General features: G+C 46.4%; 1 protein-coding gene and 1 pseudogene across 1 annotated transcript; both read right to left on the bottom strand.

Annotated features, from left to right (window-relative positions):
- Positions 1 to 18,244: 18,244 nt before the first annotated feature.
- LOC125514560 (uncharacterized) lies at positions 18,245 to 23,242 on the bottom strand (annotated as a pseudogene).
- A 19,170-nt stretch (positions 23,243 to 42,412) lies between these two features.
- On the bottom strand, positions 42,413 to 46,886 carry LOC125514889 (uncharacterized). The gene is made up of 8 exons (XM_048680258.2): positions 45,763 to 46,886; positions 44,631 to 44,664; positions 44,311 to 44,502; positions 43,484 to 43,573; positions 43,332 to 43,397; positions 43,139 to 43,230; positions 42,997 to 43,044; positions 42,413 to 42,885 (listed from the first exon to the last, which is right to left on the bottom strand). Exons 1-8 carry the CDS (start codon positions 46,152 to 46,154, stop codon positions 42,768 to 42,770), a joined length of 1,032 nt encoding a protein of 343 aa, XP_048536215.1. The 5' UTR covers positions 46,155 to 46,886; the 3' UTR covers positions 42,413 to 42,767.
- Positions 46,887 to 72,089: the final 25,203 nt, after the last annotated feature.

Below are 72,089 nucleotides of genomic sequence, written 5' to 3'. Positions count from 1 at the left end.
GGTCGGCGCATTGGGCATAATGTCGACCCAAATGCAAAACTGGACGGACGCCGAGCGGGCAACCGGGCTAAACGAACAAAAAACGGATAAATGCACCGACCGGTCGGCCCGTTGAAGTTGGGTAGTCCCTGTTTAAGGTTGCAAGTAACAGAGAGAGATGATTCGTCCGAGAGAGAGAGAATTGATTCGTCAGAATTTTCTCTTTGTCTTCGTTGTGTCCCGTGACGTTTGACCTCGCTGTATCACCGCATCGGGGTGCAGTGTGCTACGCTACTGCAACGCATGCTGCCTAGGGCAGGTCAGGAAATGAGGCCGACCGGAATTCACCGTGTGGGATTCAGCGTTTTTGTTCTCCCGTTCCATCCCATCCCAACCAAGCACGCATTTCTCTCGTGGCTCTGTTTCGTTGTTGCAGCCAGGCCGGGGGCCCCATGCGTCCAAAACCAACCGGCTTTAATTTGCTCAAAGTGCCGGGGCTGTGGAGGCTCACCTAGCAGCAGCTTTCCCAAAGCAGCGTCCCGTGATGAGCACGTATCGGAGGTATGCTTTGCCCTCGGATAGTACGAGCGTGAGAGAAAGAGAGTCAGAGACGGACGAGCCGAAATTTCCACTGAATCTGCCAAGCTTTTGGGTGCATAGCATAATGCTGTGGATTTATTACGCCGATCGACGTAATAAGGTCGGTATGTAATTGGATAGTAAATCAGTGATAGAATTCTGGACCAAATTAGCCATGGCGTGTACGGCTGCCTCGTGTGCCATTTGCTCCTGCCCGGTGTCGCTTGTTCGTCGGTTTGTCTGCTGGAGTATGATTTTCTGTTTGATTCGATCCGTCTGGGAGGGATATCTGAAATTCAGTGCGCACGTGTTCGTCAGGCCAACTCCACCGCGCGGCCCTATCCTATTTGCCCCCGTCCGTTTGAAGGTAAAACGGACAAACCAGACGGCCCAGCGCGCGGGAGCAAACGGATTTTTATCCATTTTGTGTCTGCTTTCGACCCATCTACGGCCCAAGTTTCCGCCGCTTTTGGGGTGAAAACGGAAACCACGCGGACGCGCGGGCCGTCTGAGCGTGTCCTTCCCTGGCCCACCCGTCGGTGGCACAGGGCGGGCCTTTTTCTATCCGCCCCCTCCCTCCCTCCAGCCGCACCCCCTCCACTCTTCCCCTCGCTGTTGCCGCCGCCGCTGCCATTGTAGCCTTGCAGTTCGGACGCGCTCGCCCAACCCCTTCCCCTCGGCGCCGCCGAGCTACCCAACCACGGCTACCTGATTTGCGCACCCGTCGGCCGGATTTGGAGCCGATCCGGTCGGTCTTGAGCTCGCCCGGCTGTAGGAGGCCAGGCCGCGCCATGGACTGGCCGGGCACCTCGCCGGAAGGCCCTGGCAGGGCAGCAAGGCCACATGCAGGCAGTGGCTCCTCCTCTAGCCACTCGGATCTGCATCGTCGGTGGTCCGCCGGCAGATACACGAATGGCGGTCGGCCGGGTTCGGTGCTTGCCCAAAAGCTCGTCGGCGCACCGTTGCCACTCATTAAGTGCGACCACTGCCCAAGGATGGTTGTGCGCAGTGTGTCTACAACGCCGGAACATCCCGGATGGGTGTTCATCAAGTGCTTAAACGATGGGGTATGTGCTCTTTTTAGCTTCGGTTTCTGCTCTAGTTTTGACTAGTTGTGTTAACTACAATTTTTATTGTGTAGCATGGATGCAAGTTTTGGTATTGGGAAAAAGAGTACATCGATATATTGATAGAGCGAGATTTAGTACATGTTCGTGCACTTTTAGCTAGCATAGAGGCTGTAGATGAGACAAGTGCACTTGTTGCTAGATTAGAGGTTAGACACGAGACTAAGTGTGAGGAAGCAACATCTACATCTGGCTTGAAGAAGAAAGAAGGTTGCCAGATCGAGCCTCCTCCACAAATCTACAATGAGCGCACCGAGAAGGCCCTAACCCAACTCAAGGAGGCAGTTATGGAAGTTGGGTATCTTCTAAAATGTATTCTTATTGTTCTTATTTTCTTTGGTCTTACTTTACTAGTCAAAATATGATGATGTATTTTTTATGTATGAAAATGAATGATGAAAAGAAGTTAATGACTTGCAAAAAAAAATGTACGCGGATAGGATGCGGCCGGGATGCGTTCGCGTGCTGAGCGCACGGCCACCGCATCCTAGGACAGGGCCGGACACGATCCCATCGCCCTATCCAAACGGACAGAATCCGGACAAAGCAAACGTCCGTTTAAGGTCGCGCGGTGGAGTTGGCCTCAGAACTCAGTAGTGACCACCTCACCTGTTTGTTTGGAGGATGGCGTGCAATGCGTGGTTACCATCTGGATCAGGAGACAGCAGACAGACGAACGAACTGCTGCTCAATCTCGTTTGAATTTTGTTCCATCCATTTGTATATGTTGGAGTAACAGCTATGCATGCAGTGCAGACATGACACAGTGCTAGCTGGGCGGTGGCCTAGTGATAGTTGTGGGTTCACTGCACTGCAGAGACCACAATGCATGCATGCCACGCAACAGTTCACAAGTCCTCGGCCATTGCCGGAGCCGGTCGCCCATCCAAGAGGAAGAAGGTACTACTCCGGCAGCAGCAGCAGCTTAAGGTTAAGGCTGCATCAACCTCGACTGCAGGCCAGGCAGCATAAATGTTGCTGCACCGTCATCTCCCATGCAAATGCGCGCCCTCAATTCTTTCTCTACTCCAGTATCTTTGATCCGCCTGACTGCTCTCTATCCGACGACGAACCCCCATATACCCACATGCTCGATGGAGTATGCGTTTGTCTCTTCCCCGAAGAATCTCTAGGGAGCCATGAAATGAATGGATAATACCAGTAGAGCAGTTGGCATGCATGCAGCTCCTCCATGGTGCTACTTCAATTCGAACCGTCCATTGGGACAAGAGAAGGCTTCCACACCTTGCACCCCTTTATTTCTTCTTTCTTGGGCTCGCTGCTAGCTTCGTCTATTTGATTCATTCATTCATGGTGGTGGTCATGCCATGGCAGGATGGCACTTGTGAGTCTGCGTGTGAGTGTGTGACCCTCGGTGGATATTGCTGCGCTGCACATGATGCCTGCCGGCGGATCGCGAGCCCGAACAAACGTGCGTCTTTCTCACCTCCGTCTCCGGTTAATCTATAGCCCGAGTCTCTTTACAGACCTACAGTGGTTACTCACGATTAGCATACGCTTTGACCCATAATAATGGCACTGTTTGGCAATCTTGATGAAAGCACTGGGTTTGGGATTGAGGGATAGTATCATCACAAAATCTGTCTAGAAAGAAGAGAGCCACGGTTATATACTAATTTACTACGTTCAGGTTCACGTACGGATGCATGAGTATGTTCCTCGCTTCCATGTTCAATTTTTTTTAGCTTAATCCACTTCCAACGCGACAGTTTTGCCGAGGCAAGTTACAACAATTCATTCCCAGGCGCGCATTGTTGTGAATGCTGCTAAATTCTGCAACTGTAGCTCAAGTTTTGCCGTCCGAAGTTCAGTCTCGGGCAGAAATATGAACAAAGCATTCAAGTCGCCGGGAATGACCAAAAGAGGTGGATCGTTCCACACCACTACTAGTGCTTTTCATGATCGAACCAAAAGCAAAGACCACACCAAAGCTGTAAGTTCCACACCACTACTAGTGATGATCTATGGGACCGTAGTAGTAACTTTTGAGGAATCTCTTCCGGCTGGCAGTCCTCTCTGGTCAATACACATCTTGACTGCCCTAGCTAGCTAGCTCATGACCAGCAGCAAACAAACACACAAACGAATTCCGCTCTCTCTTATTTTCTGAAACACAGCAGTTTCCGGTTAGCAGTTCCATTCATGTGTGCTTTTTTGTTTGGACCAAAACAATTTGTTTGTGCTAATGTGCTACCCAATCCACTACTAGTTTGGAAGTGGGGCAATCGGCGATTTGACATGACAAGCGTCATCTTTTGCTAGCATGCCCACTCTACGTAGATGGACAGTTGCGCTTCATGCATGCATGCATGGACCCGAGAAGAACAGAATATATCCACGCATGCTTTCTTCTTTATTTTGCTATTGCATGCATATCCAGAGAGACTGATTGATGGGCACTTGGAAGTATATCTGCAACTCCTCTTGAGATCAAACAACCGTCCACGCCGAGGGGAAATAACATCTGTATATATTGCAATTCCTCTTTTCTTCCCTTCCACATGGACATGTAATTTAGAGCTGGAGCAAGAACTGGAAGTGGGTGCTGGCAAAATGTCTGTATTGCCCTTTTCTCGCAAGAGTCAGCAAGCACAGTAGGTGTTAATTAGCAGAAAAATTATGGAATAGGACACAGGCGATGCCAAATGGGCAGCTATTCACGGTTCACGGGTGTAAAACCTGCACATGCAGATCCATCATTCAGATGGATCGGTAGAACATGGTCCATGCATGCATGCGTTTTGGCGCCACTGATGAATGATGCATCCATGTGTCGTCGTCTTTGACCCTCGAGGAGAGCCAGGCCGCACGACAAAGGGTCACAACACCATCGATCGATATCACCACCGCACAGGCCCGGCCGTGTCCACAAATTCAGAGCATGTACTTACATGTCTATATATCTAGCGGTGAACGGACGATGCCCTTGTGCGTACGTAAACGTGTATACATACGTACAAGTACAAGCTTCTTGGCCTGAGAGGAAAGAGAGAGACACTAGAGGATACGTACAAAGCGTATGATTGAGGCCGTGGTATTTAGCAGCAGCATCTTTTTTATATGATTCATGAGGCACTTATGACGCTAGCATTGCATCATGTTGTGCACGAAATTAAGCTCGAATCATTCTCCAAAAAAATTATTTTCTTGAATGGCACTTATAACCTTAGCTATGTCTTCCTGAAGTTATTTTTTATACAGTTTAATATCTGAAATATGAGAATTTACTATTTATATGGACTATTTTTGCAATTCTTGCCCATTCGAATAATATTGGATTTTAGTTCTTTGATTCCATCATAGCCAAAAAGAAAAAAAATATGTTTCAAGAGGTTTGGGTGGAAGCCAAATTTCCTATGGAATGTGCACAAAGAAATTTTAATTCAATTCTATGAATAAAACAATCAACCCACACAATTCTTATGTATTTGAATGCAATGTGAACCAAACCAGGACACTTATTTTGGAACAGAGATAATACAAAATGTCCATTAAAATACTTTGAATCAAAGATGCACTAAACACCTAGCAGCCTAGGGTGAATTCTTGTTTTTCAAGAATCGTGCATAGACATTAAAAGAACATTAGAAATTAATGTGTCCTTTTGCTGTTCCCATCGGGGATAGCCCTAGACATCATTCTAGCAAGCTGGTGGGGCATTTGGTTTGTGCGCAATGATAAGATATTCAGACAAGCTGCTGCTCATATTCAAGGCTGGAAATACCACATGAAAGAAGGACTCACCAGGGCCAAGTACAGAGCTAAAACTTCTAAGGCCAACAAGATTCAGAGCTGGACAGATAGTTTCATTTAAATTATTTTTGATGTTATCTAGAACTGGTATTGGTTGACCTCATTTTGATGCCCGTTGTACATATTTTATTGATTTAATGAAAATACCATAGAATGGTTGTTCTACTGTCAACAGGTAAAATAATGAATTGGGTTCGTAGGAATATTTTTGGTTAACATGGAAATAGAAGAATGGAGGCCTATCCTATAATATATTACTAGGTCGTTGGAAAGTTGTCACGTTCCATTCCTTGCAAAACTCTGTGCAGTCCGGTGTCCAAGCGTATCTCTCCATGAAAAAGAAAGCAGGAAGAGGTCCAAACTGATATAATCTATCTAAGCACGCAGGTGAAGTCATCGATTAAATCTCCTCGCAAAAAATAAGTCATAGATTAAATCGGAGCCGTCTGATTAAGATCCAGGCGGCGAACGAAGCCTGTGGGTGGTATCATATCGAGTACCCACTGGTCTATCCACATCCTGGCCGTACAAGGGATGCACGTGGGTCCCACATCGATTGAGGAATGATTCGGCTCTCCACTTGGCACGTACTGTACTCCCATGCACATGCACACACACAGGTCACTCTCCTGCATGGCCCGTCTCGTTGTTAGGACAACGACCGTGACAGCGACGCTGTCTCCCTCCACGAAAAAAACTCACTGTCCACTGTTGCGCATGGGAATACTCCCTCTATTTCACAATGTAGTGCTTCCTCTATCCATGTGCTTCAACTTTGACCGTAAATTTAACTATCAAGATCGATTACGGCTGGAGCAAAAATTATATCAATGAATTCGTATTTGAAAGAAATTTTCAATTATATATTTTTTTCTTCCGCCGCAGTTGGTCTCGTTGGTTAAATTTACGGTCAAAGTTGGACCTCGGAAAGCGCGGGCGCACTATATTTTGGAATGGAGGGAGTACTACTTTCTCTCTCTATCTCTCTGTCTTGATGGTGGGCCATGGTTGAAAGAAGCTGCCAATGTTCATTAAGTTACCATGGCATACGGGCAAGGCCACCATCAAAGATCTGCCGTGTTGACGATGCATCCAGTAGAGCATCCTGCGACACAGGATATTCTCCTCTTTTGGCCCAGCACGCTGGAAGGATCGTGTTCGTTGCTGGATGCTGATATACCACTGCATCGAAATATTCCAGCCACTCATGTGCGTGCATATTGCACCATGTACATACTACCAAAATCATATTAGTTCATCGACAACCTGACACCCCGGGCACACAGAGATACCCATGCACCGTCGATCCTTTTAGATTTCCAAAGAAAATGATACCTAATCCACGTGTTTGAGTGGAATATATACCAGCATGCATGCTAGGTGCAGGGTGTTGCATGGGATCTTTTGTCTTCATGTTTTACGTTCACTAACCACACCTCACTATAGTTGATTCGTATTGGTACCATGATGATTGCCGAGTGAGTAGAGAGCGCAGCTGACACAAGCCTTTTGCCTTTTTTCTCTCTCTTTTTCTCTTCTTCTTTTCTTGATATTGTTCCTTTATTTTGTTTTTCAGATTTTGCTTTCGTCCTTTATTTATGGAGAGTGATGGCTGACCTTCTGAGATGACATGTCACTTTAGCTTTGCTATAGCTAGGTCATGACGAACCTTGCACGAGTTAGTTAGGATACCAGAAGGAAGAGATAACACACCAGTTTAATTTTGATGCCCTGGATACCCGGTGGTTGATTAGTCTTGTTGCAAAAGAGTCAAGCTAGGGCTGGATGCAGCGTCGTGGTTGTTACGTGTTGAATTTTGCTTGCTTCATTGGTGGTTGTTGACTACTGAATTTTGATAGCTTATTGAGTCAATTACAGCAACGGTGCTTGAACTTGACGCAAAAAGTCACTTTAATGTTAAAACTTGTGGTGTACATTGAACCGGTGCAACAACTTGGCTTAGCCGTGCAAGGACGGTGCAAAATTCATCTGAATACGCCCACAGGGCTGACCAGGCATTGACAGCGTGGCGTGAGTCCACTGTCAGCGACCCAATGTTGGAGACTTATGGCCCGCTTCTTTGTGAAAACATCCTCAACATTTTTCTACTCGCAAAAAAGCCCATGACGTGGGAAAAAATAATTTTTTTGCAGGGATTGGGTAAAAATAATTAATTGTCTCAATATCCTACATACGTTATATGAGAAAAACAAATTGGTAAACTGCGGACTCAAACCGAGGACCTGTTGGTACAAGGCGTGAGCAAAGCCACGCCAGCCTGGGGAATTTGTTGTCCCATGTGAATACATATCTTTTATACCATTTTCGTTAAAGAATGTAAATTAAGATTTTTGATACAAGTTAAAAAAGATGGCTTAGGGACTCGAACTAGCGACCGCATAAAGATCTGCAACTGATCCTTCAACTCCAATTAGAAAATTTTCATGTAATATCATAAAATATTCAATTATTAATTTTATACATATAATTAAATTAATAAATATACAACTATTTGCATAAGTCATTTAAACAAGTTTGTATATATTCAAATAAATGTTCATATAAGTTAAACAAATTACAATTTTAATAAAACAGTCATCCTTTAGAAGAAAAAAAATGTTGCTTCAAGAAGTTGTTTTAATAAAGATTGTGTGTTTTCTTAAACAAAACATGTATTATAGCACACGAATAGAAAAAAAATAAAAATATACTGGTGTGTTATATCGGTGTGTTATAAATATTATACATACCAAGGAAATAAATTACTTACAAATGCTCAATTATTATTTTGAAATATTCATGTGCTTAGTTTATGAATTATAAAAATGTTTGTGCAATTAAAGAATACAAATATTTATGAAATTATAATTCATAAATATTATTTTTAATTATAGAAACGTTTAAACAAATTATACACATAATTTTATAACTCATAAGTATGTCGTTCAAAATAACTTTTGTATAATAAAAAATATTCATAATTTATAAAATAAAATGTTGACATGAATATTCAATGGTGGTAATACTTAAGTTATGTAAAAATATGAATATAGGTCACACATGAAAATTATACACAAGTTGATGGTCATAAATATTTAGTAAATGTTTGTATTCAATATTTTGTATAATTTAAATATGAGCCATGAGTGTACAAAAAATTCCGTATTCATTAAACATTTCAAATGCTTTTATTTACTAATCATAAGTTTTTGTGTATAATATTTATAGCATACTAATATTTGAAATTATTTTATTACTTACTACATGCATTTTGCAAATATCTTTAAAAAAATTAGCACATACAAAATGGTCCGCACTAACTACAGTCCATGCCCAGTGAGCGTCCTTGTTATGAGATATTTAGGCTAGCTATCCATTACGTGGCTAGTACCTTCAGTGCGCATGCTGCAGTTCTTGTGTTCGAGACAGAGCAGCAGTGATTTTTGTGATTATTTACACTTTGTACTGACAGGAGGGACCCATCTTGCAGTGGCTTTCTCGTGACAAGAAAATTTCTAAGGGTATTTTCGCAAATTAACAGGGCACGCCATGCATCTTCCTTCCTGACAGCGGGCCCTATGTCACGCTGGCATGCCTAATCAGCCCTGCAGCGTATTCAACTATGATTTGCACCGTATTTGCACAAAGAAGCCAAGTTGTTGCACCGATTTAATGTACACCACAAGTTTTAGTACTAAAGTGATTTTTCACACCAAGTTCAAGCATCGATGGTGTAATTGACTCTAGCTTATTTAGTAGAGTGCTTCACCAGTTGATCGCCCATGATGGCATGTTAATTCATAACAAGCACTCTAGTACTTACTTATCAAAGTCGTCTGATTTTTTTAATGTCTAACTGGATTTTGAAGAAGTGGTGGTTGGATTGTTCACTAGTGTTGCACATTTTCAGAAAGTGAATAATTACACATAAAACATGATCACAGAAAACATAGGATTAGCAAGGTGTATCATAGCTATGACTAGAAGTAATGACACACACCCTCTGATAGCTACTCCCTCTGTTTCACCATGCGACGTCATCTCCTATTTAAACTCTAACTTTGGGCATCAGCTTAACCATCGAAATATGACCTACATACACAAAAAGATATACCAATATAACCTTTTTTTCATATGTAGATCCGGTGGTATTATTTTTGTGACATAACTCATCTCAAGTTGTGCAAGTTAATGGTTAGAAACTTCAAAATGCACCACAAAAATGGTGGGAGTAATGAAAACATTTTATTGTTATCCTCTTGTCGCCGGCAAATGTGCATTGTTGACTCTACTTGTGTGTTGTCCTAGAGGAATTGTTAACCCTCATTCCACCTTGCTAACTTTCATAATGTACTACCCTATGGAGGCAAGGCAACCACTCGTAAACTAGTGCAGTTTTAGGGGCCCCTTAGTTTGCATAATTCAAAGAATTTGTGGGTAGGAAAAAAACCATATGGTCCCAATGTCATGCACATTCGAATTTTACGGGATTAGTATGCTTGGTTTCATCACACTAAAACAAATACTAGTTGTTTTTCAAGTCGTTTGAGTGGTGCTATAAATTTCCTATACAATGTAGTATTTCCAAAGATTTCATGAAGGATCTCTGGATCAAAGAAAGAAAATATTAGCACTCACCCGGTTGATCCACGGACAGTGTTTGCCGTGTGCGCAACCGCTAGATGAAGTGTGATTGTGCGCTAATTATCATCTCTCCATGTAGCAATCCACGTGTTCCCGGTTGGCACCACGCCAAACCTTGTCCACGCCTCCACATCGTCATCTTTCCCAAAGTTTGCAACATGGTCCTGTTGCAGTCAGAATACAGTGCATGTTGCAATGGTAGAAGAAGGTTAGAATCAGAGCGCAACTCGGATTTTGTTGCAAAGGGTTAAGCTCAACATGGTGTTGTTGCAAAGGAATGTTGCAGTCATGCCACATGGCGCGTTGGAACAATAGAAGGTTTGAACCGGAGCACAACAGAAGCCTTGTTGCAAAGGGATGCAGCTAACGGCAGAGATTGAACGTTTGTTGCGCTCATCATCCAACGGTTGCCGAGGCAATTGATCCGTCCAGCGCATAGCGTCCGCCATCAAAGAGAACCTTAATGTGACAACACGTAAGAGGCAGTTCCCCGCAAAGAAAAAAAAACGTGTAAAAGGCAGGCTGGTCAATTTGAACAGCATCGGCATAGGGAAGGCGCGAATTAATAAAGAGTTTAAACGCGTGTCCACTAGTATTCCCTTTACCTTCCCCTCTACTGCTACGTAGCAGTCCTACAACGTATGGTAGCCTTGCCTCGTGTACTCTTTGCACTCTTCACCAACGATCGAGCACGTTTCATCGGGATCAACAGTAGAAGACACCATAACGATCGGTCGCCGTAGAGAATCCAGTCGATGCCCGCTCTATAATTAAACAATCAACAACGTACTGGTGTACCAAAATTAGAAGGTAAAGTACTGGTGCAAGCACATGCCCTACAAGTGCTATAGATGGATGAGCTGATTGTGGGCTTTATCATGGTAATCGCCACCATGCATACTCCTACTACGTACGTCCATTTCCTAATTAAATACAGTAAGTGTGAATAATTTAGTTGATAAACAACCTTTGGCCGGCTACGGCCCTGCCTGATCTTTCCACACAACAACAATGCACGAAATTATCTATCCAAAGCGTGACCACTGACTAGCTATTGCATGTGACACAAGCTAGCTAGAACGAACACTTGTTAGTTGAAAGAGAAACCTACCAATTAACCGCGAGTATTTTATTAGTTAATAATTAACCAAACGTAGCATAGCCCCCCTAGCAATTGTCGCTCATCCAGAACATGAAACTCTCAGCAGTTCCACTTCCGCCAGGCTAGGCTCGGATATCGTCTGTGTGTGGATTGGAAGTTTGGAACCATGATGATGGCCTGTACGCCGACCTTCCCTGATTATCCAGCCGGCAGCCGTCGTCAGCAGTAGGCTCAAAGGAGTAGGACACGAGTCACACGGCATTCATTGGGCAATCACGCCACCCTTGCCCCTCCTACCAAATCCCAACTGCCTCAAATATCATTCATCTTTTCTTCTTGCGAGGATAGGAAGTATCTTTACATATCCGATTCTGATGAACCCTCCCGCCAAGATTAAAATACGAAATTGCTGTGCGTACTATGAAAACTTGTACGATTTTTGTACGACGCGATCTCACCCATCCATGAAATTCATCCAACGGCTTCTGATGACTGTCGTATGAAAATCATACAAACTTTGTCATACGTGTAGCAGGGCTCATTAAAATAATACTTCCTCCATTCCACAATGTAGTGCTTCCTCTATCCACGTGCTTTAACTTTGACCGTAAATTTAACTACCAAGACCGATTGCGGCGAGAGCAAAAATTATATCAGTGAATTCGTATTCGAAAGAAGTTTTTAATTATATAATTTTTTCTCCCGCCACAGTTGGTCTCGTTGGTTAAATTTATGGTCAAAGTTGGACCTCGAAAAGCGCGGGCACACTATATTTTAGAATGAAGGGAGTACAACAACACACACCTTTGATCAATGTCGAATTGTCGATTCATAATCATCATCGACAGCATTATTAAGGCCTATAGCTCTTTGCAAAAAAAAAGGCCTATAGCTAATGCTAGATCGAGTCAGATCCATATTCATCATCATCAGGAAGTATCTACAGCTGCTGCCTCTAGATGGAGAAAGGATCGATACCAAAATCATGTTACTAGTACTCCACTAGCTAGCTCGATCTGATGAGCATATTTCAAACCTTGGACGAGAAGGTACCTACATACGTAGGCCAGCTGCATCTCACTGAAATGTTCAGGAAACCACCTTTTTGGTCCCATTTTCAGGGTTCCATTTCCTGCCTCGTAGGTTTATATATAAACATGATTCATTTGCCACACAGGTAAATTGATGATGACCAATCAGCCGATCTACAAAAGGTGTTATATACTAGCACTAAATTAATTCACCAACAATATCTCCATTTCACCAACCAATCAACCAAGCTGTAGGTATGTGTACACAGTCTTCTTTGCTTTTCTCCTTTCACTCCTAGTTACTGTAAAAACTCGGATCATCTAAGTCCTATGTCATTGATCTTCTTATAAATATATCTAAATTTAATAAATATCGCCCGGTTTCCTTGTATTTCGTCTATCTTTTTGAATTGTCCGTTTGAACTAGAGCAGACGATTGGTGCATCGGATTCGATGGCTGTCCCAACATGTTCACGAAGGTTTGACATGTTTGAATTAATGTATAGCGTTGGAGTCGAGTCGGGCGTTTTGGAGCTCGGCCTCCATGGAGGCCGAAAATTTTGAAAAAAAAAAAACAAAATCCAAACTTTTCAATTTCAAAAAATTCTGAAAACAATTGTATAAGTAAACAAGGATGTGATGTGTATGTGTAAATTTTCAGGATGAAATACCTTGAAATACGATCTGTGAAAAAAAGACAAATTCATGGAGTTCGAGGATGAATAGTGCATCTACTAAAAAGCCTCATATTTGTTTTTTTTCTTGTGTAGCACTCATTTTAATGTATTTCGAGCTGAAAATTTACAAACTTGTGCATTATGTCGCTAAGTATATGTGTATTTAAAAAAATTGAAACGTGGAAATTTGAAATTCGGCCTCCAAGGAGATCGGGCTCCATTGGGCATTTTGGGTTGGAGTCGCCCTAATACAATGCTAGTCAGCTATTGATGAATGGCTTTGCGAGAGGAAAGTCTCCTTCAACTGCATTTCTGGATCGAGGAAAAGTGACTTTGACACACAGAGCAAAGGACCACAGCATATATATACTGCCTGCGATGTTCTGCTGCCTTGCTCTGCGTGCGACATGCGTGTGCTCCACCACCACCGCGCGCGGCACCTCCGGAGCAAGAAAAATCGCCGTTTTTGAAGCCACCCACAAATTTAAAACAAACTGAATTTTGTTCTTTTAGGTAGTCCCTGTTTATAGGTTGCAAGGAGTTGATTCGTCTGAACTTTCTTTGTCTTCGTTGTGTCCCGTGACGTTTGACGTCGCTGCATCACCGCGTCGGGGTGCAGTTTGCTATGCTACTGCAACGCAAGCTGCCTAGGGCAGGTCAGGAAATGAGGCCAACCGGACTTCACCGTATGGGATTCAGCGTTTTTGTTTCCCATCCCAAACAAGCAAAGCATTTCTCTCGTAGCTCTGTTTCGTTGTTGCATCACGACCAGGCCGGCTTTAATAATTTGCTCAAAGCGCCGGGACAGTAGAGGCTCAACTCAGCCAGCAGCCGCTTTCGGAAAGCAAGCGTACTATGATGAGCACGTATCGGAGGTATGCTTTGCCCTCGAGTACGAGCGTGAGAGAAAGAGAATCAGAGAAGGACCAGCCGAAATTTCCACTGAATCTGCCGAGCTTTTGGGTGCACAAGGCTGTGGATTCATTACGCCGGTCGACGTAATAAGGTCTGTAGGTAATTGGGCAGTTAATCGGTGATAGAATTCGGGAGCAAATTAGCCATGGCATTTACGGCTGCGTCGTCTGCCATTTGCTCCTGTCTGGTGTCGCTTGTTCGTCGGTTTGATTTTCTGTTTGATTTGATCCGTCTGGTGACTTGCGGTCGCGAGCGATCTCTGAGATTCGGTGCGCGTACGTTCGTCAGTAGAGACCCTGAATATGCAACCGTGTTCCCCGCAAAGCAGAAAAATTGCAGCAGTGTGACAGTGTGCACCACCTCGCCTGTTCGTTTGGAGCATCGCGTGGCGCGTGCAATGCGTGGTCACCATCTGCATCAGGAGACGGCAGACAGACGAACAAACTGCTGCTCGATTTCGTTTGAATTTTGTTCCATCCATTTGTATTGTATGTAGGACAGAAGTAACCACACCTATGTATGCTTGCAGAGTTGCAGACACGGCAGAGTGCTAGCTGGGCCGGGCGGTGGGCTTGTGATATTTGTGGGTTCACTGCACTGCAGAAACCATAATGCATGCCAAGGCGTCCCTCACCATGCTTGTTACGTGGATCGTCGCCCCTCCACCTACACTGCCTGACTCCGTCGATACTGAGGCCAACTTTTGGGTCATCACCGGTGCAAAAAATTAGGGCCTCTTGTTTTGCGAGAGTGATCTCATACCGTGTATTGAGTGACTTGTAACAAACTCTTTTCTCTCTTAATTAATGGATGAGGCAAGGTTTTTGCCTCCGTTTCAAAAAAAATGCATGCATGCCACACAACAGTTCACAAAACCTCGGCTATTGCCATTGTCCGACGCCCATCCAAGAATGTACTGCCACTCCAGAAGCAGCTCTTAAGGCTGCATCAACCTCGATTACAGGCAGCATAAATGTTGCTGCAGCGTCTCATCTCCCATGCAAATGCGCATCCGCAGTTCTTTTTCTAGCAGGCCTCCTTGATCCGCCTGACTGCGCCCCATCGGACGACGAACCCCCATATGCTCGCTGAGAGTCGCTGGAGTATGCGTTTGTCTCTTCACCGATGGCTTACGTGAATCTCTAGGTATGCTCCCCTTTATTTCTTCTTTCTTGGGCTCGCTGCTAGCTTCGTCTATTTGATTCATTCATTCATGGTGGTGGACTGGTGGTCATGCCATGGCAGGATGGCACCTGTGCGTGTGCGTGCGTGTGATCCTCGGTGGATATTGTTGCGGTGCACATGATGCCTGCCGGCGGATCGTGAGCCCGAACAAATCATGCGTCTTTCTCACCTCCGTCTCAGCTGAATCGTATCGATCCCGGCGACGCTGACAGTCTCCGGCTAATTTATAGTCTGCGAGTCTTTACAGAGGCTACTCTATCCTACAGTCTCGCTTCCTTCTATGCGTGCCTTTATCTAGTACAGGTTAGTTAAAAACTTAGAATTATAGCATATGTTTAGACCCCATAATAATGGCACTTTGGCAAAGTTGATGAAAGGAAATCACTGGGGTTGGGACTCAGGGGATGGTATCATCACAGGATCTGCCTAGAAAGAAAATAACCATTATATGCTAATTTACCGTGCCAGATTGTGATCCTACGTACGTTGAGCTCCACGTACGGATGCATGAGTGTTCCTCGCTTACATGTTCATTTTTTAAGCGTAATCAACTTCCAACGCGACAGGATCTAGGCAAGTTCCTCACACCAATTCATTCCCAGTCGCGCAGTGCTGTGAATGCTGCTAAATTATGCAGCAAGTGCAGTTCAAGTTTTGCCGTAGCATCTGCATCCAAAGTTCGTCTCTCGCAAAAGATGATGAAAGAAAAAAAGCAAAGCATACTAGTCGCCGGGAATGACCAAAAGAGGTGGATCGTTCGAGTGCTTTTCATGATCGAACCAAAAGCAAACACCACACCAAAGCGGTAAGTTCCACGCCACTACTAAGTTACTGTACGATCTATGAGACTGTGGTAGTAACTTTTAACGAATCTCATCCAGCTGGCGGTCCTCTCTTGTCAATACTCATCTTGACTGAACCTAGCTAGTCTGGCTAGCTCATGACCAGCCCAAACAAACACACAAACAAATTCTTATATCTTTTTTTTTTCTTCTTCAACACAAGAGTTTCCGGTTAGCAGTTCCATTCATGTGTGCTTTTTTGTATGGACCAAAACCATTGATTTGTGCTAATGTGCTATCGAATCCACTAGTTTTAGTTTGGGAGCGGGGCAATCGGCGATTTGACATGACAAACGTCATCTTTTCCTAGGCTGCCCACTCCACGTAGATGGACAGTGGCGCCGAGAAGAACAGAATATACCCCTCCACTGCTTTCTTTCTCCTTTATTTTGCTTTTGCATGCATATCCATAGAGACTGATTGATGGGCACTTGGAAGTATATATGCAATTTCTCTTGAGATCAAAACACCCGTCCATTGAGGGGAAATTGCATCAGTTTGTATACCGACGGCCATCTTTTCTTCCTGTTAGAATAAATTCGAGGCATATCGTTGATTATTTAAGGACCAAGCAATCACACAAGTACGACACCGAGATTTGTTAACGAGGTTCACCGATATGGCTACATCCCCGGGGCTTGACTACGGACGCTCCTCCCCGTGACACCGTCACAATACCGCACCCGGCCACTTGGACGCCGGCACACGCCGCCGGGTCCCCCTTGCGCGCCTGTGCTATTATGTTGGCATAGGTTACATCGTGTGTCTACCCCCGCTATATAAGAGAGGCCTAGGATACAAGTGTCCTACTAGGACACGACTCCACATTCTATGTAAACACAATACAATTACAAGTCCAACTGTAACCTACCTTGTACACAATATTCGACACAACCCTAACAAACTCCACCTTGGCGAATATTCTCCACCATCTTGAATTCGTTCATGTGTCAAACTTTCATGTACATTGGACTTGAGCTTATCCCATGAGTACCGCTGCTACTCCAAAGACTCCATGTAACTCCACTTGCAACTTGTAGTCCCTCCTTTTCTTGACCACAGGAAACACTTGAGCAAAATTAAGTTCCTTGTCACCCTAGTTTGTGCTCCCAACTTCCAGAGTATCAGTCCAATGCCATCACACACCGATCACTGACCTGCGTGAAAGTGAACAACTCACATATTGGGTGTCACACATAAGAGTTACCTGAACTCAACATCACCGCTCCTTTCTTGACCGCCTGTCTGAAACTTGAAATAATTTCACCATTGCTTGTAGTCATCCCGAGTCAAATTCGCAGTTGTCTCACCACATGTATGACCACCAGAGCCCTGGCCCGTCTCCATGTCCGTGCGTACCGCACGCCTCGCCGCTATTACCGCGTCGAGCCTCCGCTGTCCCGGTCGAGTCTCAAGGGTCGCAAAACCACACCACTCAACCCCCACTGCAGAGTACAACCGATCATCACCGACCGATGACGAGTTTCACACTTCCATCAGACCCTTGGGCTCCAGTCCGAATTGTGTGTCACTCGCTTTTCCCCCTTTGCTGAATAGGCTTCGATTCCCTGGATCCTTACATCGTAGCCCCTCAATCCAGCTCCACCTTCAACATGACTCCATGGTAGATGATCAGTCCACCCTCGCGCCCCGTCGGCTTCAAACTCTGTGTGTACATCACCTTGAATCAACCCCGCGCCATAGTCTTGTTGAAGCCACACAAGCCATCGGGCCTGCGCCACGTGTTTCCACGCCCAGAAGTCGGTCACCATCAGCATCATGCTCCTATGTCGTCATGCCGATCCCACCACCGTTTTCTGTACTAACCGACTTGCGTCGATCTGTCAGACTGTCCAGTCCAACCCAGCCGAACTATTCCGACTACACGATATGCTTCAGACTTCACGAGCCTTGTGCGCACATCATCTGTCCTGATTTCTGTTGGGCCATCATGCCAAACAACGCCGTCGCTGCATCCGTACCATACACGATCCACGTACAAAGCAAAGAACTCCAAAGAAATAGTACCCGGAGCCTTCTTATTTGCCTGTAGCAAACCACCTTAGCTATCACGAACTATTATTTTCTTCCTTTGCACACGTACTTAATCAATCCAATTTGGTAGCCATCAAGTCAATGCTCCGGCGACAAGACAAACACCAAAGCAACACCTTGACTGGAGTGAAGTCTGAAACAAACCCTGTCTTTGTACGACCCGTCGGAATCGAACCCCCAACTCCTAATCCCTGAAATCGACACCCCACCTCTCAAATCCCGGTCGTCACAGCCCTTAAGCCCGTTTTAAGAGTGGGATTGGTGACGTGGCACCGCAGTCGGCAGGGTTTGGTGATTAATGGGGTCGGGTTTCTGAAAATAATTGTTCTTTGCCTTATCCCAGTGTACCGCTGGTCCGCTGCTGCCGCTCACAGCCACTCATTCCACTGAGAGGGAGGATTCTGACCAGGTAAAATCCGCCGTTCAGGGCCGTGGCCGGCGGCAAGACCGGAGCTGTATAGCGTCGTCCGTCTCCGACGCTCTTCTCCGCCCGGAGCTGCCACGGTAGCCACACCCGTCTCCGACGCGCTGGGGCCGTTGTCTCAGGCATGCTCTGCTCGCTTGCCTCAGGCGTGCTCTGCTCGCTCGTGTCAGGCGCGCTGCGCCACGCCCGGCCGTGGCCTTGGCTGCTGGCGGCAAGACGGTGGCCGTCGCAGCTAGTGCTGCCCACCTCCGGCGCACCCAATGGCAGGCCAAGGTTCTGGCTGACCCGCTCCCTGGGATATGGTGGATGGTGGAGCTGCAGCACGTGCAGCCGGTGGCCGAGATTCCGCTGGAGGTCGTGCAGTCGCACTAGAAGTTGCGAACACGATGCAAACTAAACAGACAAAGGTGAGTGATGATTCATTGCTTGATCTACCTCTGTACTAGTAGCTATCTACTGAACTTTGAAGTATGCGAGCTATGCACTCTGCTTTTCAATCGCACACACTAGGGAAATCACAAATTGGTGAAAGTGCTTTTTAGTAAAAAATCACAAGATATTCAGAGTCCTAGTTTTAGTGAAACCTGAAAATCACCTGAAGAGATCAAAACGTTTTGCAAACATCACACAATATTCACAGGAGTAATAGCAAAATATTGTTCTGTTCCTTTGATATACAGTATCTCTTACATTAGAGTTGGCAAAAAAGATAACTTGTCAAAGGAGAAGTTTGATACATTAAAATTTAAAATAAACTTAGGTGGTACTCTATTAGTAGTGAACTTTGATTCTAAGTAAGATTGAGCTGATGTTTCTTTACTAAATCAACTCATGATGCTGATGTATAATTGCTCTCCCTCTTTATTTGTCAGCAACTAGAGCTCAAAAAGCTGCTATTGTGCTTCATTTGATAGCAAGCGGAGCTAAAAAATTATGCTACTGTGCTTTATTTAACAGCAAGTTGAGCTAAAAAATTCTGTTATTGTGCTTCAGTTGACAACAACTGGAGCTAAAAAAATTCTGCTATTGTGCTTCATTTAACAGCAAGTAGAGCTAAAAAATTCCGCTATTATGCTTCATTTAACAGCAAGTAGAGCTCAAAAATTCTTCTGTTATGCTTTATGTAACAGCAAGAACATTTGCACTTTTTTTATAGCAAGAAGAGTTCTAAAATTCTATTATGCTATTGTGCTTCATTTAACAGCAAGTAGAGCTCAAAAATTCTCCTATTATACTTCATTTAACAGCAAGTAGAGCTCAATAATTCTTCTATTATGCTTTATGTAACAGCAAGAACATTTGCACTTTTTTATAGTAAGAAGAGTTCTAAAATTCAGCTATTAATAGTAACTAGTACACACTGACAGTAGCATCCAAAAGGCAACTCCATGAGTAGTAGGTCATGCAGAGAGTGCTCTCATGTAGACAACTCCATCCACCATAAGCTTTAGTAATTCCCACTAGCTGTAAAGAAGGCCGTAAACCCAGTTTTTGAGCCTCTCCCTCTCCCAGTTCCTCCCACACTTCCTCTGCCATTGCCTCTCCCTCTAACTGCAGTTGTGCTACCTCTAGGGACATCATTGTTAGTTGTTGATGAACTTCTAGGAGGTCTAAACCTGGATGTTGTAGCTTGAAAGCTTGCTGCATCTTGAGAGGGTGCAGCTTGAGATCTTGCTGCAGATTGAGACCTTGCTGCAGCTTGAGATCTTGTTGGGCCTGAAGCTCTAGTTGCTGCAGCCTTGCTTGTAGATGCATCTGTCTGTGCTTGCTGCAAGGAAAACAGATCAGTTAAACAACAATTGCACTTTTTTTGTAAAAGACCAACACAGCATGAAAATAAAATTACCTCTGTTTCCCTCACTTTTCTCCCTCTCTTCCCAAGATATGACTTTGTTTTTTGGTGTTATCTCCATTCTGTTTACAGGAAGTTTTGTTGTGCCCCTGACCACCACAACTTCCACATGTGATCTGTATGTCATGCTTGCTCAGTTTCTTCCCCTTGGGTGCTTCCCCCTCTTCTCTCTTCCTATCATTGTTCTTTTTCCTGGCTCCTGGCATGGCAATGTAGCCAGGTGCTACTGGCCTAGGGTTTTGAGACACAGGCCATCTTTCTTCTCCTTCAACTGGTTGCAGGCAATGCTCATAATTTTTTTTGAAAGTATCAATGTAGTAGCACTTGTCAATGAAATCCTCTACTTTTCTTCCACTCATATAGATAGCACAAATTGCATGACAACAAGGAAGGCATGCAAGCTGAAAGTAACCACATGAGCAAGTCCATTTCTCAAGGTTAACGGTGTACCTCCTGCCTCTGCTATTTAAATGCTTCACCTGAAAACCATCCTTTCCATTCCAGAGCACCTCCAAGAACTGAGTTCTCTTGATATTGGCCTTAATCTTCTTGAAGATGTTTGGGCAAATTATGCCATTCCACTTCTCACTCTTGGTTTTCTGCTCTTGAACTCTAACCATCATTTTTTCCTAATCTTTTCTTGCTGTGAAATAATGGGGTAGAACCTAGCTTCTATGATGGCATTGTTAAATGATTCACAAAGGTTGTTGTCAACTGACTCACAATTTTCTCCTATTGGAAAGAAAGCCCTAGCCCAATGCTTTGGGTCTGTCTTCATGATATCTTTTGGACCTTCTGGAGTTAGTTGAGCAAGCTTGGCCTTGTTGTAGTTGAAGTCTTCTCTGTTTGCAGACTTAGCAATTGCCCAAAACCTTTTCTGCAATTGATGATCTTTATGCTTCTTTCTCCAGTTAGCATAGATGTGCCTAGCACACATCCTATGCTCTGCCTTAGGCAGATAGTCTCTCATACTGTTAATTAAGCCCTGTAGTAGACATAAGTATTTATTAGTAAAATAAAGTAGTAGGGCTAGGACTAGTACAATGAGACAAGACTAGGACCAGTACAGTGACACAAGGACTAGGACTACTACAGTGAGTGACACAGTACATATCAAAAAAGGTTTAGTCGTGTCGACGGAGCGTCAAGTAGTCATGTGGCTAGGTACACGTCGACGAAGCGGAAAGTAGTCAAGTAGTCGTGTTGACGCTCCGTCGACACGACTAAACCTTTTCAATAATTGAATAAGGCAGTAAATAAATTTAACCTTTTGCTTATCAGAAATAAAGACCCATCCAGCTCCTTGATCGTTAATGTCCAAGTCTTTGATTAAAAGACCAATGAACCAGGCCCAACTCTCATTTGTCTCCTTCTCCACAACAGCCCAAGCTACTGGATACATTTGGTTGTTTGCATCCCTGGCTATTGCAGCCAGTAGCTCACCTTGGCAGGCTCCCTTGAAAAAACAACCATCTAGCCCAATCACTTTCCTACACCCAGCTTTAAACCCTTGCTTCATAGCATTGAAACATACATAGAATTGTTGAAAAATATTTTCTTCCTTCTCTTTTGGATCCAAGCAAACAACCACAGTACTCCCAGGGTTGCTCCTAAGAAGTTCCAACTAATAATCAAACACCTTGTTGTACTCACTTTTCATTCCACTCATCAGCTGGTCAAGTACAAGTTTTTTTGCTGCCTTGCACTTTGAAATGGACACATCAGCAAACATGTCTTTCATCACTATGGCTTTCATACTATCAATCTTCCACAAAGGATTTGCCAGGATGAAGTGCTCATACCTTTTGGCAATGACCTTAGCAGTAACCAGTTTGTTGTCTCTGTTTTGTGCACATTGGTGTTCATCTTCAAATGTGATGATTTGAAACCTAGAACACCTGCTGGTCTTAGCTGCATACAACATCCAGGGACACCCAGGCCAATCACATTTTGCTCTAACTCTGGCCTCCTCTGACTTTAAAAATGAAATGCTTCTTTTGGTAGCAAGCCCATATCTCTTCATAGCTCTAGTCAATTGTTTCTTACTTTTAAAAATCATTCCAAGACTAAAATGAGGAATGTCAGAGTCTAGGTTAAACCTCACAAACTGGCTCTTCCTCCTAACCATGTTGCCATCCTCATCCTCATCATAGGAGTAGTCTTCATCTGATGACTCAAACTCCATGTCCTCCACAACTTCCTCCACATTTGCTACCAAATCAATGGGCACGGCCCCTGTTGCATCTGCATCAGCCCACATCTTGGAATCTCCCATCTTTTTCCTAAATTTTCTTGCATGTTTTCTCATCTCAACAACCTCTGATTCTTCACCACTATCATCAGTATGTGGCACATACTCATAGTCCTCTGAGTCCTCTGAATCTGAACCATTTTCTGCCACTTTAGCAACTGAACCAGATATGTCTTCGGCTGCTTGACATGGTTGACTTACATTAAGAACTTGAGAACTCTGAGTAGGATAATCAACTCTCACATTTTGCTTCAATGGACTGTTTATCACCTGAGAAATCGCACCACCTACATCAGGAACAAATATATGCTCAATAATTTCTCCTACAGTACCAGTCTGTTCAGTGGCATTGACATTATCATTGACTTCAGCACTACAATTTTCAGCTGTGATAACTGCATCAGGTTCTTCTTCATTGCCAATGTTCATCAGTTCATCAAGCTCATCCTCAAAATCTGACCCACTGTCTATTTCTCCTTGTTCTTCTTCTTCACCATTGTACTCCACATATATTTCACCAACTCCCCCCTCTGTAATGTAGTCAGACATCTTCATGCAGCCACCATCATCATGTAAAAAAGCAATCCATTTACCAAATCTCTGCCAGGCAACAGGAAATAGTACTTCATGCTCTCCTTCACTGCCATATGATCTCCTAAAAACCCTTTCAACTCCTGCAAAGAGAGCTTGTCCCGCTCAATCTCTGACATTCCAGTTTCTCCCCCAACATAATCTAGACTTGAACCAATTCGTATGAATTGACCACAAAGTGAAATCTAACATTCAAGATCTCTGTCGGGTCCATGATTTCAACAAGAAAACCCTACATTACAAGCAAAGCAACTAATGCATCAGTGATTGTCGGCCGATTCAAACACCCCAAAACCCTAACTTGATCTCACTGTAGAACCCTAAACCTAGCCCACAGAGAGGGGGAAAAAGGCCAAGCGCAATAGAAGGAAGAACATCACATACCTGATTCTACTCTGGTGGAGTGCTCGTCGGAGATGGCCGCGATCATCCGTCCTTCGCCATGGCCGCCGCGGAGAAGTTGACGCGTCAGGCTGCAGGGAAGGGAGGCGAAGGGGGGGGACAGAGAGCGATGGGGAGGCGGAGCTGGGCCGGCTCAACCAGATTTGGCCCGCGCTGCGACCAGTGGACCCACACCCCCAGGCTGACTCAGCAATCCCTGTTTGGGAATGGGCTTAAGGGTTGTGACGACTGGGATTTGAGAGGTGGGGGTGTCGATTTCAGGGATTAGGAGTTGGGGGTTAGATTCCGACGGGTCGTACAAAGACAGGGTTTGTTTCAGACTTCACTCCCTTGACTACAGCGGAACGGTGTCCTTTTTTTCACCAAAACAAATCTTGAAACATGCACAGGCAGCACCATCCAGCTCCGCATGTGCAACAGGCTTTGCCTCCACTTGGGCCACAGCTGCGCGCACCAGCCGACCCTACTCGGGCCCGCCCTCCTGTTCCACGCACTGCAGATCGACCGATCCGCCCGTGTGTCCGCCTCCACCTTCTGTTGCACGATTCAGCCTATGTACGCTCGCCCGATCGATCCGCCGATCGACCGCCGCACGTCTCGTCTGCTACTGGTACACGCACGCGCCTTCTGTTGATTCGATACCCTCTGCAACTCGCCGCTGCCAAGGCATCCAAACACACAACTGCTTCTCCATCCTCTAGATCAACTCGAACGTCATCGCCTCATACCTAGCTCATGATACCACTTGTTAGAATAAATCCGAGGCATACCGTTGATCATACAAGGACCAAGCAATCACGCGAGCACGACACCGAGATTTGTTAACGAGGTTCACTGATATGGCTACATCCCCGGGGCTTGACTACGGGCGCTCCTCCCCGTGACACCGTCACAATACCGCACCCGGCCACCCGGGCGCCGGCACACGCCGCCGGCTCCTCCTTTTTTTAGAAAAGGAGGATGACCCCCGGCCTCTGCATCTGGGAGATGCATACGGCCACTTTATTGATTATTCTCAGGACCTTACAAAGTATTACAACAATGAGTCTGAATCCACCATCTTGGCAACACATGTCGGTAGTTCTATCCAAAATGATGAAGGGGTGCTAGCTGGGCCACTACCCAAACCACTCACCTAAGCCTAACATCAAAAGCCGGAAACCGAAACATATTCGGAAGCCCCAGCCGAGCCACATACCGGGTCTGGGGCACAATCCGGTCAGACGCACTCGTGTGTCGTCATCGCTATCTTCCACAGGTCCGTCTTCAGATCATATTGAGGATTCTACCTTGACTGGCCACTCTGCTATCGACGTCACCATGACGCCAGACAGCAACCTCCTCCCGCGCGAGTCCATCTCCGCGCATCGGGCGGCGAGCCTCCACAGCGCCATGCCGCCGATCTTCGCCGCCATCAATGAGTGAGATGAAGTACCGCTCCACCACGGCATGTACAAGGTGAGGAAGGGCGAGGTCCCCATCGGAGACACGGCCGGAAGAGAAGCATCGCAGCCCCGAGACACTGCCCGGAGCTGCGACACAGTAGTCAGGCGGGCCGCCACCAGGAACCAGACAAGCTCGCCATGCACACCCAGCATCCCCATGCCCAAGTCGGCGCCTTCAAGAAGGTGACGACGCTGTGGCGCCGCCGCCGCTTAGCCACCGGGGCTAGGGTTTTCACCCGGGCGCAGGGGAAGGGGGGAGGCAGGGGAGGTTTAGCCTCGGCGCCGCCACCAAGGAGGGAATGGCGTCCGGGACGCCATCGACGCCGTGACCGCCACCGGCGGCCAAGGGTTTCCCCCGGCCAAGCGCCCTGCCTCCACCACCGAACCAGCCACAACATCAGCAGGCGCGTGTACGCTGGAGATCCAGGCCGGCCGGAGGTCATGCATCACGAGCAGACCAGGATCGCCTCCGATCTGACGAGGGGAGCCCGGGGCCTCCCCGCGCCATGACCTGCGCCCACCGGGACCTCGCTGCCCGCGCAGCCGAGGGGATACGGCCTACCTCACCGACGAGCACTCCCCGCCGCCGGAGGAGCGCCGTCCGCACCAACGAGGCCGCCGCCTTAGATCCGGACCCTCACCACCGAAAGGGAGCGGTCTCGCCCCGCCGCCACCATCCCAGGAGCCGGCGCCGGCTTCGCCGGCCATTCCTCCGGTGGCGGCGAGGTGGGGAGGGAGGTGGGAAGGGTGTAAGGCGCCGGATCTGGGTTCCCCCGTCGCCGCCAGGAGGGCGACGCGGGGGACGCGGGAGCTATTATGTTGGCATAGGTTACATCGTGTGCCTACCCCCGCTATATAAGAGAGGCCTAGGATACAAGTGTCCTACTAGGACATGACTCCACATCCTATGTAAACACAATACAACTACAAATCCAACTGCAACCTACCTTGTACACAATATTCGACACAACCTTAACACTTCCTGTCTGGACGTGTAATTTAGAGCTGGAGCAAGAACTGGAAGTGGGTGTTGGCAAAATGTCTGTATTGCCCTTTTCTCGCAAGAGTCACGCAAGCACAAGAGGTGTTAATTAGCAGAAAAATATGGAATCGGGATCAGGTGATGCCAAATGGATCGATGGAACGTGGTCCATGCATATGCATGCATGAATGTATTTTCGCGCCACTTAAAATGATGCATCCATGTGATGTGCCGTCTTTGACCCTTGAGCAGAGCCAGGCCGCACGACAAAGGGTCACAACACCATCCATGGATCTCAGCCACGCACAGGCCGGGCCGTGTTCACAAATTCAGAGCATGTATACATGTCTATATATCTGGTGGTGCCCTTGTGCGTACGTAAACGTGTATACATACGTACAAGTACAAGCTTCCTGACCTGAGAGGAAAGAGAGAGACACTACAGTATACGTACAAAGCGTATGATTGTGGCCGTCGTTTGTAGCACTAGCATATTTTTTTATATGGTTCATGAGGCACTTATGACGCTGGCATTGCATCATGTTGGGCACGATATTAAGCTCGAATCATTGTCCAAAAAATTGTTTTCTTGAATGGGACTTATAACCGTCGCCATGTATTCGTGAAGTTATTTTTATAGAGTCTACCTGAGATATGAAAATACTCTTTCTGTGGCCTTTCTTTTTGCAATTCTTGCCCATTCGAATAATATTGGATTTAGGTTTCTTTCATCCATCATAGCAAAAAAAAAATATGAATCGTTTCAAGAGGTTTGCGTGAAAGCTAAATTTCTTGTGGAATGTGGGACAAGGATTTTTATTTTTTTGCGAGAAGGACAACGAAATTTCAATTCAGTCCTATGGGTAAAACAACCAACCTACACAACTATTATGTATTTGAATGTTGGCCCATCCTACATTGTATTACGTTGTTCGAGATTTGTCACGTTCCATTCCTTGCAAAAGTCTGTACAGTCCGATGTCCAAGCAGATCTCTCGAAGAAAAGGAAAGAAGGAAGAGGTGCAAACGGATAATAATCTACCCAAGCATGCAGGTGAAAAATCCAAAAAAAGCATGTAGGTGAAGTACTCAATTAAATAGGAGCCGTCTGATTAAGATCCAGGGTGGCATCGTCTCGGGTATCTACTGGTCTATCCACATCCTAGCCGTACAAAGGATTCACGTGGGGCCCAAATTAATTGAAGAATGATTCGGCTATCCACTTGGCACGTACTCTCAGGCTAGTCATAGTGGGAGTAACTTAGCTAGTAACATAACGCATCCCAAAACAAATTTGCTTATGTGGCATCACTAGTAGAAAACAGGGCTATGGTCCAGGCCGGCTCAGCCCATTAGTCCTGGTTCAGTGTAGAACCGGGACTAATGTGGGCATTGGTCCCGGTTCGTGAGCCCAGGGGGCCGGCCGGGCCACGTGGGCCATTGGTCCCGGTTCGTCTGGACCTTTTGGTCCCGGTTGGTGGGACGAACCGGGACCAATGGGCCTCGCTCCTGGCCCACCACCATTGGTCCCGGTTGGTGGCCTGAACCGGGACCAAAGGCTCCCCTTTAGTCCCGGTTCTTGTCACAAACCGGGACCAATGACGTTCCTATATATACCCTCGCCCGCGAGCAGAGCACTCCAGTGCTCTGTTTTTCTCTGGCCGGCGAGGGGAGGGGTTTGTGGTGCTCTAGCTCACCTCCTATGCACATGAGGTGTTCGATGGAATGCCCGAGCCACACTACTTAAACTTTCTCCTCTCGAAGCTCGACCTCCAAGCTCCATTTTCCTCGAGATTTGTCTAGATTTAGCGGTCCGTCACGCCCCGTCCCCGTCTTCACCGCCGTCGATCACCCGCGCTGATCTCATCACCGACACCACCGTGGTGAGCCTCTTGTTCTTATCTTCTTTCTGAAAGGAAAAATATTCTTACTTGTCTGTTTAGATAGATACTTGTATCATTTTCTTACATTTATTATTGCATCTTATATAGTGCGATGGTTTTGGTATCCGCCCCCGTCGGCCCTCGTCCTGTCTATGATTCGGATTTGGTATGTATATTATCTTCATAACTATTGGTTCATTTATTGTTTATGAAAATTATGCCGACCAACGTGACATAGTTTTTATTTATCTAGGATGTATGTGAATCGGAAATGCCAACCGACCCTATTGTCGAGAGGTTAAATTTAGTTGAAGAAGAAAACAATTTGTTGAAGGAAAAAATAAAAAAATTGAGGAGGAGAAGATGATATTGGAGTTGCATGTTGCGAATGTCGTCGATGATCACAAGATCAAGATGGATGCAATGCGCTTGAAGATTAGAAAGATTAGAAAATATGCCATTCATACCGAGGCTTGGTATCATTATGCCGTTGGATCAATTGTTACCTTGGTTGCGATTATGATCGCATTTGTTTTCGCATTGAAATGTTTTACATAGTTTCAATGTATGGTTTAATTAATTAGATGCTCTGGAGAGCTATATGTTGTTAGATGAGAACTATGTTTGCACTTTGGTTTTAATGTGATGATGAACTTCTATTAATTTGGACACTTAATTATATATAATGCACGCAGATGAACCGGCAATGGATGTACGGTGACAGACACACCCGCGGGTACATTAAGGGCGTGCATGAGTTTCTCGATGCGGCTGAGGCAAACAAGCAGAATGGTTTTATGTGTTGTCCATGCACTGAATGTGGGAATACGAGGTCTTACTCTAACCGGAAAATCCTTCACTCCCACCTGCTTTACAAGGGTTTCATGCCACACTATAATGTTTGGACGAGGCACGGAGAAATAGGGGTTATGATGGAAGACGGCGAAGAAGAAGAGTACGATGACAACTATGTGCCCCCTGAATACGGTGATGCTGCAACGGGGGGAGCTGGTGAAGATCAAGAGGAACCAGACGATGTGCCCAATGATGCTGCCACGGGTGAAGCTGCTGAAGATCAAGAGGAACCAGACGATGTGCCCGATGATGATGATCTCCGCCGGGTCATTGTCGATGCAAGGACGCAATGCATTAGTCAAAAGGAGAAGCTGAAGTTCGATCGCATGTTAGAGGATCACAAAAAAGAGTTATACCCCAATTGCGAAGATGGCAACACAAAGCTCGGTACCGTACTGAAATTGCTGCAGTGGAAGGCAGAGAATGCTGTGGCTGACAAAGGATTTGAGAAGCTACTGAAAATATTGAAGAAGAAGCTTCCAAACGATAACGAATTGCCCGACAGTACATACGCAGCAAAGAAGGTCGTATGCCCTCTAGGATTGGAGGTGGAGAAGAGACATGCATGCCCTAATGACTGCAACCTCTACCGCGGTGCATACAAGGATCTGAACGCATGCCCGGTATGCGGTGCGTTGCGGTATAAGATCAGACGAGATGACCCTGGTGATGTTGACGGCGAGCCCCTCAGGAAGAGGGTTCCTGCGAAGGTGATGTGGTATGCTCCTATAATACCACGGTTGAAACGTCTGTTCAGAAACGAAGAGCATGCCAAGTTGATGCGATGGCACAGTGAGAACCGAAAGAAAGATGGGAAGTTGAGAGCACCCGCTGACGGGTCGCAGTGGAGAAAAATCGAGAGAAAGTACTGGGATGAGTTTGCAAAGGACCCAAGGAATGTATGGTTTGCTTTAAGCGCGGATGGCATTAATCCTTTCGGGGAGCAGAGCAGCAATCACAGGACCTGGCCCGTGACTCTATGTATGTATAACCTTCCTCCTTGGATGTGCATGAAGCGAAAGTTCATTATGATGCCAGTTCTCATCCAAGGCCCTAAGCAACCCGGCAACGAAATTGATGTGTACCTAAGGCCATTAGTTGAAGAACTTTTACAGTTGTGGAATGGAAACGGTGTACGTACGTGGGATGAGCACAGACAGGAGGAATTTAACCTTAAGGCGTTGCTGTTCGTGACCATCAACGATTGGCCCGCTCTCAGTAACCTTTCAGGACAGACAAACAAAGGATACCACGCATGCACGCACAGTTTAGATGACACTGAAAGTATATACCTGGACAAATGCAGGAAGAATGTGTACCTGGGCCATCGTCGATTTCTTCCGACCAACCATCAATATCGAAAGAAAGGCAAGCATTTCAAAGACGAGGCAGATCACCGGAAGAAGCCCGCCATGCACACCGGTGTTCACGTGCTTGCTATGGTCAATGATTTACACTACGTAATCTTTGGAAAGGGTCCCGGTGGACTAGCTGTTCCGAATGACGCTGAGGGACACGCACCCATGTGGAAGAAGAAATCTATATTTTGGGACCTACCCTACTGGAAAGACCTAGAGGTCCGCTCCTCAATCGACGTGATGCACGTGACGAAGAACCTTTGCGTGAACCTGCTAGGCTTCTTGGGCGTGTATGGGAAGACAAAAGATACACCCGAGGCACGAGAGGACTTGCAACGTTTGCACGAAAAAGACGGCATGCCTCCAAAGCAGTATAAAGGTCCTGCCAGCTACGCTCTTATGAAAGAAGAGAAAGAAATCTTCTTTGAATGCCTGCTCAGTATGAAGGTCACGACTGGCTTCTCGTCGAATATAAAGGAAATAATAAATATGCCAGAGAAAAAGTTTCAGAACCTAAAGTCTCATGACTGCCACGTGATTATGACACAACTGCTTCCGGTTGCATTGAGGGGGCTTCTACCGGAAAACGTTCGATTAGCCATTGTGAAGCTATGTGCATTCCTCAATGCAATCTCTCAGAAGGTGATCGATCCAGAAATCGTACCAAGGCTAAGGAGTGATGTGGCGCAATGTCTTGTCAGTTTCGAGCTGGTGTTCCCACCATCCTTCTTCAATATCATGACGCACGTCCTAGTTCATCTAGTCGACGAGATTGTCATCCTGGGGCCCGTATTTCTACACAATATGTTCCCTTTTGAGAGGTTCATGGGAGTCCTAAAGAAATATGTCCGTAACCGCGCTAGGCCAGAAGGAAGCATCTCCATGGGCCATCAAACAGAGGATGTTATCGGGTTTTGTGTTGACTTCATTCCTGGCCTTAACAAGATAGGTCTCCCTAAATCGCGGTATGAGGGGAGACTGACTGGAAAAGGCACTCTGGGAAGAGACTCAATAATATGCAGGGACGGATATTCTTGGTCTCAAGCACACTACACAGTTCTACAGAACTCTACCTTGGTGACCCCGTATGTCGATGAACACAAGAACAGTCTGCGCTCCAAACACCCGGAGCAGTGCGACGACTGGATTACATGTGAACACATCAGGACTTTCAGCAGTTGGTTGGAAACACGTCTCAGAGGTGACAACACTATTTGTGATGAGTTGTACTTGTTGTCCAGGGGACCATCTTTGACTGTATTGACTTACAAAGGATACGAGATAAATGGGAATACATTTTACACGATCGCCCAAGATCAAAAGAGCACCAACCAAAACAGCGGTGTCCGCTTTGATGCAGCAACCGAGAGCGGAAAGGACACATATTATGGTTACATAGTGGACATATGGGAACTTGACTACGGACCTGATTTTAAGGTCCCTTTGTTTAAGTGCAAATGGGTCAATCTGTTAGGCGGCGGGGTACAGGTAGACCCACAGTACGGAATGACAACAGTGGATCTGAAAAATCTTGGGTACACTGACGAACCGTTCGTCCTAGCCAATGATGTGGCACAGGTTATCTATGTGAAGGACATGTCTACCAAACCGAGAAAAAGAAAAGATAAGGAAGCGAATACATCATACGATGAGCCAAAGCGCCACATAGTTCTTTAAGAAAAAAGGGACATCCTGGGAGTGGACGGCAAGACAGACATGTCTGAAGATTATGAAAAGTTTCATGAAATTCCTCCCTTCAATGTCAAGGCTGACCCAAGCATCCTGATAAATAATGAAGATTATCCATGGTTACGGCGCAATAAGCAAATGACACAAGCGAAGAAAAAGTGAAGACTTTCTCCCGCAATAAGCAAATGCTATGTGGGTGAAATTATGATACCATCCCAACTTTCAACTTTTTCAGAGTTCATTTGAAATGCTTTCATGTCTTATGGTTCGAAACTTTGATACTTCGAAAGTGATTGTCCATTTTGTACACGAAGTGCATCAAGTTTTTGTCGTAACCCTCTCTACTTTTTGGAACATGCTATGTGGGTGAAATGATGAGACCATGCCAACTTTCAACCTTTTCAGAGTTCATTTTGAAATGCTTTCCAATTTCAGAGTCATTTAGCTCAAAGAATGAATTAATAGCAAACAGAATGAACTACAAAACTATAAGTATTTAATTGTAAGTATAAATAAAAAATAAATAGCAAAGAAGAAAAAAATTCTAATTTTATAGTAAAGTTATTCATAAACTAGTGATTCACACAAATTTTTAAAAATTGAAATTTAAACTATTTAAAATTTAAAACTAATGGCACTAACAGAAAGTTTATAATTTTTGTGACCTAAAAGCAAAAAGAAATCACTAAAAAACTGTAAGTATTTAGTTTTAAGTAGAAATAAAAAATAAATACAAAAAAATTCTAATTTTATAGTAAAGTTATTCATAAACTAGTGATTCACACAAATTTTTAAAAATTCAAATTTGAACTATTTAAAATTTAAAACTAATGGCACTAACAGAAAGTTTATAATTTTTGTGACCTAAAAGCAAAAAGAAATCACTAAAAAACTGTAAGTATTTAGTTTTAAGTAGAAATAAAAAATAAATAGAAAAAAAATCTAATTTTATAGTAAAGTTATTCATAAACTAGTGATTCACACAAATTTTTAAAAATTCAAATTTAAACTATCTAAAATTTAAAACTAATGGCACTAACAGAAAGTTTATAATTTTTGTGACCTAAAAGCAAAAAGAAATCACTAAAAAACTGTAAGTATTTAGTTTTAAGTAGAAATAAAAAAATAAAAAACCAAAAAAATATAGAAATAAAAAAGAAAAAACCAAAAAAATGCCACCTACTGGGCCTCCACGACCTGAATACGACTAGAAACCCTACATGGGCCAGGATTCAGGCCCGCAGAAGGCCCAATAGGCCCACAGGCAAAGCAGTGTCAAATTAGGTCCATAGGCCTGCTGTTCAGAGGAGTTCGAGAGGGAGGAGGCAGCAGACCTTATAAACTGGTGTTGGGCGCTGTCAACTAGCGATGTGGGACTAAACTTATGGGCGCGGGGCAGCACAAGGGTATTGGTCCCGGTTGGTGGCACCAACCGGGACTAAAGGTGGCATTGGTCCCGGTTGGTGGCACCAGCCGTGACCATTGCCCCCCTTTAGTCCCGGTTGGTGCCACCAACCGGGACCAATGGGCTTCGCTTCCCGCCCTTTGGGCTGCTGAAAATTGGCCTTTGGTCCCGGTTCGTGGCACCAACCGGGACTAAAGGGTGGCATTGGTCCCGGTTGGAGCCACGAATCGGGACCAATGCCCTTGCTATATAACCAGGACTTGTGAAAATTTCACATCTCCCTCGCCTCCCTAGCCAGTTGCCCCCGCCGCCAGGCTGCCCAAATAGCGATATTCGGAATAGAGAAGAAGAAAGAAAAGAGAAGAAAGAAGAGAAGAAAGAATAGAGGAGAAGACTTCCTCTTCTTCCTCTCCTCTTCTTCTCCCTCTTCTTCCCCTTCTTCCTCGCCTCTCTCATGAATGTCCGGCGTTCTCGACCCCCCCACGTGTCGAAGAAAAAAAAGAAGAAAAAAAAGAGGAGAAAAAAAAGAGAAAATAGCGATATTCGGAAGGCTCTTGCTGAACTTTGTACCAAAAGGCGGATTATCCTATCTGGGAGTCCGTTCCAGAACAACTTTGAAGAGCTTCGTACCATCATGCACATGTTACTTTCGCCTAATGATGAAGACATGGTTTTGTTGAATCCTGAGACACTACGCAACCTCCCGACCCCTCGGCGATCCTATCGAACATGAGAGGAAGAAGAGGATAAAAAAAGAAGAGGAAGAAGAAAAAAAGAGGAGAAGAAAGAATAGAGGAGATCTTCTCCTCTATTCTTTCTTCTCCTCTTATTTTTCTTCTTCTTCCTCTTTTTTTTATCGGGAACGAGGGTCGTCGAGGGACATAGATGTAGTGTCGTCGTTGTCGATATATACCCCCTCCGATAGCTTACTATGATTAGGTAGCTAGTTCTACGTTTGGCACTAATATATCCATCTATCATGTTTGAATAATAATTGCCATGTTGTAAATATTTGTAGAAACTATGGACACCGCCCTAGACGAAGCAACAAAAGAAGCGTTGTTGAGGGACATAATCGCAGAAGGAAGTGATGCCATCTCGTTGTTTCTCAACGAAACCGATGGTCTGAAAGGAGAGGGTGAACAAGCTGGCTACGGTGACCTAATGCCGGTGCAAGAAGAAGAACATGAGGACGGCTCCGGTGACCGAACCGAGTCCGGCCAGGTATATATATTAGTTAAGCCTATGCTGACTAGCTGATTGATGCATTCATTGTTTTGGTATGTACACATATTAATTAAGTCTTTGTTCTTTTTTCTAGCCCTCCGGATCGAGCACAACTTCGGTAAAGAGACGAGGCCCGAAGAAAAAGTTGAGCTCGGATGAAAAGTTTGAGATCATAGCAATCGCGCCCGACGGCCAACCTATTGAACCCCTCCGGACAAAGAGCGCATTTGTTGCTCAGTGCGGGGTTCTGGTTAGGGACAAGATCCCGATAAGCATCCAGCAATGGTTTAAGCCAGCTACAGAAGACCCTGAGGTCTCTTATGTCAATGATATGCAGAAAAATGATCTTTGGACTGAGCTGAAGTCAAATTTCACCCTACCGCCTGAGGATAATCCAGAGAACCTAGTTAAAGAGAAATTAATCAAGTCTTTTGCTCTGAAGAGGATGGCAGAACTATTCAGGAGGTGGAAGAAAGAGCTGAATAAGTTTGTCGAAAATAATGAGACACCAGAATTTAAGGGTAGATATGAGAATATCAAAAATCACTGGCCCGCATTTGTGGCCCACAAGACATCGGAAAAGAGTAAGAAGATGTCGGCGACAAACAAGCAAAATGCGGCGAAGAAGAAGCTTCACCATCGCACGGGGTCAGGTGGCTACCTCGTAGCCCAGCCTAAGTGGTCCAAGACTGAGAATGATCTGGTTCATAAAGGGATCGAACCAGAGACAATTAACTGGCCAGACCGTTGCCGGACTTGGTTCCTCAGGGCTGGCGGAACACTGGACCCTGTAACAGGGAAGTGCATTTGGACGAACGATCAAATGGACATACCAGTCAGTAAGCTTAAGCAGTATATCGAAGCAGCGCAGGAAGGGACGTTCTTTCCAGACAGAGAGAACGACGAGCTCACAATGGCCCTCGGGAATCCTGAGCACCCTGGACGGACACGAGGCACGCCAGGCTCCATTCCGTGGAAGGTTGGGTTTCCGGACGCAGGCGGTTACAAATCCCATGAGAGGAGGAAAAAAGTGCAGCAGACCCAAATGCAAGTGCTGCAAGCAAGGGTAGACGCGATAGAGGAACGAGAAGCAAATCGCAACAAACGTACTGCCGAAGCCTCCCCCGAAGCTACCCCGCCATCTCAGCGCAGAAGCAGCGTGGCTTCCACCGAGCTGCTTCAGCCGGAGCATGCCTTGACGGCTCCTGCCAGCTATCCCGTGGATGCTATCACGGAGTCTCAAAATTGCCACCTTATGACGCAATGGATGAATTTGAAGGTCAAGGCGGCTGTTGGCTCTGTTTATCCTACTGAACCCGGTGCAACTTTTCACTGCCGGCCGATTCCAGAAGGATATGCTAGGGTGATGGTGGATGAGATAACGGAGGGATTTGAGGACCTCCAGCTTGACCACCCTACCGGTGAAGAGGAGACTCGGCTGGGGTCTGCTTTGAAGACTCCATGCCTATGGCGGAAGGAGCTCATCAACCTTCCGAACTGGACGCCTCCGCCTCCTCCTCCTCCTCCGGCGAGTCAGGGCACTCCGCCTCCACCGCCTCCTCCTCCTCCGGCGAGTGACGATCAGGGCCCTCGGCCGGCTCCTTCTCCGGCGCGCGGCGGCACTCCGTCTCCTTCTCCGCCTGCGCCGACGCGCCCGAGCAGCCAGCCTCCTCCTTCTCCGCCTCGTCAGCAAGGGCGGAAGAGACCTGCCGCCGCTCCAGCTGCTCCGGCGCGTCGTAGTCCTTCTCCTCCGCCGCTTAAGCAAGTAAAGAAGACAACCGCTACGTCTGCTCGGTCGGCGTCTAGCAGTACAACCAGAGGCGGGAGGACATACAGATTCGGTCCTTCTCTGAAGACTCCAGAGAAGTTACCATACGAGAGGACCCAGGAGGAGAACGCCGAGATCGCGCGAGAAGAAGTGAAGAAATTCTTTGAAGGGGTGAAAGCAAAGAAACATCCACCTCCGGAGGAGAAGGTAGATCGGGTGAAAGTGAAGCGCACTCTGGCTGCCCTGACAAAACCACCGAAGTCTGATCCGCCGAAAGGAAACTATGACCGCATTATTGGAAAGGAATTTGCCGAAGCGGAGCGGTCGGGAAGTACTGTCAGTGATCAAAGGCTGAAAGAACGACGAGCTGGGAAACAAATTGCCCAGCTCGGCGAACAAGCGAAGCAATCGTGCCCCCCGCTCAAGGTGCCTAGCCACAACGTCGATAATGATCCGAGGATGGTGCCCGGTTATAGCAATCTTGCAAATTACCTGCCCGACGAAGTACATTATGAACCCATGGACGTGCAGATACAAAGATACGAGTACGGGAAGCCTCTCGTCAAAGATGAAAGATCTCTATCAACGATGATGCGAAGATTGCATGATTGGTACTTGAAAATCTACAGAGACTCTGGGGGGAGGAGTACTTTGTATTTGAAAGTTAAAAAGGAGCATGACCTCGTTGGAATTGATCTGTTTCCTGTTCCATTTGAGGAGTTCTATCAGTTTTTCAATCAATTGGCCCTCGATAAAGCAACGGTCACCTGCTACTGTCTGTAAGTACTACTACTTCTGTCATTAAGTCTCTCCATATAGCTCAGCTCTTTCATTGCATGTATTTATAATCATCCTCACTATATTATGCAGATTGAGATCGTCGAATTGAAGAAAAGACAAGTCGGTGATATTGGGTTCATTAACACATATCTCATAGATGCAACTCAGGTTAAATTTCATGCCGCAGAAACCGAGGCCAGCATGCTAGAATCGTTGATAATAAATCAAAACAAAGATATAATACTCTTTCCTTACAACTTCAAGTGAGTGTTACTGTCTTGTGCGTATTCGGTTTCCCTTATATATTAGTCAAGGTTATAGTAATGTAATTGATGAGTTATGCATGCGTGTGCAGTTTCCACTATATTCTCCTACATATTAAGCTTGAGCAGGGACTAGTAACCGTCTTAGACCCAAGACGAAAAGATCCCAAGGACTATGCAGACATGACTCAAATACTCGAGAAGTAAGTTAAATCGATCATTATCCACCATATCAACAACTTTGTTCATTTCCTGATATATCAAGTAATTGTTTTCTTTGTCCGGCAGGGTTTGGAGAAAATTCACCAGAAAAGCTCCGGGACTGCCGAAGGAGCTGCAATTTAGACACCCGAAAGTAAGTACTAGCTATAGTAGCATTTTAAGCGCATCTACTAGTCATTCAAGCGCTAGTTTCATCAATACCATTTGGCATTCTTGCTTATCAGTTTGATTAACCTCTATTTCTTGTAAAGTGCTTGTGGCAGCAACAAGGGAATGATTTCTGTGGATACTATGTTTGCGAGTCCATCCGCCACACGACCTGTGAGCGGGGCTACACTGACGAACAATATGAAGTACGTAAATAACAACATTCACAATTTTATTTTATTACCATCATTTGTGTTGAGTTTCATTCATTCATATATATATATATATATATATATATGTATTGACTCCCTTCTTTAAATTAGATGTTTCGGAAGCGGGATGAACTCTTAGCACCAGCTCGCATGCGAGGAATTCAAGAGGAATTGGCGGCATTCTTTCTTGACCACGTGATCCCTGAAGACGGAGAATTCTATGTGGACCCTGAGTCCGTATGATTATATTTGTAAGAGATAATTATTGTATATATGTAGCCGGTAGTGTCAGATAGATATACGAGAACTTGTTGTTCGACCAATCTCTCGGAAAAGGAGAGGTGGTCGATATCACTTCTCTCTGTATATATGCATATATGTTCATGACGATCTTCTGTTTCCTTCGCTTGCTTACTAGCTAGCTAGCGTGTTTAGTCCTCTCTATATACGTATGTATAGTACATAGCGTCGACCAAGCACGGACATAACAGAGGACACTTCTCTCTATTAATTATAACTAGCTAACACAATATATGAAACACCTAAATTAACCCCCCAAAACCCCCATCCCCCCCCCTTTCAAAAAAAAATAAAAAACCCAGCCACAGAAGTGCTGACGCGTGGATGCCTATTGGTCCCGGTTGGTGCCACCAACCGGGACCAAAGGGTCTCCTGACTGAGCTCTACGCACTGCCCACGTGGAGGGCCTTTAGTCCCGGTTCTGGATTGAACCGGGACTAAAGGGGGGAGGTATTAGTACCGACACTTTAGTCCCGGTTCTGAACCGGGACTAAAGGCCCTTACGAACCGGGACTATAGGCCCTTTTTCTACCAGTGCATCTAGTTAATGAGAAAAGAGGTGTTTGGAGTAACATATTAGGCTGGTTGTAATGGGGAGTATCATATACTAGTATCATGCATATGATATTAGTCTATGATACTACATCCCTAATGCATAGTATCATATGTTGGTATCATAGATGACTACATTTAATGCCATGCATGACACAAAGTAGCACATCATTTAATATGATACGGTATCATGATATGATACTCAAGCCTCTTTTTCTTCATTTAATTCTATGCCACCTCATCCAAATTGCTTAATTGGCATGCATGATACTACCTATGATACTCCCATTACGGGCAGCCTTATGTTACCATCACATAGCGCTTCTCAAGAAATATTGAGTCTATAAGCTAATAAATGAAGCAATCTATGACACTATTACTATGTTACTTTGCACTATGAAGGTAGTAATTTAAACTAGTGCCATATGCATGACACTAGTCTAAATTACTCCCCACTATGACCAGCCTCGTGCACACACAAAGCTTACTCTACTGAACTGCTTGCATGGCCCGTCTAGCTGTTAGGACAACGACCGCGACACGACACTGTCTCCCTCACCTTCCTTGTGACCTTGTCCATCTCCTTCACGTCTAGAAACAAAACAAAGCATGTGACCGACTCACTGTGCACTGTTGCGCAGGACTACTTTCTCTCTATCTCTCTATGTTGATGGTGGGCCATTGATGTGAGAAGCTGCCAATGTTCGTTCCGTTTCCATGGCATACGGGCAAGGCCACCATGAAAGCTCTTCCGTGCTGACGATGCTTCCAGTAGAGTATCCCGCACCACAGGAAATTCTCCTCTTTTGCCCCAGCACGCAGGAAGGACCGTGTTCGTTGTTGGATGCTGATATACCATTCCATCGAAATATTCCAGTCGCTCATCTGCGTGCATATTGCACCTACTACCAAAATCCTATTAGTTCATCGACAACCGACAACAGGCCACACAGAGATACCCAGGCATCGTCGATCCTATAGTTTTCCATAGAAAATGCTGCCTAATCCACGTGTGTTTGGCTCGAGTATATACCAAACATGGATCCTATAGGTGCAGGGTGATTCATGGGATCTTTTGCTTTGGTTTTGTCACGTATGCATGGTGCGTGTTTAGCCAGTCACCTGCGGTCTTCATGTTTTACGTTCACTAACCACACCTCCAACTATAGTTAATTCGTATTGGTACCATGATGATTGCCGAGTGAGTAGAGCGCAGCTGACACAAGCCTTTTGCCTTTTTCTCTTCTTCTTTTCTTGATATTGTTCCTTTATTTTGTTTTTCAGATTTTGCTTTGTCCTTTATTTATGGAGAGTGATGGCTAACCTTCTGATGACATGCCACTTTGGCTTGCTATAGCTAGGTCGACCTGCCTTGCATAAGTTAGTTAGGATACCAGAAGGAAGAGATAACGTTTAATTTTGATGCCTTGGATTTTAGGTGGTTGATTAGTCTCGTTGTAAAAGGGTCGAGCTAGGGTTGTATGTAGCGTCCTGGTTGTTAAGTGTTGAATTTTGGTTGCTTCTTTGGTGGTTGTTGACTAGTGAATTCTGATACGTTGCTTATTTGGAAGAGTGCTTCACCCGTTGATTAGATGGAGGGAGTAATGAAAACATTTTGTTGTTTTCCCCTTGTCGCCGCCAAACGTGCATTGCTGACTCTACTCGTGTGCTGCCCTAAAGGGATTCTTAATCCTCATTCCACCTTGCTAAGTTTCTTAATATACTACCCCATGCTTGGAGGCAAGGCAACCACTCCTAAACTAGTACTACAGTTTTAGGGCACACTTAATTTGCATAGTTCCAAGAATACATGAATAGGGGGAAAACATGTGATCACGATGCCATGCACATTTGAATTTTATGGGATTACTATGTTAGAATGTAGTGTTTCCAAAATTTTCATGATGATAAGAAGGAAAATATATACTAGCGCTCACCCGGTTGATCCACACATAGCGTCCGTCGCATGTGCAACCGCTGGATCAACTGTGATCGTGCGCTCATTGTCATCTCCCCACATAGCAGCCAACGTGTTCTTGGTTGGCACCACACCAAACCTAATCCACACCACCACATTGTCATATTTCCCAGAGTTTGCAACATGATCCGGTTGTAGTCACAACATAGGACATGTTGCAATGGAAGAAGAATGTTGGAATCGGAGGGGCAACTGGGGTTTTGTTGCAAAGGGTGGAGCTCAACATGGTGCTATTGCAAAGGGTTGTCGCGGTCGTGGCACATGGTGTGTTGCAAGAGCAGAAGAAAGGTTCGAACCGAAGCATAATAGGGGCGTTGTTGCACAGGGTTGCAGCTGGCGCGCAAAGATTGAATGTTCGTCATCCAACGGTTGCCGAGGCGATGGATCTTGTCCAATCATCACCCGGCCCACGCATAGGGTCCCCAATCAAAGCGAGCTCTTAGTATGTCAACGTGTAAAAGGCAGTTCCCGCAACAACAAAAAAACGTGTAAAAGGCGGGCAGGTTAATTTTGAACCGGATCGGGATAGGAATGGCGCGAATTAGAGTTTGAACGCGTGTCCACAAGTATTCCCTTTCCCTCTACTGCTACGTAGCAGTCCTACCATGTATGGTAGGCTTGGCTCGTGTACTCTTTGCAGTGTTCGCCAACGACCACGTTTCCTCGGGATCAACAGAAAAAGGCACCATAACGATCGGCCGCCGTAGAGAACCCAGTCGATGCCCGCTCAATAATTAAACAATCAACAAGACACGTAGTACTAGTGTACCAAAATTATAAAGTAAAGTACTAGTGCACGCACATGCCCTACAAGTCCTATAGATGGATGAGCCGAGCTGATTGTGGGCGTCATCATGGTAATCACCACCATGCATGATACTTCCTACGTATACGAGTACATCCATTTCCTAATCAAATACTCTATCTGTCTCATAACATAAAAGTATTTCTTACATTAGTGCAGTGTCAGAAACGCTTTTATATTACGGGACGGATGTGAATATTTATTAAGCGAGAGCAATTTAGTTGATAAGCAACCTTTGGCCGGCTACGGCCCTGGCTGGTCTCTCCACACAACCAAATGCGCGAAATTACATATCCAAAGCGTGACCACTGACTAGCTGCTGGCTTTGCCACATGTTACTACTAATTAGTAGAAAGAGGAACCTACTAATTAGTCGTCAGTATTGTACATTGGGCAATCACCCCAAATCCCAACCGCCCCAAGTATCTTTCCTCTTTTTCTTCTTGCGAGGACAGGAAGTGCCTATGCATATCCGATTCTGATGAACCCTCCCGCCGACATTGTAAATAAAATACTACAGCAACACACACACACACACCTTTGATCGATGTCGATCGATTCATCATCGTCATCATTAGGGCTAGTCGAGTCAGATCCATATGGATGATGAAGCTTTTTTGTCAAACGCGGGCTATGATGGATCGATCGTGCTATCAACTAGCTATAGCCGCTGCTTCCGGAAGGAGAAGGAATCGATACCAAAATCATGTTACTGCTACCTAGCTCCATCTGAATCTGATGAGCATATTACAAGAATTGGACGGGAAGGCACCAACTTTTCCATCCCAAGATTCTTCTTAACAAACCGATTTTTGTGTCTGTTCCGTAAAATCGAAGACAGAAGCATAATTTTCGTGTCTGTTCCGAGAAGAACGTAAAATCACAGACAGAAGCACATCACTTCGACACATATAAGCAGCTCGTGCCCTCGCTTCCAGCGTTCCATTTCCAGTTCACAACTAGAAAGCTTTGTCCTCACCATCAGGAGCCTATTTCCAGCCCATAGGTTTATATATGAACATGCAACCGCGACGATTACATTATCCACACAGGTAAATTGATGACCAAACAGCTGATCTACAAAACAAGTTATATACTAGCACTAAATCAGTTAACCAACAATATCTCCATTTCACCAACCAATCAACCAAGCTGTAGGTATATGTACACATTCTTCTTTGCTTTTCTCCTTTCACTCCCAACTTACTGCAAAAACTCTTCTGACCATCCGTGACCCCCCGATTTACGGTCACGAAACTATACCACTGTAAATGCACATGCACGCTCCCCTATCCCTTTTTTTTTTGTAGGAGACGCGTGCGCGTGCGTAAGAAACTAAGACTTCTCAGAAACAATCTACTGCCACGCCGCCATTGTCCGGTTGTTATTCTTCCTGCCAATTCGCATCGCCTTTTTGCGTGGAGGATCGAAGGAAGAAGACCGGCATGGATGTTCATTGACGGATGCTAGTATCCTAGGACCATGCTATCCGGGAAATGCTTGGCGAGAAGGTGGTGTTTCAGGTTCATCACCAGTCTGAAGATCAAGTAGCAGGGCAGTTGCATGAACGCGACCGCAAAGTACCTATGGAATAAGTTCAGGCTCAGCTTGTGATCAAACATAGTTCAGTTAATAAAATCTACGTCAAACAAAGCAGGGAAATAATTGCTGTTATAGGGTGGTAAATGGAATTACCACAGAGGCGCGAGATTAGAGGAGAGGTCGAGGAACGGGTAGGGCCACCTGCCAGAATTCACATGACATATGTTCAGTGACAGAAAGATAATATGCAGACAGTATTTTGCTCTAGGGAGGGAATGGAAGCTGGCGATTTTACCAGGTTGGAGTAGATGCATGAACAATCCACTGGAAAACTACGTATAGCGCCGTATAAAGGAAGAAATACGCGATCCGGAACCACGGGAAGCGCTGTAAAAGTTGTGTGAAGTTAAAATCAGATGCGGCGAGTAAACTGTAAAAACCATGCATCAACCTGCTTTGGTGATCAAGTTGAGTGTTCATCCACTTACCAGGCTATTTAGCGATGCTTCGCCGAGCAAGAAAACAGCGTTGACCGAGTGCATTCCTATCAATAGCTGTCAGACAAGGATCAAGTTAGCAAACTGATTATCATCAATCAGATGACCAATACAAAAGCCAAGAAATTGACAAACACACTTACAAAATTCATGCTGTAATCTTTTACGGTGAGGAATGGGAAAATGATGAACCAGAAGACGCAGTCTGTAAGCATCACGGCCCCTGCATTTGTCTGTCAACAGAGATGGAGACGTCAGAATAATAGTTTGGTGAATTGGCAGTAAAATGATAACAACTGTCTTGCATAAGTTGCCAATTACATCACTTGTCGTAATATTTTTCTCCCATTTTTCTACTGTAATACTACTGGAAGCTGTACTATGGTTATTATCAGTGGAAATATCCACTACCCCTGGTCTATAATTTATCCAAGCCTAGAGAGATATCCAGACATAATTCTGATACAGTCAGGCCTAGCAAATCAACAGAGAAAAATAAACAAAATTTTGTCTTTATTCCTAATGCTACAGCTAAAAAAGCCAGCCCTGCACTTGAGATATGGGGTAAAGAAAGGTGATCAAGCAAGGCCTTCAGGTGCAAGGAACTACTAAGAGATAGGGCATTTGGGTCCAGCCCAACAACCAAGAAGGTGGCTCATGTAGGATCTGCCAGACAAAGATGCTAGTATGTGGTCACATCCCCATCTTTGATGCACAGGAATCCAATTCAGCAGAGCACATTATAAGCACACTTTAGTTTCTGGTGCATGATGTTAACTACCCAGGAGCACTAATAATTGCACCTGAAAAGCAAAAACTGAGACCACCCCACCATGCAAATGCAAATGCAAATGCAATGAAGATGTGATGTCAGTGCAGATGTCCCTCTCCAATATGAAATCTGGAAAACGGGCTCCATGTTGGCCAAACATTTCAAAGGTTATAGGTGGCATGAAAAAACCTCCTTTACCTGATAGATGATCTGCAGCAGGTACCCCCAGAACCCGGCGACCTCCCTCGTGCCGTCGTCCTCCCTGTCGACGACCGGCTTCGGGGCGGCCCCGTGGACGGCGTAGGGCCCCTGCTCGGCGTCGGACATCGCCGCGACGGCATTGCACGCGGCGAACTTGCTGCACCCGTAGATCGAGAGCGTCGTCGCAAGCTGGGGAAATCACAGAACGGCATATAGTCTCTTCAGATAAGGACTGTGAGGACACTGATAGAGGCCGTGGGGACGCTCATCATTGTGCACCAAGAAATCAGTGAGGAGACAGGCTATTTCTCGCTTACCCCGAAGTAAACCGTGACCAGAATGAAGGTCCACCTGCGTGATAGACAGTTGAACAACCACTTAGTACGTGCAAGCTAGGGACAAATGCTGCTTACTGAGAGCAGAGTCACAGACACCAACAACAGCAAGTAGTATCACATCTTTGCAGACAGCTTTGATGCTACCAACCAGTTACACACCACATTTTCTTTTCCTTTGGAGGAAAAGAAAAAAGCACACTGGAGATTTGCCCCCCAGAAAAGTAATGGTATCAAAATGCGGGCTGCTAAGCTAATCTGGTGTCAGAAATCCTCAATGGAACAGGTATTCCCACAGCACTGTCCTGCTTGTGTGACATTGTACTGCACAAAAAAGATTGTTCCTTCAATGTGCTTGACAAAGCATGTATATGAGGCCCTTACTGATTATTAAATTGAAGCACTGCATCCATCAAGACTATCTCTACAATGCATTGATGCCCCAAAATAAATACCAGTGAAAATGAAAATCAACACTGCCCCCAAGAAAAATATTGGTTTCACTGATGTGCTTGACAGAACATGTCCTGTGAGAGGCAATTTCAAAATATTAAAAATGAAGTAGCGCATCATGAATAAAACTGACTCTAAAATGCATTGACACCCAAAAAAATGTACAACTGAAAATGAAACCCAACAGTTGAGGAGTGGCTTGCTGTGGAAGCTAGGTACTACTAGCAAACTGCTGCCAGCCATCACTTGTGCACAGAAGATCAATATGAATGCAAGGAAATTTGTTGCAGATTCTCACTGCTCTTAGTTTATTGAGGAAACATGTCTAAGATCAGTAGTTGATGTAATCATGAGAAGAAGCCTCCCTTTATTCCCTTCCCCAGAGATAAAATTGAAATTCACAACAAGAGAGAACAGATGCCAAAGTTGCTGCTGGGCACACCATATGCATTGCTGGCTGCCACTCCAGTCAATTTTACAGCCTCAAGGATTTTAATCAAATGGGAAATGCCAAAGCATAAACCTTTAATGCAACTTTGCATCTACGGCCAGTCATCACCCAAGTAAAAAAATCTTTCTTCGGAAACAGAGTAAAAAAAAGGAGCAAGCAGTGGTAGATGATGCCGATGGTGGTGGGTGAGTGGAGTGGAGGAAGGCTTACTGGGTGTAGTAGTAGAAGATGTTGCCGCCGTCGGAGATGACGATGACGATGAGGAGGCTGAAGAGGACGAAGAAGGAGACGAGCCTGTAGGCGAGCAGCCAGGCCGGGTGGATGTCGCGGAGGCAGGGCCGCCACGCCTCGTCGTCGTAGAGCAGCCCGTCCGGGCGCCGCCGCCCTTGCGCGGCCGCGTCCTGCTTGGCGGCGCCGGGGCGGCGGTGCGCGCGCGGCCCCTCGTGGCGCCAGACGAGGTAGGCGGCGGCGGCGACGCAGCAGAGCACCCAGAGCGCGCACACGGCCACCCGCCAGCGCAGCCAGAAGCGCAGGTCCGTGGTGTCCGCCGTCGGCTTGGGCTGCCACGACCGCGTCGACGAGCCCCCCGCCGTGAACCGCATCGCCCGCGCCGCCACTCCCCCCGCCGCCGTCAGTCCGTCCCGGCGGGCATGCGCTGCCGCCTTACGGATAGAAGAAGGAGACGCAATCTCTGCGGCGCGTTTCTTGCGGCAATGCGGGGTCGCAGAGCGGCGCTCTGCTTGTGCGCGTCCGGGCTCAGGCTAAAGAAGACGAAGGGCGGGCACAATGCTGCAGGGGGAGGAGGCGTCGTTGCAACCAACCAACGGACTGGGGCGGCACGCGAGTGGCATGCAGGGGGAGGGCAGGGCGGCGGAGGGGAAGAAGAAACAGTGTGGGTGTGGGTGTGGCGTGGGTGTGGGGAGATGCCAAGCTTGGGGTCACAGGATAGATGTGCCTGGCCGGGCTTGTCCCCGCCCTCCTCTCTTCGTCGTTCTCACTCGCTCGCTCAAAGAAGCAACCAACCATGGAAGAAACGAACAAACAATCTGTGTACCAGCACCAAACGGTGTACGCACGCAAGGAAGGGGAATGTGAGGAGGGGATGGATTAATGGAGGGGAGATAGATTCTTGGACGCGGGGGGAGGGGAGAAGATAAAGGTGAAGAGGAAGAAGAAGAGAGGAGGGGGCGGCAAGGTGGCGAGGCGTGGGGCTGGCTAGGGGGAATGAGATGCCTTGCTTCTTGCCTCCACCCTTTCCTTTCCTTTGCACCGGAGCGGAGGGGAAGGGGAATGAGATCGATCTATCTTGTTCTTCTTCCTCGTGGGGTAGATATATATACGTGAACGCGTCGACGGCGAGGGCATCTACGGCGCTTGCTTATCCATCCATCCTCCTCATCCTTCCTACGCACCCCACCTCACCGGGGCGTACGCCATGAGATGGGACGGGGCACGGCACATGCCATTGTTAACTAAAATTGGTCTTCTTTATTACAAATCCACTGTAGTAAGTATGAACCGAACCTCTCATTTCTCAATCAAGCCAAGGAGAATCAACGGAACACCCCCACCCTGTCCCTCTCTCTCTCTGTTGCTGGCTGAGCTGGCCGTAGAGAGAGAGAGAGAGAGGGGTGTCACCTTGTCAGTGTGCGTGCGTGGTTTGGAGGAGGGGCAAAGTAAAGTAAAACCGAACCCAGCCGAGCTGGCCGGCTTTCCTTTCCTTGTGAGGGGGGCCAACGCCGACGCCGACGCCGACGCCATGGCCATGGCCGTCGCTGTGGACAGTGCAGCCGCTTTTGTCATTGACCAGGGTCAGCGACTGTGCCGTGCTGTGGCTCTCGCAGCGCAGTCCTGTCCTCTCCTGCGAGGCTTTGCTTTTGGTCGAGGAGGGGGAGGGAGACCAAAGTCGTACGTCGATCGGGGGAAAATATCTCTCTGGCGGTGACCGACATATGCCTACGGGTTCTCTTTTCTCTTTTCTTTTCTTTTCTTTTTGTTTCTCTCGTTTTTTTACCAGCGCAAACAGTTTGCTTTTTTGCGATTTTCACACTGCTCGTACGCACGCACCGGGCGCCGGAAGACTGTGTGGTGACTAGGCCACAGGCACAGCTGTTCTCCAGCGAAGAAAAGGCGTTCTCCTGTACAACGATGCTCGCGTCTGGAGATAGATAAATCGCTAGCTAGCTAGCTAAGCTAGGTTTATGGCACCATTGATCTTCATCTGATCATACTAGCGTTTTGTGTTTGGCAAGAATGTCCATATCGACCAGACTCAAAATAGCATTAGCTTGCTAGAACCGCCCTTAACATAATGATGGCGATGATGAACCGACCCAATTCGTGTATAGTATTTTAATAATCTCGGCGAGAAGATTCATCCGAATCAGACAGATATTCTTGTCCTCACAAAAGAAGAAAGGATTCTTGAGGCCGGCATGAGAGAGCAGTTGGGATTTGGGCAGAGGGCGAGGGTGGCGTGATTGCCCAATGAACGCCATCTCCTCATGTCCTTTCGAGACCACTGCTGACGGACGGGTGGATACGCAGCCGGAAACAGCAAGGACGCACAGGGTTCGTTTGGGCCATCATCATTTCTTCCCTCTCATCCCATCCTTCTAGCCAGCTAAGTTAATACAAGTAGTAACAACATTCTTATTACATCTACAAAACAATAGCATAAGATAACACGTACGTACTCTAGCTTGCATGTGCCCACGTGCAGTGGAACCGCGCTGAGAATTTCGTGTACTAGTTGAGAGACAAGAGGTGGCCATGCATGCCCAGGGCACGATTATTGCTCAATTAAATATTGCTACTAGTAGTAAGTAGGTGGTGGTTTCTCTGTCTAAGAATTTTTTCTAAATAAACTAGTTAGCTTATATTCTAGAAAAAATGCTGTACTAGTTAGCTTAGCATGTGACACTGGCAGCTGCTAGTCACGCTTTGGATAATTTTCGTGCATTTGGTTGTGTGGAAAGATCCTCACCGGCCAAGTGTTTTTAACAACTAAATTAGCCGCACTTAACAAATAATTGATGGGGGAATGGACGTACGTAGTACGAGTGTCATGCATGGTGGTGATTACCATGATGACGCCCACAATCAGCTCATCCATCTTGCAGGGCACATGCATGCACTAGCAATTTTTTTTAAGCGAGCACCGGTATTATTCTACCGGTGTGTTTTTGTTCATTGTCTAATTATAGAGCGGGCCGGGGCTGGATTCTCTACGGCCGACCGATATGATGGCTTTTGCTGCCGATCCCGATGGCAACGTGGTCGTCGGTCAACGGTGCAAAGCGTACATGAGGCGAGTCTACTACTACGTCGTACGGCTGCTACGTACGTAGCTAGAGAGAAAGCGAAAGGGGATGATAATGGGCACACGTTCAAACTCTTTAGTTCGCGCCTTTGGTAGGATGCCGATCATGTTCAAACTAACAACACCGCCTTTTACTCGCTGACATCTTAAGGGTCCCTTTTGATACAAAAAGAATTATAAATTTTGAAGGATATGCTTATACAGTATATACTAGTACGTTTTATAAAACAAACCAAACCGAATCCCTCATATATAAATATAAAATGCACCTAAATTGTGAGCATATGTTTTTTCTATTCATACATATTATAGAATTCTGCGGACTAATTAGGCCATAAAACTATAACAGTAATATGTAGTGATTTACAAGTGATTAACAAAGAAGATTGAGGATTGAGACCTCCTTTAGGACACGCGAGCAGATCGACTCAGGAATGTACGTTTGGCCATGACAAGGGGGGTTACCGTTAATAGTCTTCCTTACCTACTCCATCTTTTTGAAAAAACACCACATATATAAATTAATAAAAGGATTATTACAATCATTCTTTTTTTGCGGAAAGATTATTACAATCACTCATTACAACATTTGTCACACAAGGCGGAAAGCTATTAAAAAAAACCCATCACACCTACTATTAAAACTGTACTTTGCAATCTCATGTGTCACACCATTGGCAAGCTGATTAATTTTAGACAATGTAAAATTCTGGAACAACCTAGAGATACTCAATGCCTCCTTCTTCAGATTGACGAGAGGAGACCTGCCAAGGTTCTCATTTCAAAGGAAAGAAAACACAAAAGCACAAATCAGTCTCGAAAACAATATACTGTGAAGAGTGATACTGATATAAGGCCCATTTGTTTGGACGGTGTACGAGTGTCAATGAAGTTGAGCTTGGGGCTTACTTCATCCATTTTGTTTTACATTTTTGGTAACTTTGGCTATTAACTTGGCCAACTTAACATCTATATTATGCCACCAAAAAGATACCGTCGGATCTACATCCAAATGAAGTTTCTAATGGTATATCTTTTGCGTATGTAGTAGGTGATGCTTTGTTGGTTATGCTGATGGTCGAATTAGAGATAAAAATAGGAGGTGGCCTTGTAATATCGCAACAGATGGAGTATATAACTGGGAGGGGAGGTGTGACTTTTTAGTCACAATACACTTTGCTAATCCTACTTTGTCTGTGATTGTTTTCCACGTCTAACTAATTCACTTTTGAAAAGGTGTAACACCGGTGAGCAATCCAGCCAACACTTTTAAAAAAAAATCCGTTTGGACGTGTAAAAAAAATCCTAGACAGCTTAAATATGCAAGTCGGGTGTTTTTTTTCAAGGGCGATATAGGTGGAGTTCTTGATATTAATTAACATACGATCATGGGTAATCAACCAGTGAAGCACCACACTAATTAAGCAATAAAAAATTAAGCACCCAACAACCACTAATTAAGCAACGAGAATTCAACACTCAACAGCCATGACGCTGCATGCAACCTTAGCTCGACCCTGTTGAAACAAGACCAATCCACCACCTAGAAACATAATCCAGGGCATCGATATTAGACGTGTTCATTTTCTCTCGTCCTTCCGGTATCCTAACTAACTTGTGCAAGGTACGTACGTTGCTTGAGACCATGCCAAAGGGACATGCCATCAGAAGGTCAGCCATCACTCTCCATATACGTGCAAAGGGAAAGCAAAATCTGCAAAACAAAATAAAGGAACAATAGTATCAAGAAAAGAAGAAGAGAGAAAAAGGCAAAAAAAATAGGCTTGTGACAGCTGCTCTGCTCAGCCGGTAATCACAGTACTAATACGAATTAACTATAGTGGTTAGTGAACATACAGCATGAAGAACGCAGGTGACTGGCCAAACACGCACCTGCATACATAGCGTGTTAGCAGCATATTGTGATACAAAAAGAACCAGAGTGGTCTAGTGCGACTATACGAGTCAAACACGTGTATGAGGTATAGATTTTATTTTTCTTGTTTGAATATCTAAGCACTGCTAGCAGGGGATGTGGGCATATACGTGTGGCCGGGTGTCGATCGGTTGCCGATGAACTAATTTTAGTTTTAGTAGTACGTCCATCAGGTATGCAGCAACGAACATGATCCAAGTGAAGAGAATCCTTTGGCGCAGGATACTCTTAGTACGGGATGCATCGTCAACACGGCAGAGCTTCCTTTCATGGCGGCCTTGCCTGTATGCCATGGAAACGGAATGAAGGCCGGCAGCTTCTCGCAAGTCACAAGTGACGACGTCACGGTCATCCATGGTCCGCCATCATTCCATCGTGCAGTGCTACAGTATCCCTTTGTGCGGTGCTACAGTATCCCTGTTTGGATACTCTAACACAGTTAGAGTTAGAATTATTTTCTAACCCACTCTAACCCAAATAAACACCTCTCCACTGGGATAGTTGCGTTAGATGAAACTAATCCACTTTAATCCTCCTTGTTTGGATACTTTTGGATTATTTGAGCCTCCAACTAACCCAAACTAGCTCTAACCCCATGATCCAAACAGGGCCGCTGTTACAGTGCTGGTCACAGTAGCCAGTCACATGCTTCGTCACGATGGAGATTGGAGAGGGTCACAAGGAAGGTCACAAGGGACAGCGTGGCCGTCGCGGTCGCGGTCGGAACAACCAGACTGGGCCATGCATGCAGGCAGCGGTAGAGTAACCTGTGTTGCATGGGACTACGTGCCAAGTGGAGGGTCCGATCATTCTTCAATCGATCACGGCCCCACGTGCATTCCTTGTACGGCTAGGATGCGTGGTTAGACCGGTGCACACGATACCACCCCCAATGTTTCCTTCACCGTCTGGATCCTAATATGACCGCTCTGATTTAAGTAGTGACTTCACCGACATCATTGGTTCACCGTTGACCACTACTCCTGCCGTTCATAAATATAAGTCTTTATAAAAATTTCAATATGAACTATAGATACAAAGCAAAATGAGTGAATCTACACTCCAAACAACATCTATATACATACAAATGTAGTCTATATTAAAATCTGTAAAAAGATTTATATTTAAGAACGAAGGAAATAGATACTTTTTCCTACTCTAAATTTCTTGAACACGTACAACGACCGGGCATGTTCGGTGGGGTGCTGAGATCGATCGATGGTGTTATGGCTCCTTTGTCGTACGGCAAATCTCTGCTCAAGGGTCAAAGAAGACACGTGGTTTCATATTAAGTGGCGCCAAAATCATTCATTCATGCATGCATGGACCATGTCAGATTAATCGATCTGAACGGTGGATCTGCATGGTGTTGCCGGATTTGCGTGCCTTGCCCGCTGTCACGGCCTAGCACCCGGGCCGGGACCTCCCAGTTCCCACCCGTGAACTCTGAATAGTTGCCGGTTGGCCCTTTCTTTCACATGTACAAATAATGACACGATTCCGATTAATTAGCCACTTCAAAGTTTTTCAAAAATGGATTATGGATCACCTATATAGTTGTCCGTTTTCTTTTCTATATCGGTGATTTTGTCCTGGCCGTTGGATTGAAATCCATCAATCGATCCAACAACTGTCTTTCATCTTTACCCTTCGATCGCGCATTAGGGCATCTCCAGCCGTTGCCCCTCCCAGGACGCATAAAAATCGCCCCCTGGGGGAGAGCCGGCAAACAATCAGCGCTGGGGCGGTTTTGCGCCCAGTCGTCGCCCCCAGCTCGCCCCCAGGCGCCGAAATTGGTTCACTTTGCAGCCCAATTTCGGCGAATAAAGGGCCCATATGGGCGAGAATAGGCCCATATTCGGCGTGGTTTCGCCGTGTCTCGGCGTTCAATTATCAACACAATTATTTTTTATCACATATTTCATCACAGAAAAATCAAATACTTCAACAAAATAGTACAACAACAAATAGTTCAATACAAATTATATAGTTCAACAAATAAAAACTCGTATTTCATCACACGGCGTCCCCCTTGAGCCTCCATAGGTGCTCAATCAGATCTTTCTGCAGTTAATGATGCACCTGTGGGTCTCGGATCTTCTGACGCATACTGAGATAGGCAGTCCAAATTGCCGGTAGCTGGTGATCAACTTCGGCTAGAGGACCCTGCATGTAGTATGGTTCAGTGTCAAACACGGGGTCTTCTTACTCGCTCTCGATGATCATGTTGTGCAAGATGACACAGCAAGTCATAATCTCCCACATTTGATCTTTGGACCAGGTCTGAGCGGGGTACCGAACAACAGCGAATCGAGATTGGAGCACACCAAATGCCCGCTCGACATCCTTCCTCCAAGCCTCCTGAACTTTCTCAAACCAGGCGTTCTTGCCTCCTGCCGCAGGGTTTGAGATCGTCTTCACAAATGTCGACCATCTCGGATAGATGCCATCTGCTAGGTAGTACCCCTTGTTGTATTGGTGCCCATTGATCTCGAAGTTCACCGGAGGAGAATGGCCCTCAACGAGCTTGGCAAAAATAGGAGAGCACTGCAGCACGTTGATGTCATTGTGAGTTCCTGGCATACCAAAGAAGGAGTGCCAAATCCAAAGGTCCTGTGTGGCTACCGCCTCAAGCACCACACTGCAACCGCCTTTGGCGCCTTTGTACATCCCCTGTCAACCAAATGGACAATTCTTCCATTTCCAATGCATGCAGTCGATGCTTCCAAGCATCCCAGGAAATCCTCTTGCTGCATTCCGGGCTAGGATTCGAGCAGTGTCTTCCACATTGGGTGTTCTCAAGTATTGTGGCCCAAACACTGCCATCACTGCCCGACAGAACTTGTAGAAACACTCTATGCTGGTGGACTCGGCCATGCGCCCATAGTCGTCGAGTGAATCACTGGGAGCTCCATATGCAAGCATCCTCATCGCTGTCGTGCACTTCTGGATGGAGGTGAATCCAAGAGCGCCAGTGCAATCCATCTTGCACTTGAAGTAGTTGTCGAACTCCCGGATGAAATTCACAATCCTGAGGAAGAGTTTTCGGCTCATCCGATAACAGCGCCGAAATGTTCTCTCGCCATGAAGTGGAGCATCGACGAAGTAGTCGGAGTAGAGCATGCAGTAGCCTTGGAGACGATGCCGGTTCTTTGCTTTCATCCGCCCCGGCGCCGAGCCACCTCGCCGTGGCTTTTCATTGCTCGCCAGCAGCTGGCCGAGGGCGGCGAGCACCATGAGATGCCCTTCTTCCTGGACGTCGGCCGCGGCTTCCTCCTCCAGCAGCGCGGCGAGCTTTTCCTCCTCATCCGAGTCCATCACCGAGGCAGGCAAAACGCCGAACACCTTGCGCTCGGTGGGCGTGTACCCGCCGTTAAACCGCGCCTCCGCGGCCGGAAACGGCGGCCGGAAACGCCCAGCTGCTGTGGGAGGGGCTGCCGCGGCGAAGCGCTGCTATTTTCCGGCGGGGAATGGCTATCTAGCGGAGTAGGGCGGCGGCCGTCGCCGGGATATAACTAGTGGTGGCCGAGGGCGCGGGGGGTGCGAGGCGAGTCGGGGGAAGAAAACCTTGACTTTTCACCTGTCGGTGTGGGCCAGGCGTGCTTTTCCCTAGCGCCGGAGCCCCCAACTGCTCCCCAGCGCGCCGGGTTCGGCCTGTGACTGCCGGGCGGAAAAAAGGTCCAAACCGGCGATTTTCGGCGTCCTGGGGGCACGACTGGGCCGTTTTTTCGGCGCCGATGCCGAAAAAGTGGCCTGGGGGGCCCTGTTGGGGGCGCGGCTGGAGATGCCCTTATTCATCCACCAATCGTGATTTTTTGGGACGCAACCCGACGGCACCCCTGCCTTGTCTCTGACAAGTTCTTGTCCGAGACTCGTCGACGACACCATGGTAGGTTGCGGCATATCCGTCCTCTTTTCGGGTTCAATACGAAAAGCCCCTCCACCTGCACTTGCCAACCCTAACTCGTCTCTACCTGCGATCCCGCGTCGACGACTCGGCTTGCTCTTGACGATGCCTCTTTGGGGCTGATTGTGTCGACCCGACCTGGCCTCAGACGCTCCCCCTCTTCTTCGCGGAAGAATCGACAGACGCAATTCTGATTTTCACAAAGAAATAGCAAAGCCGTTTTTAGAATACAGACTTTTATGCTTTGGACGCCATGATCTTCCTGCTAATCAACTCATTGTGCTCGAATGGCTCTCGAGAAAATGAAAGACACGGGCAATATAGACATTTCACCGACACATGCTGCCAATTATGGCTCCAACTCTAAAAAGTAGATCTATTTTGAAAGGGATGGATTAGATGATCCGTCAGTGAATTTACGGATGCACTTTTCCCTCAGTAAGTAGATAGACGAAAGAGACGTGTGTTTGATCTCAAGAGAAATTACACACACACACACACATGCCTCCATCTCATCTGCCCGTCAGTCTATCCGGACATGCGTGCAAAAGCAAAGGAGAAAGCAGTGAAGTGGATATATTCTGTTCTTCTCGGGCGCCATGCCATGCATGCATTTCATGAACCGTAGTTGTCCATCTGCTTGGAGTGGGCAGGCCATGAGAGATGACCCTTGTCATGTCAAATTGCCAATTGCCCCACTCCCAAATTAGTGGATTCGATAGCACATTAGCATGCATGAGTGGAACGGCTAACCGGATATTGTCGTGTTCCAAAAAATAATGGAAAGTGGAATTCGTTTGTTGTGTTTATTTGGTGCTGGTAATGGGCTAGCTAGCTAGGGCAGCCAAGATTAGTATTGACAGTGTTGAGATCAATGTACTTATGAAATCAGAATCTGGATCACACAGTAAATTAGTGCATATACTCCTGGCTCACTTCTTTCTAGATCGATTCTGTTATGATACTACCCCCCTCAATCCCAGCCCCAGTGCTTTCACCAACTTTGCCAAACAGTGCCAGTATCATGGGTTAAAACATATGCTAATCGTAACTAACCACTTGTAGTACTTCTCGGCTACTAAGCTAGATAAAGACACGCACAGAAGGAAGTGAGACTGTATATAGATTAACCGGAGACTGTCAGCGTCGATTCAGCTGAGGCGGAGACGAGGAAAGACGCATGATTCGGGCTCGCGATCCGCCGGCACGCATCATGTGCCTAACCATATCCACCTGAGTAAGGATCATAAGCCATCCTGCCATGCCATGGCCACCGCCATGAATGAATGAAATGAATGGATGAATCAGAGGGCCGGGAAGCAGCGAGCCCGAGAAAGGAGCGAGGTGTGTAAGCCTTCTCTTCTCCCAATGCCAATACACGAATTGAAGCGGAGCCACGAGGGAGGAGCTGCTGCATGCATGCCAATTGCTGCTGTCCTGGAATTACTGTCCATTCATTTCGTGGCTCCCTAGAGATTCTTCGCGGAAGAGACAAGAGCATACTGTACTGCAGCAAGCATATAGGCATATGGGGGTTCGTCGTTGGACGGAGCGCAGGCGCAGCGCAGGGAAGATCAAAGGTGGGAAAGAATTGAAGGCGCGCATTTGCATGGGAGACGCACGCTGACGCTGCGGCGACATTTATGCTGCCTTGCCTGCAATCGTGGTTGATGCAGCCTTCTTCTTGGATGGTTGGCCGTCCGGCAATGGGGTTGTGTGTCATGCCTGTCTATTCTGCCGGCGTCTTGCCTGTGCCTGTGTGCACTGCATACATTGTGGCACACAAATGCATTGAACAAAAGTCAATCGAGATCGAGCTGCGCCCGGTGGATGAATACGAACGGGCCACCCCGCATACTCCGGCCACTCTCCTTCCTTTTCCGCCCGCTCTCGTACTACGTTTGCTTTCCGAAAGCAGCTGCTAGCTGAGCCTCTCCTGTCCTGTCCCGCCACTTTGAGCAGCAACGAAACAGAGCCACGTAGAGATATGCTTGCTTGTTTGGGACGGATGGGATGGAATGGAATGGGAGAACAAAACGCTGAATCCCACACCGTGAAGTCCTGTCGGACCTCATTTCATTTCATGACCCGCTAGCGAGGTCAAACGTCACGGAACATAAAAGAAGACGAGTAAATTCAGATGAACCAACGCTCTCTCGTCCTTTCAACCTACATAATTTTGTTGGGTGTTTTGAACGTTAAAAGGCAGGACGAAATAAAACTTGTTCTAAATTTGAAGGTGGCGCCAAAATGACGAATTTTCTTGCTCCGATGGAGAGGTGGTGGTGGAGCACATTTATGTCAAAGTTTCTTTTCCTAATCCAGGGATGCAGTTACAGGCAACTTTCCTTGCCTCAAAACCATTGGTTAGTTTAGGCCCGGGCTGACTAGCACCACTCGTATCCAGCCCAAATATAAGGGCGCTCGAGCGTGCCCGTCACATCGGTCTGACGATGAGGTCCTACGTCAAATCGCCCGAAAATCCGACGGTCCGACGGACGTCTCCTCCGGTGTGGGAGGGAGGGGGGGAGGGTGCGAACACCACGTGACCAAAATCTGGCTATTTAAACCGGCCGGCGTCCCCCAATCCTAGCCCATCCACCACCTCCCTCTCCGCACCGCCAGCCCGAGCCCATCCACCTCCTCTCTCTCCCGCTCCACTACTCTTCCCACCCTCTCCAGCTTGGCCATGGTCCGGCAGAAAATAACCACACACGCTATGCTCACGCCGGAGCACACATACCAGACCGAGCATGAGATCCAGGCATGGAACGCCCCGCGCACCGCCCGAACGCTGCCGGGCTACCTCCGGACTCGCCGGAGCCGAAGTAGGAGCAAGCGTATGAGAAGAAGGGACAGGACCAACAACTGGTTCTGATGGAGGTGGAGGATCTGGAGGCGAAGCAGCCGGAGAAGGAGCTGGCGACGTCTCCTCGTTTCAACATAGAGGACGTAGAGGCGGAGTTCGTTGTCGCCGAAGCGGGCGTGATGGGGCAGCAGACCATCGTGGAAGTCCATACAGGATGAGATCTATGTGAAGATCAACCAGCAAGAACGGGCATCGATCGACGCGCTTTTCGAAAAGGCCGAAGCGGAGATGGATGCGGAGGCCGACGCGGAGGAGCCGGAGCTGCCGCTACTACTCATGTACCCAGAGCCGGACACGGATATAGTGGACACTCCGACATGGACTAGGGTAGTTAATCTACGCAGTACATGGATTCTTTTCTTTATATTTTTTTAAATTAAAAATTATAGTATGAGGTATCCGAATACAGATGAGCAAATTTAAAGGATGTTCGGTTATTACCTGTGGACGTGTCTGTAAGCGTTTGAAGGCACGTTCGCGGGCGTTTGAGGGCCGGATCTGCCTAGTTCGGCTGGCCTGCCTGCGACGCTTTGCTTTTGGTCGAGGGAGGGAGACCAAAGTCGTCGATCGGGGTAAAAAATGGCTAGCCATGGACTCCTTTTGTTTTTTACGCGCGCACACAGATGGCTTTTTGCGTATTTTACACTGTTCGTACGCACGCCCCGGCATCGGTGACCTGACGGACTGTGTGGTGACTAGGCCACAGCTGTTCTCCAGTTGAAGAAAGGGGTTCTCCTGTAGAAGGATGCTCGTTCTGGAGATAAAACCCTTTTTTGTTGTCAGTAATTTTTTTGAATGGACTGAAACGTCACATTCATGCACCATAATTTGTTTCCAAAGGGATCATTGGAACGCATGGTCTAGTCAAGTCGAAATGCAGAGGCGGAAGATTTCTTTCTGTGGATAAACTTGGTATGCCTCAGGAGTACTATTAGCAGGCTACATGGAAGTGCAGCAGCACCAGCGCGTGTGCCGAGGTCAGACCCGAGAACCTCCCTACCCTACACATTGGGGGACGGTGGGGAGGTTTGGCATCTCGATCCCTATCAAAAGAGCAACGCCGCCTCTCCCTCCCTATTCGACGTAGGTAGTTTTGCACAAGAATCTGGGGACGCGGAAAGGTGGCTTCCTCGGCAATGTTGCTGCTGAGCTGGTGCGTAGTACGTGCCTACGTTACCTTGCCGCCCAAGGTTTGGAATATGCTCGGCCGTGAATGAACAAGATAAACCCAAATCACACGGTTTGGATTCTTCTCCTCTCACCTGAGGCATGCAGCAGAGCTAGCTAGCTATAGCACGATCCATCTGATCATACTAGCGTTTTGCTTGACTCGAGTCAAAATAGCATTAGCTAGCTAGCCCTTCCTTGATGTAATCATGATGGCGATGATGAACTTATAGTATTTTAATCACGCCAAGAGGATTCATCAGAATCGGGCAGATATTCTTGTCCACGCAAAAGAAGAAAAGATAGAAATAGATACTACTTGAGGCAGGGAGGCCGGCATGAGAGAGCAGTTGGGATTTGGGAGCAGGGCGACGGTGGCGTGATTGCCCAATGAATGGCCATGTCGTCCTCTCCTTTCGAGACCACTGCTGACCGAAACGCAGTCGGAAACAGCAAGGACGTACTACATCACACGAGTCGTTTGCGCCATCATGATTCCTTCCCTCTCATCTTATCCTATCTAAAAGCATCTCCAACGAACGCGCTAGATTAGCCACGCGCTGAAAAAACAGACTAAATTGTGCGCATCGCACAGAAAACTGGCTCTCTAGCAGCCGCGTTAAAATCGTGTGCTATAGTAAAATTGATTCAACGCGCTAGGGAAAACGGCATCCCGTGTTGTGTATTTGATGCACCAGCTCCCGCGAGCTGGAGAACGAACATTTGCATGCGAGCGAGCAAACGCCCGCCTCGCCCCGCCACCGGTGAAATTTCACCTACGGAAGGCCGCACCGACATCATCCCAACCCCTCCCTAAACCCGCGACCACTCCGCCGCCGCAAACCCTAGCATAGGGTTGACATCTGGCTTCACCGCCGGCACTGTACCGGTCTCACCCGAGGCCTCTTCATGGCGCCCCGAACGAATTTGCTCGGTGGTGTCGCGCCGCCGCCCGCCGCGAAGCCACGGACATTCGTTTCCAACCGTGTGATGGCGGCAACAGCGACGACGACCCAAAAGAAGAGTAAGGTGGACGGCGCTTCTAGGTGCATGAAGAATATTCCAGGAGCGTGTCCGGCCACGCCTCCGTCGCCCGAAGCGCTGGAAAGCTCGCAATTTGTTGCGCCGGCAGCCGATGCGCACATGGTGATTGATGAAATGCCCACATGGTATGATTTTTTTCTCTTTTTGTTGTTGTTACATAAATGTATACATATGGATAGCTTGATTAGTTTCTTTATCATACTTTTGTAGTTTCAATGATGACACATATATGCCAACTATGGGTGTTGGCTCCAACAATTCTCATTGGTTTCAAACCAATGAAGTGCATGAAGATGATCATGAATATGAAGTGGATGAGGGTTTGATCGATGCACCGAAAGGAAGGGCATGCAACTACACCATGGACGAAGACATTTTGCTATGCAAGACATGATTGAATGTGTCTATGGATGCCACTGTTGGGATGGACCAAACTAGAGATATACATATTGGTTCGAGATGAAGGAGTTCTTTGATTCATACAACAAGAGTGGAATTGAGCGCACTGATAGATCTCTTCGCACCCGGTGGTCGCCAATTAACAAAGATTGTCAAAAGTGGGCGGCGGCAATGGTGTCAGTTGACAAGATAAACCCCAAGTGACACTAATGATAGAGATAGGGTAAGTGCCATTTCTTTATGTTCCATGTTCATGTTTCATCTTTTGTGTTTCAAGTAGTAACTTGTTCTTTTCTTTGTAGCTCAATATTGCACAAAACTTGTTTCGAGGAGAAGAGAAGAAGACCAAGAAAGACAAGGTTAAGAAAGGGAGAGCATTTGTGTTGCCCCATTGCTACGAAGTGTTGAAGGGTGAAGAGAAATGGAAGAACCGTGAAGCTCTAGAGGTGCCAAAGAAATGCAAGGAAACTATTGATTTGGATGACGATGATGAGGAGGAGGCATCAAGTGATGGCGGCAAGAGGAGCCCACACCATACTCGGTTGCCTACTCCAAGCCAAAAAGGCCAAATGGAGAAAAAAATAGCAAAATAAAGGAAGGCTGTGGAGGAGATGAGGAGATAAAGAATGCTATGGAGGCTATTGTGAAGGCAAGAAAGGAAGTAAACGAGGAGAGGAGGGTGGGACGGAGCCAGGAGTCGGCAACCGAGGAGAGGAGGTTGGCGGCCGAGGAGAGAAGGGTGACATTGGAGGAGAAGAAATTGACCATGGAGGTGCGAGCTAGATTATTGGAATGGGAAAAGTACTTGTTCTTCATGGACACATCTAACTTCGATGATAGGCAAAAGGAGTTTACCAACATTTCCCGCGATGAAGTCTTGGTCCAAAAAAGATTGATGAGCATGGGATGCTTAGGTGGCATGGGAGCTACCATGTGAGTCTTGGGAGGTATGGGAGCTACCATGGGAGGCTTGGGAGGCATTTGAGCCATCATGGGAGGCTTGCGAACAAGCATGGGAGCCATGGATACCATGTGCCGCATGGGAGGCATGGGAGCACCTACGGGAGCCATGGGTGGCTTGGGAGCTACCATGGGAGGCATGAGTTTTGGGTCTCTCATGAGAGGCATGGGAGCACCTTCGGATGACATGGGTGGACGCATGGCTTCTCGTGTGCCTCAGATGTCTTCGCATGATGCCTTTAGAGATAGTGCGAACACCGTTCGAGTTTTCAATGACGATGGGGTGCTTGAAAATGAAGAAGAGGAGGAAGACTCGTCTTCGAAAGAGGAGGAAGGAGATGTGGCATAATTGTTGATGTTTCACTTGTTTGTGTGAACTTATTTGTCATGAACTTGCTTGTGGTAGGTGATTTTGAACTATGCTATGTTGCTCCAACTCATGTTTTTGCATATTTGATAATGTTTGAGATCATCGTATTGTCAAAATTGGTATGTGTTCTTTCATATTTGTCAAGCGTCGGCTGGTCGTGCACGCAATATTTTACCGCGCCTGGTGATGCGCTACAGCGGCGCGCTAAATATTCAAGCGCTCGGAAAAGCAACCACCCTCCCCCGCGCGCGAAAACTCTATTTCATAGTTGTAAAAGATTTTTAGCGCATCGTGCAAGCGCGCGTCCGTTGAAGATGCTCTAAGATAATACTCCGCGCTACTACTAACAACATTCTTACTACTAGTACATCTCAAAAATATTACAGCATAGCAATAATAAGATACTAACACTCTCGCTTGCATGTGTCCGCGTGGAACAGATGAGAATTTCGTGCATTAGTTGAGAGAAACAAGGTGGCCATGCGTGGCTAGGGCACGGTTATTTGCCAATTGAATATTGCTAGGTCGCAACTAATCAGCTGGTTTATCTGTCTATAAGAAATAAAAATCCTAGCTAGCTGAGCATGTGACACGGGCAGCTGCTAGTCATGCTTTGGATGATTTTCGTGCATTTGGTTATGTGTGGAAAGATCAGCTGGATCCTCGCCGACCAAGGGTTTTTAACAACTAAATTAGTGCACTTAACAAATAATTGATCGGGGACGTACGTACGAGTGTCATGCATGGTGGTGATTGCCATGATGACGGCCACAATCAGCTCATCCATCTTGTAGGGCATGTGCACTCACTAGTAGGAGTATTATTCTACTAGTAGTGCGTTTCTTACCCTAAAAAAAAGTAGTGTGTTTCTTATCCCTCAAAAAAAAAGTGTGTTTCTGTTCATTGTTTAATTATAGAGCGGGCCGGGACAGGATTCTCTACGGCAGATCGATATGATGGGTTTTGCTGTCGATCCCGATGGAACCGTGGTCGTTGGTCAACAGTGCAAAGCCTACACGAGGCGTGCAACCCTAGCTCGACTCTATTGGAATAAAGACTAACTGAACACCTAGAAACAGAATCTAGGGCATCGATATTAAACGTGTTCATTTTCTCTCGTCCTTCCGGTATCCTACCTAACTTGTGCAAGGCAGTACGTACGTTGGGACCCAGCCAAAGTGACCTGTGATCAGAAGGTCGGCCATCACCCTCCATAAATAAAGGGCAAAGCAAAATCTGAAAAACAAAATGAAGGAACAATATATCAAGAAAAAAGGCCATAGGCATGTGTCAGCTGCTCTCCTCCGCCGGCAATCATCAACATAGTACTAATACGAATTAACTATAGTGGGAGGTGTGGTTAGTGAACATGAAGCGCAGGATTGGGATTGCTCGGAATTTGCCCAGGGAGAAAACCCTACAGCTTATGCTGGCAGTGGCGACATCCGTGGATGTTGTGACCTTCCTGAAGGCGCTGCCATGGCCATCTTCTGCACCCCTCTTCGAGCTTCAGGGAAAACCCTAGCCCTGGTTTTCCAGACCGGATGACGACGGCGTCTCGATGTCGTTCTCCTTCGTGAAGGCATTATCTTGTTTTGATCATGGCGTCCTCGGTGCTAATGTTGGAGATGTTGGTAGTTTGGTTGTTAGCTGGATAGTTTCTCTAGTCAGAGAGTTTGGCTGTGTTCTTCTTTGTTTGGGTCGAGTATCTCTCGTCTTCACTCTTCGGGCATCATGTTCACGCCCCTTGCGTTCGTGTCATGTCTTGTACCACCTCATGTACTAATTCTATCTTCTTCTATCAATGAAATGATACGCAATCTTTGCGTATTTCCAAAAAATATAAAACAAATCGAAGCAAAGCCCATATAAATAGCATAAAATGTATATGAATTTTGAGCATTTTTTCTAATCATACATTCTAGAATTCTGCATACTAACTTTCACAAGAAAAAAGAATTCCGCAAACTAAAAAAGGCCATAGAACTATAATAGTAATATATAGTGATCTACAAGTGGTCGTTAAACAAGGAAGATTGAGGATTAAGACCTCCTTTAGGACAACACACGAGTAGATCGAGCCGACAATGTACGTTTGGCGTTGAGAATGGGGCTTACCGTAAATAGTCTTCCTTACCTCGATAATTCAAAGGAGCGCTCGTCCTCGCCTACACACGTTATCCCTGCTGCGTGTCCTTCTCTGTATCTGAGCAGACCGTCGTATTTTCAGCTGCACACTGCAGTAATGGGGCCCATCGAATAGTGCATGGCCGTCTGAGCCCGTCCCGGTACTGGTGACTAGTGCCATCAAGTACCTTCGGCCCATGCGGAAAGATGCTCTGGTAAAAAGGTAATTTAATTATGAGGGAGTAGCTTGGAACTTGACATTTTTGAGTTGCATGTACTCCTAAATTCATTCCAGATGAATGGCGGGCAGCATGCTTTTATTGTTCTTTTTCCCATTGATGGTGCTTTGGTTCGTAAATCATAAACAAATCTTCATTACCGTGAAAATATATCCTGGCATAATTTAAAATTATGTCCTGATTTATTGGTCCCAATTGTATTTTGTGCCAAATTTTGATCATAGGTTTAACTAATAAAATATTCATGCATCTCACAAAAAAATCATTGAAAACTATGTTCAAATACAAATTTAACGATATAATTTTTATTGACATGCATTAACATTTTGTTATTTAATTCTTTAATCAGAATTTGACACAAATTACAAAAGAAATCAATAAACCAGGACGGAGGTACCAAAGTCCGCATTGTAGTAGAAGAGAAGTACCAGAGTCAATCTTACTCCTATGCGTTTTGATTTTACTTGAAGATATTAAGTTCTTTTTCATTTGATTGATTTATATTTTATTAGTTATTTTGACTTTCATTTTTATTTTATCCCTATTCTGCACAATAAGTCGTCCGGCGTGACCAAATGAAGTTGCACGTCAACGTGTGGGCGCACAACTGCATGTCAATCGATCACGCGCAACTGCAGTTGCTCGTCCAACTGCTTTTTATTTTTCATTTATTTTTTAAAATCTTTTTCCACACTATGAGTAACTGCACTTACACTCTCGTCCATCTGCACGCAACTATAGTTTCACGTCTGTGTATGGGGTAACCATAAACAATATTTACTTCCTTCGAGTTTATTTACTCTGCATATTATATTTGACTGAAGTCAAACTTTATAAAGTTTGACTAAGCTTATAGAAAACAATATGAATATTTACAATAAAAAATCTATATGATGTGAAAGTGTATCGTATAATGAATCTCATCGTATTTATTTGTTAATGTATATGTTAATACTTTTTCTATAAACTTTGTTGAAGTTTACAAAGTCTGACTTTGACCAAAACGAATATGCAGAGTAAATAAAAACGGAGGAAGTACTTTAGAAGCAAAGTTCTCATCGAGTGTTGTAAGAGCATCTACAGCTGGACATAGCAAATATGACCCCTTAAACGCACGTGGACGCGCCTGGTCAGTGACTGGGCGTGTTCGTTTTGAACCCCTATTTATCCATTCGTGCAGTCACCGTCCTCATTTTCTTCCTCATATGTTCGGTCACTTGCATGTGATTGGTGGAGATGAAGAGAGAGAGAGAGAGAGAAGGTAGTCCGGGATGGGAACGTGTTCTACGTGGTGAACTGACCGGGCACGCCCGGGCGCGTCCGCGAGCCCTCATATCCTCACCATATTTGAGATGGATATAAGGGTTCGCGGACGACCCAGGTGTATAGGGGTGATATGAGGGGTTCGGTTGAGTCAACTTTTGGACAGCCGGTGGTCCCCGTACCTGCCCGATTAATTTGAGGAGTCTGGCTGTAGATGCTCTAAACTTCGTGAAATCCTTAGCCATGATTTAGAAGCAAAATTTGCATATCTTTGGAAGTATGGTATCTGCATTGTAGTCCGGGCTGTGTAAAACGTGATCATATGCGTTGTATTTGTTATAGGGAAGCAAATCTCAGTTTTTTTAGATGCTAGTTCCAAATTGTTAGGAAGTACATTCCCATTTCTTTCTATGCAAATACCAAATCCTTTACTCCCTCCTTCCATCTATATAGGGCCTAATGTGTTTTTCGATAATTTTGACCAAATGTTAGAGCAATAATACATGACATGCAACTTACACAAAGCACATCATCAAATTCGTATGTGAAAGGAGCTTTCAATGATATAATTTTCACATTATGCATGTCATGTAGTATTAATTTTATCAATAGTCAAAGGCGGTCTTGAAAAACGCATTTATATAGATGGAAAGAGGGAGTAGAAGAAATGTTCCAGTTTAATGTGCTTGAAACAATTATAACAGTGGTAAATACATGTTTGACTGAATCATATATTTGTATTGTTTGCAAGAGTTTATTATTGTTACATTGGAGCAATTTATGGTCATTCGAAGCAAAATTTTCTGATGTTATAAATAAATAAATGGCCGCATTAGCACAGAGTAACCAAATTGAAATAATTTCATGTTCATATGGAAGCAAATTCTAGAAAATAAAAGAAACAATGAATTGTTCAAGCACTAACATGCCGCGCTTGTCGACCACGATCCACAGCTACAGATCGTAGGTCGGCGCCGCCACCTGCGAGGCTAGATCTGGCATGTTCCGGCCAGCCGCTTGGTTGGATTGGGGTGGCCGCCGCACACATGCGCGGGCCACCACAAAACAGAGCAACACTTAGCATGGAACGCGGGGCTGCCAGCCACCAGCTGGTGGGACCCCCACTGGACTAGGGCAAAGTGTTAGAGGGCCCCGAGATCCATGCGGTGAAGAAGTCGTTGCCGCCTCCGCCATCCCGACCTGTTTTTTCTTCTCCTTTTTTCTTATTCTTTTTACCATTGTAAATTACATGTTGACATTTTTTCCAAATATATTTTCCCCATTTTTAAAATAAAGGTTAACATTTTTTTCCTGCAAAAAAAGAACACTCCACTTTTTCAGATATACTCTATTTTTTTCCCGGACACATGTTGAACATTTGTCAACTTGAATATTTTAAAATACACGATGAATAGTTTTAAACACAAACTGAACATTTTTTGGAGACATGTCAAATATCTTTCTATGTGTTGAGCATTGCCTAAGATGAGTGATGACATTTTTAAAATACATGGTGAAAATGTTTTACAAAGTGCGTTGCTAGCTTTTTCTGATTTAGATTAGAGGAAGTGCCTTGCTAGCCTTTGTTTTACTCACGAAAAGAAAAGAGGATACTACTCACGAACAACCCACCCAGATGTTCACTCCGTTACGGCGTCTGTCCAGGCCGTCGTTTCCCCATACGGCCCCACACCCGTATGCATGCGTTTTCTGCTGTGCAAACTCACCTGCGTTTCTGCGAGCAGTAAATGCCATCTCCAGCATCGCGCTGTCCCATTGGTCCACAAAGCAGGAGCAGGCGAGCTCGTTCACCATATCGCCACTCTCTACTCTTTAGTGCATCTCCACTAGCGCCCCAGGATGCCCTCCAGGCCACTTTTTGAGCGCCGGCGGGCAAAAAACGCTCCACTCGCCCCCCAGGACTTCACTTTTCGCCGGATTTGACGAAAAACACCGCCGGCGAGCGCAGCCCACACCCAGGCTATCGGGGGGCGTCTGAGAGCACCGGCGCTTTTGCTTAACCAATCTCTTTCCCCCACGTCAGCCACCCACCCCCCCTCTCTCTCTCTCCTCTCCTCCTCTCTCTCCTCTCTTTTCTTTTTCCTTCTGCCCACCCTCTTCTCTCTCCTTTCAGCTAGCCGCGCATCGACGGAGGTGGAGGCCATGGAGACAGCGGGCCGAGGACCAGGAGGGTGGTAGTCAACAGGGGCGGAGGTCTGGTGGGCCTCGTCATGGGCGTGCTGCGTCGTGGCGGCGTGCGTGGCGGCGGTGGGGCTGGCGGGCGCCGGCGTGCTGGTGTGGTGGGCGGTGGCATTCCACCCGACGCGGGAGCATCTCTGGGTGGTGCCCGTCGGGCTCGTCCTCCTCGGCACGCCGCTTGTCGCTTGGCTCTCCCTCTTTGCCTCCGCCTCGGGACTAGCCTCCTCTGCACGCCGAGCTGCACGGGGAGGAGCCGTGGCCGACGCTCGCAGTCGCCGCGCGTGGCCGGGGCGGAGCTCACCCGCGCCCGCCTGTGCATGGCCGGGGCGGCCCGCACCCGCGCCCGCCTGTGCGTGGCGGAGCTCGGCCGCGCCCGTCCGCCTGGGAGCTGCCCTACTCCGGGTCGCGGACGACATCTCCGTCAAGGCCGAAGCTAACCGCAACAAGGCCGGCGCTTCGCGTGCCCGGCGCGGAGCTCCCGCTCGCGCGGCCTGAGCGAGCACGCATGGCCCGGCGCGGAGAGCGTGCGTGCCCGGTGCGGAGCTCGAGCTCGCGCGGCCGTGGCGGAGCTCGCGCTCGCACGAAGTTGGAGCGGAGCACGCATGGCTGGCGCGGAGCGGAGAGCGCGCATGGCCGTGGCGGAGCTGGCTCGCGTGGAGGAGGGAGCTGGACGGAGGGCACGAGGACGGAGGGCTGGTGGTGCGTGGCAGACGGTGGCGGGCGTCCTCGATGGTGCTGGAGACGGTGTGTGGGGGCGGAACGAGTGAATATTTTCTCGATCGCAGGCAAAAAAAATTCACCGGCAGGCCCCCAAGGGGCGATTAAAATGCCTCTTGGGGGGCTCTACGGCTGGAGATGCCCTTACCTCCTCTATTTCTTTTGGAAAACGCCCCATATATTAATTAATTAAAATGTTATAACAATTATTTGTTATGGCACACGTCATGCAGGGCTATTAAGAAGATCACCATCAGGCTAGTCATAGTGGGAGTAACTTAGGTAGTAACATAGCACACCTCGAGAATTTTTTGCTTATGTGGCAAGTAGTTAATGAGAAGTAGTAACATAATATGCTACTGTAACTGTCAGGACCCCGATTCCAAGTCACATCGATCTAGCCGGTAACACCTCATATCACTTTGCGGCCTCACGCACGGTATTCCCACGGGTGTCGCCTTACCATGGCCCGGGACCGTTTGCGCCTTTTGGCTCACGTACATGATAGTGTCGCTAGCATCCATATGACAGAGAACCCGGGCCGACATGGCTAGTCGTGGACCCAAAGCGGCACAGACCTAAGGGGACAGGCATACATGAATCACATCGAGCATGTCGGTCAACAGCGTGTGAATCCGGGCTGTAGCACTGGGCTAACAGGACTCCGGGGAACCCGGGCTGTAGCAGGCTAGGCAGGACTCCGGATGTCACCGCGTGACATTTCCCCGAAGGGACAGACATAGGAACGAAGTGAATCACATGCCGGCCAGTCAAGTGCTCCAGAGCAGTAGTGCTGGGCTAGCAGGACTCCGGTGAACCGGGCTGTAGCGGACTACTATGGCTCATGGAAGCACAAGACTACATTTCCCCATAAGAGAGGCTACCGAGGATAAACAACTAGGTTGCCGGATCCCACACATACCAAACATTTCAATCATACACACAATATGCTCGATATGTGTAAATACAACATGGCATCACAACATAACTCTATGACTCAAGAGTATTTATTCATTAGGCTCCGAGGAGCGAGATATTACAATCATGGGTCTCATGACCCAACAATCATAGCATACAATCAGAGCACATGCGGAAGCTTAACATGTCTGAGTACAGACATCTATAAATGAAAAAGGCTAAGAAGCCTGACTATCTACCAGATCCTGCCGAGGGCACAAGATCGTAGCTGAGGTAGCAAGCTAAACGTCGAAGCCCACATGGAACTACTAGCGAGACTGACGTCTCTCTGCAAAACATAAATTAAGCAAACGTGAGTACAATTGTACTCAGCAAGACTTACATCAGAACTAACTACATATGCATCGGTATCAACAAAGGGGTAGTGGAGTTTAACTGCAGCAAGCCAGCTTTGACCCAGTGGCTAACCTGAACTACGACTACAAGCAACTCTTTTGAGGTGGCGCACATGAGTCCACATATTCACCATTCAATACACCACTATGGATCCGCTCCCGTCTCCCTACGAGAAGGCCATCCATAGCACTCACACTTATCTTGCGAGTTTTAGAGTATCCACTTTCACTTGTCTATGAACTATGCAAGGGGTCCAAATTTCCATATCCGAGGAATCCGGCTATTCGAATAGATAATGATATCCCTGCAGGGTGGAGGTGGCATGCGCGTGGCCAGCAGGCGGCGAGCACGCGCCCCTGTCCTTCTATCCAAGGAGGAAGACGACAGGGGGCAGCGGTGGTGGGCTGGGCCGGCTGGAGGAGCTGGGCCACTACAGTACCAGGCCAGGTGGGCTTTGCCAGGTAGGTTCCTCTCTTTTTATTATTTCCTGTTTTCTATTATTCTGCAACTTTGTGGCTTTATTTAAAATGTTGAAACAATCCCAAAATTCATGAAACTGCTCATGACCACTGTTGGGGATATATCATACAGTAAACATTTCAGTTCATGAATATTTGGGCATTTGAAATATTCTATAGCATTTAAATGCCCAAATGCAAGTATTATATGATTTAATTCAGTGACCCTCTGTTGTCCTAGTAAAATGTGCACCATTTTTGTCAGGGGTTCTGGACCAAGGCAACGATGATGAACATTTTAGAAGGGCATTTTGGGTTCAGTGAAAATGATTTTATTTGGACCCTAGTTGAATTTCATTTGCTGCTAGGGTTTATCGGCCCCAATTTCAGTTTCTAAAAAAAATAAACATGATGCCATGATGATCATGCAAGAGTAAGCAAAGCAAAGCTAGGGCTGTGACAACTCACCCCCACTAAACAAGAATCTCGGCCCGAGATTCAAGACGTGAGGTAAGAAGGAAGGGGGGGTCACAAAATTATCGCAGTCTTCTCGATCCAACTGCCCTTCCCGATGATGTTGATTCATTGCATCATCTTGATCTTGACGTCTTTGCTTTCGAGATCTTCATCCAGCATGATGACGGCAGAAAGAAATTCTACAGGAATCGATCTCCTCGGAGATCGAGCACTCAAGATCAACTCATGGAGTGAGATATAAAACATCTCTTGAGCTGAGACACGAAACACACATCAGGGGTGATGGAAAGAAGCGGATGATAAAGGTTCAAATTTGGTAGGCAACAATTCCACGCCTAAGTAGGATGGTGCATGGTTGCAAATTAGCGAGGAGATAATTGCCATGAACCCATAACAGGGCACCTTGGAGAAGGTGACTCATTGAACTGTTCCCTTAAGTGGCAAAAAGAATTACTTTTGATCCATAAATCATTGAAACTCTTCATACCAGCTTAAGGAAATTTACAATTGATCGTTTGAGATAGCTCGAAGAGACGACATACTCGGACTAGGATGGATGATGTGGACTACCTTGTTGAAGACAACGCAAGGGATGATTTTGCTTACGCATGCTCTCAAGAACTTGAGCATTTCCATATTCATCAAGGTTCTACCAACATCCGTGGCAAGGATCCTGGCAACACGACATACTACCATGATGACTAGTGATGGATGATGCGGATACAAAGGAAGATAACACCTTCTCAGATCTTCCCTTAGCGAGGCTAAGGAAACACAATCTGGACGATCGACTGAGAGACATTTAGCACTCCGCTTCTAATGTTCTCCTTGATGTGCTAGCGTAATCCATTTATAGATATGGTTTGATATCTAGAACATCAAGTAAAAGGTCGGACTTCGGAAGCTCAAGAATCCATAAGGAATAACTACGGAGGCAGATCCTGCGAGATCCTTATGGGGAGGTGACCAACTTCTTCAACCAGGTTACTACAATAATAGGCCTTCCGGCTAGGTGTGTTGGCCACGACATTCACGTTACCGGTTACAGAGAGACCAACAATATAGTTCTTGGAGTACGTTCCAACCATCATATCTGCCTGAGATTTAGATCTGGTTGGTGTTAGGATATTCCAGACCCATCCAGTCTAGAAGGAAAATGAGAGTTTGCAACACAATTTGACGAGATGACGTTGCGAGATTCTCGAGGAATGAACTAAGATAGCAAGCTCCAAAACATGAGCTGGTTCTGCTACAACCCTGTGAACACGCTATCCAAGACGAGCATGACCACGTAGTAGTCTTATAATAAAACACTATCGAGTTCAGGTGGGGAACCATCATCAAGGATCTTGAAGTCTTACGCAAGTCCATGGATTAGATCCCAAGCATAGACTCCTTTTCCTTGAACAAGTCAATCAGTGGCTTGGTGTGCTAGGAACACATATGGAGTGGAGGTAATTAATCTACCAAACCATAGAATACTTCGCACGTATGCATGACTGATTTGAGATGATTCCAAGGGAAAACAAAACAATCTTTCTCAAACTCATGGCGGCAACTTGCACCAAGTGCACATGAATTCAAGGAAGTCACTTCTTCCATCCAACATATGCTTCATGAACGGGACACGAAGGCATTGCTTACAAGTTTTCAACACTAGGTTGATGTTCAACATGAATCATGGGGGAGACAAAATGCTGTTGATGGGCTCAACAACAACTCATCGGAATTTCCATATCACTGGACTTCCACCATCATGTGAACACGAT

This window comes from Triticum urartu, chromosome 6A (assembly GCF_056163025.1).
Source record: "Triticum urartu cultivar PI428250 chromosome 6A, HENAU_Tu73, whole genome shotgun sequence".
Classification (NCBI taxonomy): domain Eukaryota; kingdom Viridiplantae; phylum Streptophyta; class Magnoliopsida; order Poales; family Poaceae; genus Triticum; species Triticum urartu.
The sequence above is the reverse complement of the archived record's forward strand: the minus strand, read 5'-3'. Positions and strand labels throughout refer to the sequence as shown.

Coding starts and splice junctions, on each gene's coding strand:
- LOC125514889 (XM_048680258.2), bottom strand. CDS start 46,154: ATGCGGTTCACGGCGGGGGGCTCGTCGACGCGGTCGTGGCAGCCCAAG. Junction 44,503..44,630: donor TGGTCACGGTTTACTTCGGG/GTAAGCGAGAAA, acceptor TGATTTCCCCAG/CTTGCGACGACGCTCTCGAT. Junction 42,886..42,996: donor TCTAATCTCGCGCCTCTGTG/GTAATTCCATTT, acceptor CTTATTCCATAG/GTACTTTGCGGTCGCGTTCA.